Here is a 72089-nt window from a genome sequence, read left to right as displayed (position 1 = left end):
GATTTTTGATAAGTGTGACAAGACAATTCAATGAGGAATGAATAGTTTTATTATGACCTTTAATAGCTTATAAGTTTTCTTTGTAAACTTCTTTACATTTTTTCTTGAGTCAATTTTTAGCTATTTTGTATATTTTATTGTTATTGTATATAGGATCTTCTTAGTTTTTATTTTACTTGGTCATTACATGTATAAAGAAGGACCATCAATTATTTTATATTTATTTTGTGCTACTTAGCTTGCTAAATTTTCTTGTTACTTCTAACAAGAAGTAATTTTTAATTACTTTTACTTTTAATTCTATGAGTCTTTTAGGTAGAAAATCATATCATCTGCAGAAAAAATATCTGTTCCCTTGAAACACTTGTAGTTCTTACTTATATGTTAAATTTATATCTGAATAAGTTACTGAGGTCTCTTACCTTTCCTAATATTTTGGATTTTTAATTTTATTTGTATACAGTCATATCATCTGCAAATAATGAAAATTTGTATTTAATTTCATTTTTCATGACTTATTTTTCTGGTCATGGGATTAACTAGGACTTTTAGTATTTTGTTGAAGAGTAATTATAAGAGAAGGTATGCATGTTTTGTTCTTGATTTTTATGTGAATGCTTCTAAAGTATCAAGATTAAATATTTTCATGTAGATTGTTTGTCATTACATTTGACTATATAATGAAAGTTCCCTTCCATTCTCAGTTGGTAAATGTTGTACATGAATGGACATTTACAAATATCAAATGCTTTTTCTCTAACTCTGGAGATTATCATATGATCTTTCTCCCTTAATCTGTAAAGCAATTCTTTAAATATATTTTCTAATGTTAAACCATCCTTGCATTTCATGTTTAAATCCTATTTCATTTAGCGTTGTCTTCTGTCTGCAAACATTTTTATTTGATATTTTTAGTTTACATACATAAATGAGATTGGCAGATAAATATTTTTAATATCTGTTTTGTTTCTGGAAAAATTCTTGCTGGGTTTTATGTCATGAAAATTATAGCAATATAAAATTATCTCAATTGTTTTTTCCATCTTTATCTTTAACTGAAAAAATGTATGTGAAATGCAATTATCTGCTGTTCTCTATAGTCTAAACCTGGGGTCTTGTGGAGCTTCTAAGAACTTTTAATACTGATTCATTTTCCTTTACAATTATTTATATTTACAAGTTTTCTCTCTTCTGGAATGTGTTAAATGAAATTTTTAATTTTATTTATGGCAAATATGTTGATATAAAATCATATATATCATTTTCTTATTTTAATCTATATATGACTCTATCTGAACGTGTGTCTACTTCTCTAATAATCATTACCCTTTTTTGTCTGTTCTGACAGAAGCTTTATATTTTATTCATTTTCTCAAAAAGCAGGTTTTAGTGTTGCCAGTCAGCTTTATCAATTTTTGTTTTCCTTTTTTCTTTTAATGTTTAGCACATTTTAAATTAGTTTCCTGCCGGTGCTGAAAATAGACGGTAATTAATATTTTAAAATATCACCTTATGTTTGAGACTAAAGCAAAAAATGTTTATTTGGTACAAAATTTATATTTTGACTAGTGTATTTCCTAATGTAACTTATGTAGATAGCTTGATTGAACACCAGAAGTACTTGGAATCTTGGGCAGGACACGAGATTTTGTTGGTTTGTCCAGAGTGATGCCCCAATGAATCCCAGAGTGATTCGATCAGTGGATGAAAAACCTATTTGCAAAGTCTCCTTCAGGGAATGGTGAGAACCGGGAGAAATTCAACTTCCTCAAGTTGAATTCTTGATATTCTCACAAGCAATGTGGACAACCAAAGCTATAGGCTGAGCCCCCAGTCTTGGGGTTTGTTCATATGAAACTTAACCCCACAAAGGATAGGTCAAGCCTACTTAAAATTAGGCCTAAGAGTCACCCCAAGAGAGCCTCTTTTGTTGCTCACATGCGGCCTCTCCCTCCAGCCAACACAACAAGCAAACTCACCACCCTCCCCCCATCTACGTGGGACGTGACTCCCAGGGGTGTGAACCTCCCTGGCAATGTGGGACAGAAATCCTAGAATGAGCTGAGACTCAGCAACAAGGGATTGAGAAAACCTTCTCGACCAAAAGGGGGAAGAGTGAAATGAGACAAAGTGTCAGTGTCTGAGAGATTCCAAACAGAGTTGAGAGGTTATCGTGGAGGTTATTCTTACTCATTAAGGAGATATCACCTTGTTATTCAAGATGTAATGGAGAGGCTGGAGGGAACTGCCTAAAAATGTAGAACTGTGTTCCAGTAACCATGTTTCTTGAAGATGATTGTATAATGATATAGCTTTCACAATGTGACTGTGTGATTGTGAAAACTTTGTGTCTGATGCTCCTTTTATCTACCTTGTCAACAGACGAGTAGAACATATGGAATAAAAATAAATAATAGGGGGAACAAATGTTAAAATAAATTTGTTTGAAATGCTAGTGATCAATGAAAAAGAGGTTGTAAGGAGTATGGTATATATAATCTTTTTTTTCTGTTTTTGTTTTTTCTTTTTCTGTTGTCTTTTTATTTCTTTTTCTGAATTGATGCAAATGTTCTAAAAAATTATGAATATGTAACTATGTGTTGATATTGTGAATTACTGATTATATATGTAGAACGGAATGATCATATGTTAATGTTTTTTTCATTTAACAACAAATGAAGAACGGAATGATCATATGTTAATGTTTTTTTCATTTAACAACAAATGAAGAACGGAATGATCATATGTTAATGTTTTTTTCATTTAACAACAAATGAAGAAAACATTAACATATGATCATTCCGTTCTACATATATAATCAGTAATTCACAATTTTTAAATAGATAAATAAATAAATGTTAAATAAAAAGAATTAGTTTCCTGCTTTCTAATATTTTTATTCATTTTGTTGTTTTTTTAATTCCGATTCCTGAGTGAAAAACAGCTCATACAAATATCATTGGAGACAGATAGTAGACGACAGGGAGTTACTACTTACTGGTTGCCAAGTTTCCCTTGGTGGTGATGAAAACAGTGAGGTAATGGATATTGATTACGGTAGCACAATACTGTGAATGTAATTGATACAACCGCATTGTACACTGACAGTGGTTACAATGGAAACTTCTCAATCCAATACATGTCACTACAATAAAAAGCTTTTTCAAAGGCAAAAAGAAAACCTTATCTCATATATATTAGTGTTTTATTTTTTTGGTTTTTGGTTATTTTCTTTTTTTTGGAGGAAATCACTTTATTTTAATTAGTTCACAGATAATTACATCACAGCAGCTGATTTAAGGAGGCCACACAAATATCTGTCCAGCCCCAAACTCTACACCATCTCAGTGGACTCATCTCTACAGTAAGAACACCCTCTTCCTTTGTGATTCTGAAGCAAGAGAGTATTAACGACAGAGAGGTTTAATTGGTGGTTTGACCCTTTATACTTCTACTATCAATTATAGTTTTAGGCTAAATTAACTTATTCATTAGATCAGATTTTCCATTTCTTCATTTTCAACCTCTTGCTAGACTAACCCTTTTGCAAATCTGCACTGCTTCAGCACCTTGCCGAAACCCTCACAGAGCTTAAGGTCACGCTGGTTCTGGGCACACTCCAAAAACTTTTTCATCTCTTACTGGTAAGGGCCAAACTGCTACTGCTGCTGCTGCTATGCTGACTGGGCCCCCTGAGGCACCTGGTAAGGGATGTGGGACCTTGAAGGCTCGGCCCTGCCGCCCAGCTCCAGTGAAGACAGTCACGCCATCTGCAGGGGTTGCCATCTGGGCCATCAGACCTAAAATTCCTCTACCTCTTGCTCATGGCAGTAATGCAACATATATTTGCGTATGGATATGCAGGTCACTTTTAAGAAGAAATTTTGCGCCCCTTGTTTTCGTCTGGAACTGCCTACCCCCACGCTCACAGTTCTGTTCTAGAACTGAGAAATTTCCAGAAACTTTCAGCTTGCCTTGGAGTTGGTCAGTTAAACTTCCGTTCATGTATGAATAAGAAAAGGAATTTTTAAGAGATCACCATGAGCTGAAATAAAATAATAAATAACTAATTTTAACTATTTAAAAATATACCGCTGCAATGACGTGTTAAATCTTCTCCCATTTACAAACTTAACTATGGCCATCTGGTCAGATGTCTGTATTTCTTTAAAAGAAATCATTTACATTCCATTAAAAAGCTTAGAATGAAGTATAAACCTAAAAAAACAATAAATTAGAAAAAGTATCAAGTACTACCTAACCCTACACACTTTCAATATTCATCATAATTTCATACTTTTAAAAAATGCAAAATTCCAACTTTATCAAGTTATTTTTACATCAGCTAATCAGGGGACGGGGCACAGGTGGGGTAAGGCTCAGTGTCCAGTTCCTCACATTTTCATACAATGTTGGAACTACTGCCGCCATCAGTCGCTTTTCACCCTCTGGTTTGCCTAGCAATTCTGACAATACTGCCAGCTCTTTTCAATCGCTAAATCATGGAAAGTTTGCATGGCAGCTGTTACTTTTCTTTCAAGGCCAATTGCAAACATACCTCACTTTTTTATAGCTGGGTCTCCAACTTCTCTTGAGATTTCCTCTTTAAAAGAAAACATCCTCTGTTCCCTAAACATGAGTCCACTATGATGAAGGCAGAATGTCTGTTAGGAAACCAAATAGAAGCATATTTATCCTGTGTTGAGGTTAGTAAGCGTCAACAATAGAGAAAGAAGAAACAATTTTTAGTGACTTTGCAGACAATAATTTGGTAAATAGAAAAGCTAGGAGAGAAAGGCTACAAAGATTTCTGAAACTTGGCCTTTATGACTAAAGATTGAATTCAAAGAAGGGACCAGCTTGGAGGAAGAGATTAGGAATTACATTTTAAGCACTTGAAGCCATGGCTGCTTCTCCAATATTTTGGAACCACGCCCAGTGAATGTGTTTATCATATAAATAATAAAAGCTGAATATGTGTTGAATGAATGAATAAGTGAATATATTGTGTCAGGAAGAAATCCATGGGGAAAATGCCTTGCCATTTGATTATTCAACTATCATTGCCACGACATTTCATGCTTTATTAAATGCTGTGGCTAGATGTTTTTTATCCATATGAAAACTCTGGGGGTATATATTTTTGTCCCATTCTACTGAAGAAAGAATGAAGTTCAAGAAGTGTTTCCAAAGTCACATACTTAGCCAGTAGCAGAACCAGCACTTTGATTCCTGATCAAATGTTTGTCAGAAATAAATGAAAAGAGTCCAGGAGAATTATGGATTCAGATGTCATAGTTAAAAATAAGACTGTCAGAGTTTTACAAGGTAAAAACACAAATATTAAAAAAAAGGAAAAAGTACAAGAAACTAATTTTAAGGAAGTAAAGTAGAATGTTGCAACTACAAATAAAAATCAATTGAGGGTGCCCTGGGTTCCATGTCCATGAGATAAGATCCCTTCAGTCACATACAAGAGAAAAACCAACTGGATTGACTGAAACCACAAAGGGAATCTCAACCGAGAAGTCTTGGGGTCATTCAGGTTTTGGGTGGTTTAATCTGGCTGCCTCTGTGGTTCTGAGGTCTCTCCTGCATGTCATTTTCAGGCTTGCTTTCCTCATGGTGAAACATGGCTTTAACTATTTCAGGTTTTACATCCCACCCCATATCATCCAGGAGAAGAGAGAGCAGCACCTCTTTCTTTTATCATCAAATACAAATGCTTCATTTAAACTAAACCACTTTAGGGCAGATATCCCATCCTGAAAGATCACTCTGAGTAAGGGTAGGTGGAATCTATGTAATGTTCGGCTCAAATTACAGGCTACCTATTTACCCTTCAGCCTATCTCATTGTCAACAAGGATGGGTGGTCATACCTTAGATTAATCAGAGTCCAGGACTACAGCTGAGGGTGGAATCAACCAACCCAAAACCACACGGCTGCTATGCAAAGATGACAAAGTCGATTGGAATCTATAGAAGCAACTAACCTTGTCTAGTCTGGTGGGAAGACTGGAGCAGACCCACTCTTTCTTGTCCCCTAGTCCCTATTTTTTTCATCTTTTTCCCCTTTCCCATCCCCTCTTCTTTTTCCAAAAATCTTGACATGCAACTGCTGCCGTCTGTACCTCGATGTTCTCCTTGACCTAGATCCCCTCTCTCTGTCCTCTAAACAACATAGAGCAAAGTTCCTTTTCCTTAGTTCATTCGAAGTAAGTTGCAATGTGGGGGAGATTGGCTATACAGGAAACAAAGAAAAACACAACAAACAATGGCAAAAAGTAAACTGCAGAATTAAATTTGATAAGGCAAAATTTTCAAACTCAGCAAACAGTGATGATATTTGGATTTCTTTCTCCTACTAATTTTTGCCCAATATATTCCTGCTGCATGCTAACTGTGTCAGAAATACTAGTTGAGTTAATGAATGAATCCTAAAGCACTTATAGTGTAGCCATCAACTCACATTGCTTCTGGTGTATTCATGGCCTTGATTCCAATTCAATCCTGAAGAGCAATACCTTGTCCTCTTTTCTTGACCATTTTCTCTCTTCCCAGTGATGTACTTGTCCTTTCACCCCTCATCCATCACCTACATCAGTGTGTCTCAAACCGTACTGCACCTAAAAATCCCCTTAGGGATTTTGCTAGCATGTACATAAGGATTCATTGAATCTGAGGTGATTGCACATTTCTAACAAGCTCCACAGTGATATCTCTGCTGCTTGACCCTGAACCGCACTGAGTAGCAGGGTCCTACATCCTGCCCTGCTGTTTTTTGTTTACAATGAGAGTTTGTTTGGAGCAAGAGCTACACTCTAATGGTTCTCTATAGCAATAAATATTAAGGGTGGTAAGAGGAAAAAATGTGTTTTGCTTCCAGGGATCAAAGAGGAAACCAGGAAACTAGGGAGGTGTGAAGCCTCTTGGCCAAACGAGAAGCATTTTAAGCAAGATGAGCATCAAATGCCTCAAGTACTACAGAGGTGTCAGGAAGGAAAAGAGTAAGAAAAGATTACAACGTTGGTACAGTTCATCACAAGCTTTTATTGGGACCATATTACAGGCACTTTGTATGGAGACATATTAAGAAGACTTGGACTTTTCACTTGAGGAGCTTAAATATTGGAAGGGGGAAAGGGGCCTGAAAAACTGCAACAAATGGGATGAAGTGAATGTGTTTAGCAAAGTACAGCTAAAGTGCAATAGAAGTTCAGACAAAGGAGCATCTGTGTCCCACTTGTGAATCTGGGAAGTCTCCCAAGTAAGTGACATCTGAAGTGCTCTATTGATCTTTGAATATGTGGGCTCCTAAGACCCCCTTCCATTCAGAGCTAAAACCTATCTTTTAAAGCTCCATAACTAGGTCACAAGGACAAATCCTACAAAATTACAATTCACAACCAGTCATAAAGCAGAAATAAACAATCAAAAACAATTTTACATGGAGAGATGAAAGTCTGCCATCCCCATGCTGTGTTTCACTGTTTTCTGAGCCCCTGGGCTGCTGGGTTCAGGCGCCAAAGGGAGAATAGTAGAGAGGAGGCTCACCAGATGTTCTGATATGAACTGTATGAAAACAGAGATGGAAAGCCTTTATAAAGGTAGAGGGGAGCACTGAAGAGAAAGAGAGAAGGGGACTGACTGGACGGAGAAGTAAAACTGAAGAGAGAGAAACAGAAACTATGGAAGGATGGGGTTGGGGAGGTAGAGGGTAGGTTGCAGTGGCGAACGGAAAAGGCAGATACAAAGAACTTACCAGCGCTTCCTAAACCAAAACACAAGGCCTGCCAGGAGCACCATGGGCAGTATCACTGCCAAGAAGATCAAGCCCTTGGAGCTGTGATTTTCTGTGGATTTGAGTGCAGATAAGAATGTCATTTCAAATCTACCCCCTGCTTTTCTGCATCTTTTTGGTCTTCCTTTGTTGGTTTGAATATCTGCCTCATCAGTCTCATTTCTATTTCTCCTCTCATCCCTCTTCAGGGAAGGAGATAAACCTTGACATCCTCCTGCCTGTACAAGTGCCTCATTTTCAACTCTTCTACACCTTGGATGGCTTATGTTTATCCGTTTTGAATCCAGAACCCCTAAAATATCTTAATTTTCACTTTTCCTCCCAATCTGCTCAAGAACCAACCCCCATTTCCAGCCTAAGCCACAGTTCTTTCTCACCCCAGTAGAGGACAATGTCCTGGCCGTCTAGACTGCTGTGCCTCACGCGGCAGGACAGGCCAGTCGTCTCCCCAGCTGCCACATCCAGGGTGACCCGGAGATACCATGTTCCATCCGTGTTGGGCAGGACGTCACCTCGGTGTGTGCTTGGTTGTTCCTGCTCACCCCGCATCCACGTCAACCACACCGGTTTAGGGTAGAAGCCAGAGACATGGCAAACCAGCAACAGACGTCCGGGCCCAGGAGAAGGGCCACTGGACAGCCAGGCCTGTGGCCTCACTGGAGAGGACAAGAAAGAAAACTCAGATGAGGCCTCAAACACAGATCCCCATTGTCAGTTAATAAAGACACATCTTTCCCACCTCAAGGAACCAATAACCCATTATTTCCTTCTCTTCTTTGGCTCCTTCCCAGGCAACATTTAAAGGGGGTACTGGGAATATGTGATTTTGGAATAGAAAATTCTTGGAGGGAGGGTATAGGACTGACCTTGTCTCTGAAGATATGCCTTCCCTGCATCTAAAAGACCCAAGATGAAACGTGGGCAGGTGTCACTGAGGAGGCCATGCACTATTTCCTTGATGCCTTCATACTGATTGAGTATTCTGCATATATTTTGGGCCCTAATTCCACCTTCTGGAGAGGGGACCCACGAATTGTTTTGGAAGCTCAAGAAGTCTGATCCTTCATAAGCTGCCCGCAGAAAGCCTGTTGCAGTCTCTCCAGAATGCAGCTCACAGCCTCCTGTCATCTGTACTTCACAGGGGTCTGGGGAAAGGTGATCATTAAATGGAAGAAAGAAGGAGTCAAAAAGATAAAATAAAATGAACGGAAAGAAAAACTAACAGAAGCAGAAGAGAGAAGCTTGGGGAATGTGAGGAAATGGAACAAAGTTTAATGTGATCAGAAATTGAAAGGTGGGGATTGATAGGGCTTGGATGCAGAAGAAGAGATTAACTAACATCAGGAAAGAGGTGAAATTATTGAAAGTGATGTAAACAGTGTGGGCAAAAGGGTAGAGGAGGAATTAGAAGAAGAGTGTTAGGATTATAGTAATCTAGGGCAAACAGAATACAATGGGTTACAATGAATGTATAGCAGAGATTGCTGAAGAGATTAAATGGAAGAGAAGCTCACACTTTAAGGAGTGAAGAGCATGGGAGGATCTGGCCGGAGGCCAGGGAAACATTGGAGAACACTAAAGGAAGATGTTATTCAAGTCTGCAATCAATGAGAGGAGTTCATAAGTAGCAAAAGACTTGAAGCTTGTAAAGAATTGGGATCTAGATTATAATCTCTGCCCAAAAGTGTGTGATTGTAGTTTTATGGTGAAAGGAGAGTATAAGGGCTCAGAGGGGAGTGGAAGCTGTTTCCTAGAGGAATAGGAAAAAGCTCATTGAAACATCTCATCCTGACCCTGAGTCCCACCCCGTTGAGGGAACTGAACTTACACTTTAATTGAAATGTGCTTTCATAGTTTTGAATTTCCCGAAGAAATCCAATGAAGTACATACGGAATAGTTGTTCTAAGTCCATTAATTCCTTGTCGCTAAAATTGCCCTTGGACCAGGGCCACAGGAAAATGATGGTGCCAGAGTCACTCTCCCAGCCATGAGTCTGCAACTCATCCAACCATCCTGAGCCCAGAGATTGTACCCAGGAATGGTTGTAAATGTATGAAATCTGGATGATATGGTAGGAGACAGGCTTCTGAAAGGCTGTAAGTGACAAAAGAATGCATTCAAAGAGGAGAAAAAAATACATTGGGTAGAAGATACAATGGAAAAAGAAAGGTGGCTGGTGAGGGAGACCTCCGAATGTGGAGAACAGAGAAGCCACAGTTTTATATCAGCAGGTACTTGCCTGCCCCAAGGCTCCATGCTTTACCGATAACCTCCAAAGAGCAAAGGGAGCTGGAGACAGCAATATCCATAATGGAACTAGCCTGGCACATTCACTCTCCAGGTATATCCTGCTGTAACCACCCCACACAAACACACACCTGTGTGTAAATACACCAACCCCCTCACTCCCTTGCTGGTTGCTGCTAAGAGTTCTTACCTTCTTCATTGTCACCACCTGGGAAGAGAAGAGCTAGCAATGAAAGCTGCAGAAACAGCATTTTGTTTGCAGATAGTATTTCTTTCTCTCAGAAAAGCTGGTCTTTGATATCTGTTCTCAACACACCTAATCACACAGTATCTTTGTTCTGACTTCCTTCTCCAACAAACGTACAAATTTCCCCTTCAGCCACTGTCTGCCCACACACAAAAAATATGCTGCTTCCCTCAGCCCCAGAGTCTACTACTCAGTCTCTCAGTTCCACCCCACCCCCAGTTCTGACTTTCCCCTCTGGCTTCCAGCTTCTTTCCTTGTCACCGGCTTTGACTCTAGTCACCTTCGCAATAAAAGGGTGACACTAAATAGTTGGCCAGCACCCTCCCAAATGGTTTCTTCTCCCTGCTCCTCTCTGTCGCTCTGCCCTTCACTTCCCCTTTTGAATATTCTCTGAGTATTCTCTTCCTCTAGCTCACTCCACCCCCAGCCTCATCACATTCACAGCTCTGACTGCTCACTGGTTCCTTTATTTGCTTTTTTAGAACCTCCTATAGTTGCCCTGTTCAACAGTATAAACTCTGACTGATTCTCCACCATTCTTGGAGAAGGACCAGTAGTCATCACAGAGACTACAGGGAACATCAAAATACGGAATTGTTTAAATCTTCTGAATTTCATTGATTTATATTTGTAATGATAACTTTTAAATAAAATCTTAAAACTGTAAGCAAGGTACTAAGTAAAGTAGCCTTAAAATGTGACCTTTAAAACGGCCTTGGGAAGAAAACAGCCTTTGAATGTAACTTTAAAACTGGAAGCAAGCTGTTATGGGAGCTCTTAGACTTTACATAGTAATATGCAAAGTCTGCACCTAGATTTAAATAAGCTTTCATCCAAGGTCCCAAAACTCTCATATGAACAAAGCTTTACATCTATCTCCCAAGACTGGAAAGGCGTCATGGATGTAAATCCTGTGGGAAATCGGAAATAACAAGATATACTACTGAAGTTCTCCAGATCATTGTTACCTGTTAACTAAGATGATTATCTCTCTTTGTCTTTGACCTGCATAAAAGCCAATTGAAAAAGTCACTTTGGAGAGGCTGATTTGGGAAAACTTTCCAATCCTCCTGCTGGCATAAATAAACCTCTTTTTCCTCCACAGTCCGGTTCGGTGTGACCTCTGTTAGCCGTGCCAGGTGACGAACCCAGATTTGAGAAGTGCCCCTTCTACAGCTCGGTGACCATGAAGGGACGAGAACGTCTGAACTATGTGCTGCTCGGTGGATTCCTGGACCCCCAAAGTAGGACATTCGCAAGTCGAATGTTTTGGACATGGCATTTTACCCACTAGCCAGGCCCCTAGCCTCTCCTTGAAGGCTCTAGAGCTTACTGCTAGTCCCCAGGTAAAAGTCGTGTGGACTAAGGCTTCAAAGTCCAGCCTGAAAAAGTAATGTCCAAGATTCCTAAGCCTCGAATTAAAGAATATTCTGAGACCCCAACTGGGACTCCTGTGTCTCAGGTTAAGCTGAGACTCAGTGGCCCAGGTTGAGGGGCATTCAGTGCTTCTGTGGCTTTAGCAGCGACCCCCCCTGCCCCCTGGTCCCCAGAATAAAGATGCTGCTAATTAAGACCTTAGTGCAAGACACAGTTAAAGAAATGGCACAGCAATTAGGTACTAAACAAGGGAATAAAAAGGGCAATGAATATCATAAGAAACCCCTTCCTGATTCACTCAGCCTGATGCTATAGTCACCTCTAGAATCAGGTGACCTTTTCCTCTGTACAGGGACCCACAGCCGCCACACTCCCCCAATCCCCTCCACTGGGGTCTGTGGTTTTTGCATTTCCTTAACCTCCTCAGCCAAGTTCTGTGGTACCTGCCACTTCCCCACCCTTCCCTGCCAAAACCTGTGGCTATTATGTCTGCTCTCCCCTCTCCTTTTCTGCCAGAGTCACCCCATAAGCACTCCCCTCTACTCCTCCCACTGCTCCTTATTAGAAAAATGAGGACAAGCCTGGGAAGCTTTTGATTTCCCCTGAAATGTCGTCCCCATCACATACCCAGAGTGGTATGAATTTCAGGAAGGGTGGCTCTACCTCTGGAGGGTAAAGGCAGGGGTAGTTCCCTCTCCAGCAAGTGCCAGCTGGGGTGGTTTCTGGGGCACTGATGTTACTGGGGTACCAGTGGCACTGACAAAGGGAGGCAACCATTGAGGTGAGGGAAGCGGCTTTATTATTTGCATCTGCAGAAGGAAAGGGGACAGGGACTGAGCCTAACGTTGCAAATCACTGACTCCCTGAGCTAACTTCTACTTCCCCTTTTATACCCCATTTCCTTCCATCCTCCCCAGTTCACTGCATATCTGCTTATTATCACCCTTTTAGGCATATTCATAAACATGCTCTGGTATGATCTGGAAATCATACATCTTCATACATCGCATGTTCAGAAATTGGCATCTAAATTCCTCCTACAAGTGGGAAATTTACTACCAAAATGAGCAAAATTTATCTGGGGACGGGTTAGTCCTTTCTGCGCTTGCTCCAAGGAAACCAGCCTTGCACCTGCCACTCTGGAGCAGGACGCTCTCACCACAGCTTCCGGATGCTGGGGGCTATTTTTGCCTTGTTTTTCCATTCCCATCTTCGGTTGGCTGGATAGAGAGAATTCAGCATTGGCAGTGTGGGTGTGGGAGGAACCATTGTTCTGACCTCATCATGGGTTTTACTGGCCTCAATTTCCCTCTTTTTCTTGTACTCACCTGATACTTCATGTGAGGTCCTAGTAATAATGAAGGCTGACGATCTTGCCTTCTGTAGCTTCTTCTTACTGAGCAAGGGTGGTCTGGGCAGAAGAGGGCCTCTGCCTGGGATCTGGGAGGTGGTGGGGAATCTGTGGTCCTAAAAGACTGGTATCCCTGTGAGAACATGCGCTGGCCCTGCTTGTTTTTTATTTGATCCTAAATGAATTTTTGCAGCCAGCAGATCACTACCAGGGCAAAAGTGAGAAGTGAAAGCAAAAACAATTAGCAGTCCTAGAAGGGGCAATAGCCACTTTCCCAAGGAACTGGGTACCCAAGAAGTGAGAGAGTTACCAAAGGAGATGAGGTCATTTACCTTTTGGTTCAAGTCATCGATGCTCTGCTATACTATCCCTAACTCGTTCACATAATAGCAACAATCCTCCTTCTCAAAAAGATAGGTTCACCCCCCCTGGGCAGCTGTTAGGAGATCCAGGGCCCCCTGATTTTGCCATATTAACTCCAGCAAGGGAGTCTAGTTGTTTTTGTACTCTTAACAACAAGTCAGCTAGTTATTGGATATCTCTTCCCACAGCCTGTGACAAATTTGCCCTTATGTACAAGGAAGTAGCTGCCAGTCCAGCGGAGATGCCACCACCCAGAAATGCAAGAAGAGGAACAAGGTGGAAAACCAGCCTGATGGGGAGAGGGACTCAGTGGTGATGGGGAAGGGACGGAGGCACTGTCAGCACTTAGCTTTGGGATTACATATCTGAGTCCACAGAGACTTGGTGATGTAAGTGGAGATGCCACAGAGGAAGCATATTTTTGCATTCATATTTAAAGAAGTGGAGAAAGAGAAGTTAGTTCTGTCACTTACTCTTACATGGGTCCCTGAGGCACAACATATATTACCCGAGACACTGGATTGCTCAAGCTGGGGAGTGGAGACTGCCAACACTGCCGGCAGTGCCTCTGTCCATTTTAAATTTGCTTCCTGACAGATCTTACTCAACATTATTTTAAGAGTGTGATCCATCTTTTCAACTTTTCCTGCAGATTCGGGTCTCCAAGCTGAGTAGAGCTTCCAATTAATTCCTAATAGTCCAGAAACTTTTTGCACTATTTGTGAGGTTGTTTGATTGAATAAAATTTGGGAGTTCAAATCAAGGTATGAGTTCCTGTAACAGGAATTTAGCCACTACCTTAGCTATTTCCGTGTGGCTTGGGTATGCATCTGCCCATCCAGTTGAGTTGTCTACAACTACAGCTGCTCTCAGCATTACTGTGTAGGCAACTTGCCAGTCCTTGCCTGGTGACAGTCTTCGGGATTGCACTGCCATCTCTTCCGGGGTAAGATCTTCTTTGGGCTGTTCTGCAAACAAATTTTACATTTTCTGGTGACACGCTGCCTAGTCTAAGGTAGCTGTGGTCCAGTTACTCTTGCTTTTAAGAAATTTAAAAGGGTCTTCTGCCCATAGTAAGTTACTTGATGGTGGTGATAGATGGATGAGTGGCTCCACCAACATTTTGGGTAGCAAAAGGAGTCCCTGGGGGCTTTTAATCCATCCTCTCAGGTGGTATGTAGATTCCTGCTGCCATCTGTGAAGCCCCACCCTATGGCTCTTTTTCCATCTTGTTCCTCACAGTCGCTGGAAAACTTTGTGATTTGCTGCAGCAACTGCAGGGATGTGACTACAATGACTTGGTCTGGTTCCCAACATTTTCATGCTGCCGCCTTTGCAGCGAGGTCAGCTCTGTTCACTGGAGCCTGGGGACGTCTTTTTGGTGTCCCCTGCAGTATACTACTGCCACCTGGCGGGGAAGCTGCTCTGTTTCTAGGAGCTGCAGAATTAAATGGCCATGCTTAACTTCCCGGTTTCCTGCTAACAGCAGTACTCTTTTTTTTCCAAATGGCTCCATGTACATGGAGGGTTAAGAAGGCATATTTTGAGTTCACTTTTTTTCCTGTCCATGGCTCCAAAGCTTGCCACAGGGCAATCAGCTCGGCCTTCTGAACTGAGGTCTGTGGTGGTATAAATGTTTGGCTTCTAAAATAGGCTCCCCAGACACCAAAGCATACCCTGCCCCTCTTGGTCCATTTTCCACATAATTGCTGCAGTCTGTAAACATGCCTGGGGGGGAGCATCACTCAAGTCTGGACAGACTGTATAGGTTTCCTCTAGAACCTCATCACAATCATGAACCGGCTCCTCTTTTGTTCAGATGAGAGCAGGGTGGCCAGGTTCAAAGGACCAGACACCTGCAACTTCACTTCAGGGGTGTCCAGAAGCATGGCCTGGTGTTTGCTAAATCTGCTCTGCATCAGGACAAAATGTTTCCTTTTCCTTCGAACAAAGTTAGGGCCCGTTGTGGAATATGCATTCTTATGGGCTGACCCAGGGTCAACCTCTCGGCCTCCTGCGGTAGCTCACAAGTAGCAGCTACCACCGATAGTCAGGGTGGCCAGCCTCTTGCCATTTTATCCAGTCCTTTGGAAAAATAAGCCACAGGTCTGGAGTCATTTCCCAGAGTTTGTGTAAGCACACCCAAGGCTGTGGCTCGCCTTTCATGCAGTCTCTCACACACAAATAGAACAAAGGGCTTTCCTAGGTCTGATGGCCCCAGGGCAGGAGCTGTGGTTAACTTATATTTTATTTCCTTAAAGTCTGTCTCGTAAGTGAGGTCCCACATTACGGGTTCCTGTCCCTCCACTTTTAGGACCTCATACAAAGGCTTAGGCATGAGATCAAAATTGGGAATGCAGATCTGGCGAAATCTTGCCATGCCCAGAAAACCCCTCAACTGCCAGCATTTCCTGGGCCTCTGGGTCTGGAAGGTTGCACTGATGCCATCAGCATGAGGGTCCTCTTTCCCCCTGCTATCTGGAACCCCACACACTTCACGTCTTGTCTTAGTAGCAGGGCCTTTTTCTGAAATTTTTCATAGCCCAAGTCTCCCAGATTAGGAACAGGACAGTGTCCCTTAGCCAGGTGTCCTCTGAAGGGATAGCAACTAAAATGTCATCGACATACTGCAAATATTGGTCTTCCATGTCTCCGAGTAGGGGTTCCATCAGATCCAGAGCCTGCTGCTTCCCCCAAACAGGGGAAAAGGGAGTTTTGAGTGCTTGTGAGAGCACTGTCCAAGGGTGTTGCTGTTTTTGGCTATTTGGTAGGTCCTCTCATTCAAATGAAAAAAGAGCCTGGCAGCTTTCCTCCAGATAGGTGCAAAAGAAAACATCTTTTAAATCTACCACTGAACACCAGGTATGGGCTGAATCCAGTGTGGCTAAAATGATCAGACACCACAGGGTGTGTGTCTTTTGTTATTCCGTTTATAGTTTAGAGGACTTGTACAAATCAGTATTCATTTTTAGTGCCTGGTTTCAGTCCTGGGAGCACTGGGGTATTGCGAAGTCCAGCTGGTGCGGTTTCACCAAGCCTGTGGCCTCAGGTCGGTGCAAGAGGGGCAGATTGACCAGTTGGGTCTTCAGAGAGATTAGGCACTGCTTAACCCTTATACGTCTGCCTCTTTGTGCAATTCTATTTGAATTGGGACCACAAGCCCACACGGCTGGGTCAACCAAACTCCATTATCCCGCTGCGGCACCATGTGAGGTTAGGAGGATGGCCTGCAGAGCTCAAGCCTGGTGGTCCAGCACCTTAACTCTGAGATGGTCAATACCGAGTGAAATTTGGGCTGATAATTTTGTAAGCATGTCCCATCCCAGTAATGGGATAGGGGACTCTGACATGTGTAAAAACCTGTGTGTAAGCTATTTAGCCCCTTTTTTTGCATTCCAGTGGGGCCAAGAATCTGGGTTGTTCTTTCCAACCAGAAATCCCAGTGACAGCAGCAGTGTCCTTTGACAAGAGGTCCACTCTCTCATTTAAGACTGAATATGTGGCTCCCGTGTTTGCTAAAAACTCCAGCAGGTTCGGGTGGGCCACGGTGGCTCAGCAGGCAAGAATGCTTGCCTGCCATGCCAGAGGACCCAGGTTCGATTCCCGGTGCCTGCCCATGAGAAAAAAAAAAAACTCCAGCAGGTTCCTCCCACCTTCACTTGTACCCGGGGTTCATGGTGGGAGATAGTAATTAGGGCCTGGAAGTCCTGACCCTGTGTTCCCGGGCCTCGTCAGTCCCAATTAGTGTCTGAGCCGCATACTGGTGCCATCTGGGGATCTTGCTTTCCACCACCCAACGTGGGACATTCTTTTTCCCAATGCTTCTCTTCCTTAGAGTAGGTGCACTGCTGGGGGCCTGGTGGCGGCTGCCCCCTTGAGGTGTCCTTGGTGGTCCTGGCCTGCACCTCTGCCCTGGCCCCCCTCTTCCTGGGGGAGGCGCACCTGAGTAATGGCCACCGCCAAGAGAGCTGCCTGCTATTTCCTTCTTCTGCTGCTTCCTCTCTGCCTGGTCCTTATTCGCATACACTTTAAAGGTCGCTTCTACCAACTGGGACATGGACATTCCTAGTCCACAGTCCAGCTTCTGTAATTTATGGTAGATGTCGAGGCCCTTTGGCTGATAAAGGTCGTACTTATCATCCTGTTGTTCTCTGGCTTTTCAGGATCAGTATCAGTGTACCACCAGTATGACTCAAAAATTCTTTCCAGGAAAGCTGATCAATTTTGCTGGGACCATGTTGCACCTCCAGCATCTTAGGCAAGGGTTTCTGCCTTGGGGCCCTCTTCTGCAACTCTGCCACCTCACAAACTTTGTAGTGGTGCAGATGGTTCCTTTGCCCTGGGTCACTTGGATCCCAATGGGGGTCAGTCTCGGAAATGGCTTCTGCTACTGGGGTGTAAATGAGGTTGTAGGGGGCCCCTTGATGAATCACCTCTGCTTCCTGCCTTGCTTTCTTTAAGACTGTGCATTTCTCCTCTGGAGAAGGGCTTGAATGTCTGCCCAGCTGGGGTTATGGGTGGTGAAAATGGAGACAAAAAGGCTGGTAACCTTCTCCAGGCCAGCCTGGTAAGAGGGTGTGTTGTTTTTCCAATTGAAGAAGTCTGTGGTAAAGGGGGCATGGATGAAGAGAAACCTACAAAGATGCCCTTGATCATCTATGCCATTCGGCACTTGTCTCAACAGGTACTGGCCCTGCATGTGGGTCTCATCTGAAGGAGAGGAATTGGGCACCATGTGCATATGCAGGGGAAACTGTCCCCAGAATGGTAATGGAGGCAGGGATTGCGTAAGGGGTGGCACCTCGTCAAGGTGGCCAGGATGCTTGGGGAGTGCTTCCTGTGGGGCAGCAAAAGGGATCACTTAATAGGTCCACAGGTGGCTCATCAAGGACTAGTGACCTCCCCCTTCTATAAATGGTAGATGCTGAATCGCCATCATCCTTCTGGAAACAAACCATCAGACCACATTGCCATTTAGCCTACATCCCAAATAACGCCATAAAAGCCTGAACTTAATGGTATCTCAGCCCATTTTCCTTCCTTTTGCAAAACAAGTCTAATTATAGAATGAAATCAACATTAATAGATCCACCTGGGGCCACTTCCCTCCATCCCCCAGAGCATATTGTGGCCAAACTGAATTACAATAGAGAATCAGTTTGTCTAGTCTCAAGGGATCACCCCCAAATTTAGACCAATTAGTAAGGATGCATCCAAGTGGGGAGCATTTCCAAATGGACTGCTCGGTTCCCCACGTCAAGGCAACAATAAGAAAAGGAAGGAAAAGAAAAGAGATTCAGGAGACTAAACCAAAGTTTCAGGAGTCAGACAGGTGTGACACAACCCAAAAAGTGTTGCCCATAGTGCGAGTGAGACTCAAACCCCCAGAGCCTCCCCACTCACTCCACCAAACACAATTTGAAATACAAGCAGAAAATGAGAAAAACGAAACAAGGAATGAATTTACCCAACAGGAGGAAGGAAGGACCCTATCTGCACCAGCTGCCATCACTCCAGTGGCTCAGTGACCTCCAGAAAGTCAATTAAATCCTGCCTCTGCAATCCCCTCTGAGTCTCCAGGAAAACCCCAGGCAGTCACTAGAATCTGCTGGAGTCCACTAGAGCGTGCCTGGAGGAAGGGCTCAAGTGAGTCTCTGAGATGCGAGGAGGGCCTCCAATTTAACAACAGGAATGTCTCATCTGGGGCTCCAGTTTTTTACTGGGGAAGCCAGTACTGAGCAGGGAGGCTCTCAACATTGGTACTGGCAAAGGAAGGCCACCATGGAGGTGAGGTAAGCAGCTTTATTATTATTTGCATCTGCAGAGGCAAAGGGGCCAGAGGCTGAGCCTAACACTGCAAACTACTGACATCCCGAGCTAACTTCTACTTCCACTTTTTTTAAACTTTTTTATTGCATAGTATAACATATATACAAAGCAAACAAATAAAAAAGCAATACTTTTCAAAGCACTCTTCAACAAGTGGTTACAGGATAGATCCCAGAGTTTGCCATGGGTTACCATACATCTACTTCCTCTTTTCCTTCCCTCCTCCCCAACTCATCATATACTTGCTTATCACTCTATCTTTTATGCATGTTCTGGTATGATCAAGAAATCATGCACCTTCATACATCACATGTTCAAAAAATGGCATCTAAACTCCTCCAAGAGGTGGGAAATTACTATTATAATGAGCTAGACTTTATCTGAGGACAATTTAGTCCTCTCCGCACTTGCTCCAGAGTCCAGTTTGAAATAGCCTTGTACCTGAGCTCTTGAGCAGGATGCTCTGACCACAGCTCTGGGATGCTGAGGGCTTTTTCGGCTTGTTTTTCCATTCCTATCTTCAGTTGGCTGGATAGAGAGAATTCAGCATCATTAGTTTGGGTGTGGGAGGGACCATTGTCCTGGCCTCATCATGGGTTTTACCAGCCTCAGAAATAAGATGATCAAGGCCAACTGAGAGGGTACCTATATGTGCATGCACCATCCTCCACTTCTGACCTCTACAATTGGGAGGATCAGGTTCCTAGTTGCCGGGAGGATCTTAGGAAAATGGAAAGTCTCTTTAAATCAATATTTGGCATGCACAACCCAATCTGGGCTAATACTTAATCTTTACTTAGTGTTTTGTTAACTTCTAAGAAGAAACGTGTAGTTTTGGAAAAGGCACAGAATCCTGCTGACTCTTTGGCTAATAGTAATCCAAATAACCCAATTCACATTGCTAGCAGTCAATCTATCCCTGTGCCTGATACAAATTGGGATTCCAATGAACTAGAGAACAGAATGAAGTTTGAACACTGTATTAGTTAGGCTTCTCTAGAGAAACAGAATCAACAAGAAATATTCATAAATATAAAATTTATAAAAGTGTATCACATAACCATAGGAGCATAGAGTTCAAAATCTGTAAGGCAAGATGTGAAGCTCACAATTCCAATGGGGGTTCTGGACGAACTCCACAGGAGAGGCTTGTTGACTGAAGCAGTCTCTTCTGAATCCTTCTTAAAAGGCTACCAGTGATTAGATTAAGCATCACTCATTAAAAAAGACACTCCCTTTGGCTGATTACAAATGTAATCAACTGTGGATGTAGCTGATATGATCACAATTTAATTCTATGAAATGTACTCATAGCAACAGACATGCCAACACTTGCCCAACCAGACAAACTGGTACCAGCATGTGGCCAAGTTGACACATGAGCCTGACTATGACAGTCCACCCCTTGTCAACTTGACAGCTATATTCATCACCTTAAACCATACCTAATTTCTAAATAGAAAACAATAAAAGACACATTTTCCCCTCACCTAACAATACTCAACTGTCCTGCATATAACTGGAAACACATTAAGTCTCCCCAGAATAGGGTGCAAGTACTTGGGTAATATTCATTCTTAAATTTGATATCTTACAACTTAAATAGTATAACGTGAATAAAACAGCATTACAGTCCTCATTTCTGTAGCTGATCACATAGTCATAGTTCATATTTATCACTACCTTCTTCCACTACCCATTCCATGTTCCCTTTACTCTCAGCAAGTACTTCAGCTGGCTGTGATTCTTTACCTGGTGGGGTGACCCAAATCTTCATTCCTGAAGTTCAAAGCCATTGGTAGTCCTGCCTGGATTGGGTTGATGCAACGTTCCATTGATGTCAATCACAGGGCATGGTAGTACTAAAAGACACCCTAGGAGATCTCCTATACTCCAGGAAAACTCTTCTTTACCTCCATTGTGTAGCTGCACTCCTATTTCCCCCTGATAGTCAGCCCAACCAGTAATGTAATTCCCGTTTTGGTTTGTTGAGCCAGGGGCATGAGTAGCCCAAAGCTGCAAGGTGGCTGTCTTAGATTCCAGTTCAATGGAATCATTTCTTCTCCTGGTGGAAGCACTCCCCCTTTTGGAACTAAAACCTGTAGACCAGCAGAGCTCAGGGTCGCAGGGACAGGAAGCAAAAATTTTCCTAGTGGATTACTAGGGGTAATAGTGAGTAGTGCCACTCCCATTTCTACCCTTTGGTTCCTGGACCCATGGATCCTGGCTATGGGAGAAACAGCACCATACTGTGATGCTGATTCATAGCATACATAGCTTCCTGGAGAACACTGCCCCAGCCCTTCAGGGTATTGCCACTTAGTTCATACTATAATTGAGTTTTCAAAAGGCCATTCCACCATTCTATCAATCCAGCTGCTTCTGGATGATGGGGAACATGGTAAGAACACAGAATTCCATGAGTATGTGCCCATTCCTGCACTTCATTTGCTGTGAAGTGTGTTCCTTGATCAGAAGCAATGCTGTTCAGAATACCATGATGATGGATAAGGCATTCTGTAAGCCCACAGATGGTAGTTTTGGTAGAAGCACTGCATGCAGGGAAAGCAAACCCATATCCAGAGTATGTGTCTTTTCCAGTTAGAACAAATCGCTGCTCCTTCATGAAGGGAGTGGTCCAATGTAATCAACCTGCCACCATGTAGTTGGCTGTTCACCTTGGGGAATTGTACCATATCGGGGTCCAAGTGTGGGTGGGTCTCTGCTGCTGACAGATTGGGCACTCAGCAGTGGCTGTAGCCTGGTCAGCCTTGGTGAGTGGAAGTCCATGTTGCTGAGCCCATGCATAACCTCCATCCCTACCACCATGACCATTTTGTCCATGAGCCCATGGGGCAATGACAGGAGTTGCTGGGAAAAGAGGCTGACTGGTATCCACAGAACAGGTCATCTTATTCACTTGATTATTAAAACCTTCCTCTGCTGAAGTCACCCTCTGGTGTGCATTCACATGGGACACAAATATCTTCATGTTTTAACCCACTCAGAAAGATCTAGCCACATACCTCTTCCCCAGACCTCTATGTCACCAATTTTCCAATTATGGTCTTTCCAAGTCCCTGGCCATGCAGCCCATGAGTCAGTACACAGATGCACATCTGGCCAGTTCTCCATTCAAGCAAAATAAACAACCAGGTGCACTGCTTGAAGTCTGTCCACTGGGAGGATTTCCCCTCACCACTGTCCTTCAAGGACACCCAGAAAGAGGTTGTAATGCTGCAGCTGTCCACTTTCGGGTGGTACCTGCATATCATGCTGAACCAAGGGTAAACCAGGCCCCAATTTTCTCTTCTTCAGTCAATTCACTGTAAGGAACTCCTCAAGAAGCCATAGCTCTGGTCTGGGAAAGAGAAGGTAATGGGCATTTGGGCCACTTCCTCACATAATTTACTTGTGCCTTCATGACCTGCTCTGGCCCTATCTCGTATATACCATTTCCATTTTATGATGGAGTGCTACTGTACATGCCCAACTTTGAGGCTTGGTGAGTCAGACAGCACCCAGCTCATGATAGGCAACTCAGGTCGCATGGTAACTTGGTGCCCCAAGATTAAGCATTCGGTCTCTACTAAGGTGCATAGCAGGCCAAAAGCTGTTTCTCAAAAGCAGAGCAGTTATCTGCAGCAGATGGTAAGGCTTTGCTCCAAAGTCCTAAGGGTCTGCATTGTGATTCTCCTATAGGGGCCTGCTAAAAGCTCCAAACAGCATCTCTATTTGCCACTGACACTTCCAGCACCATTGGATCTACTGGAGCATACGGCCCAGCTGGCAGAGCAGCTTGTACAGCAGCCTGGACCTGTTGTAGGGCCTCCTCTTGCTCACATCCCACTCAAAATTAGTACTTTTTCTGGTCACTCGATAAATGGGCCAGAGTAGCACACCTAAATGAGGAATATGTTGTTGCCAAAATCCAAAGTGACCAACTAGGCATTGTGGCTCTTTTTTGGTTGTGGGGGGGCCAGATGCAGCAATTTATCCTTCCCTTAAAAGAGATATCTCGACATGTCCCACACCACTGGACACTTAGAAATTTCACTGAGATGGAAAGCCCCTGTATTTTTGTTAGATTTATTTCCCATCTTCTGACACACATATGTCTTACCAGTAAGTCTAGAGTAGTTGCCACTTCTTGCTCTAATCAACACTATATCATAATGGACCAGTGTGACGTCTTGCGGGAAGGAGAAATGATCAACGTCCCTGCAGACAAGATTATGACATAAGGCTGGAGAGTTTATGCACGCCTGAGGTAAGACAGTGAAAGTATATTGCTGACGTTGCCACCTGAAAGCAAACTGGTTTTGGTGGTTCTTACTTACAGCTATTGAGAAAAAAAGCATTTGCGAGATCAATAACTGCATACCAGGTACCAGGGGATGTACTGATTTCCTCAAGCAATGATACTACATCTGGAATAGCAGCTGCAATTGGAGTTGCCACCTGGTTGAACTTATGACAATCCACTGTCATCCACCAAGACCCATCTGTTTCTTCACAGGCCAAATAGGAGAGTTGAATGGCGATGTGGTGGGAATCACCACACCTGTATCCTTCAGTCTTTAAGAGTGGGAGTAATCTCTACCATCTCTTCAGGAGTCTGGTATTGGGCAGTTCTAGTGGCTTCCACCTGTCCTTTCCCACCATAATAGCCCACACTGCATGAGTTAGAGAGCCAATGTGGGGATTCTGCCACTTGCTCAGTATGTCTATTCCAATTATGCAATCTGGAACTGGGGAAATAACTACAGAAAGGGTCTGGGGGTCCACTGGACCCACTGTGAGACAGACCTGAGCTAAAACTACATCAATCACTTGACCTTCATAAGCCCCCTGACTGGTGGGCCAGAGTGATGCTTTGGATTCCCTGGAATTAATGTCACTTCTGAACCAGGGTCTAATAATCCCTGAAATATCTGATCATTTCTTTTCCCCAGTGCACAGCTACCCTGGTAAAAGGTCATCGGTCTCCTTGGGGAAGGCTTGGGAGAAGATTACCAGTATGAATTTGTGGCAGTGTAACACGGTTGTCCCCCAAAGGGACCTGGCTTCCCCTTCATTCAAGGGGCTCTGGGTTTGTAAACTGTGTCATGTCTGAAAATTGATTAAGGGGCCATGACTATGTTTTTGTAATTCAAGTTAGACTTCTGTTCACTTGACCTAGAACTTTTTTGTTTATACAGCTGAAACAAGAATTTAGCAGACTGCCCATATATTGCATTTCTAGGTACCCCATGATTTACTAGCCAATGCCACAAATCTCTGCAAGTCAGATTATTTTGACTTCTGCTTTGAGTTTGCTGTCTATTATAATAGCCATGCCCACCCTGTCTTTAGTGATTAAGTGCTGCCACCTGGCTTCTGTCAACTTGGGATTGGGTCGTCCCCATTTTGTTTAAGGATTCCTGCTCAGTGACAGTGGTTCCCACAGTAATATCTGAGCTACAGAAAAGTGCAACTGCAGGGCTCTTCAGGGATGATGGCGCTAGTCTCACAAATTTATTTCTCACTGTTCTGGTAGAAGGTGCATCCTCCAGACATTCCTGGGCTGTAAGAGCAGGCTTTCCATGATAAATCCACTCTAAAATTCCAATCTCTCTAAGCCTCTGGATCCCCTCATCTACATTATATCAGGGCAGTTCTGGCATTTCAACCTCAGGTATGTTGGCAACCTTTTGCTCCATGTTTCAGCCAACCATCCAAACAAACTGTTAATGCCTTTTCTAACCTCTCGAGCTATAACACTAAGTGCAGAATCTCTGCTTAGTGGACCCATATCAATAATTCAGCCTGATCCAGCCTTATATTCTTCCTACCATTATCCCACACCCTTAAAATCCACTGCCACACATATTCCCCTGATTTCTGTCTATATAAATTGGAAAATTCGAACAGTTCTTTTGGAGTATAATGTACTTCCTCATGTGTGATATTTTGTACCTCACCTTTAGGGGCCTGTTGGGACTTTAGTTTAGTTATACATCTGGAAGAAATGAGGGGTGGTGTTGGTGGGTCATGAAAAGGATTAGAAATATCTTCCAAGCCATTTGCTTTGGGGCCTTCATTTTCAGTTTCATCTGGTGAAACAGGATTAATCACTCTAGGGCTAATCCCTTCAGGTGGAGGTTGGGTGCCAACTCTTCAAGGCAAGCTGGAGGTAGGGCGGCTATGTTCTCATGAAGGACTATTACAGGGTTATCTAGAGAAGACTCAGCATGACCTAGGGTTTCAAGCTCACCACCAACATCATTATCAATCTCTATGTCACCATCCCATTTTTCAGGGTCCCACTCCTTTCCAATCAACACCCTCACTTTAATGGCAGACACCATGCAAGATTGAGATTTCAGTTTATGTTGTAAAGTTGCTACTCTAACAATAAGATTCTGAGTCTGATTTTCAGCGATCTCAAGTCTATGGCTGAAGGAAACAAGATTTTCCTTCAGGATACACATAGAAATGTTTACATCTGTCAGATGGCGCTTAAGCTTCTCATTTGAAGCCTTAAGCCCATTCTTTTCACTCATGAATGTATACAGTGCATCTAACAACATCCAGCCAATACCTCTGTACTTCCTATTTCCACAAAACTCCATAAAGGTATCAAAATCATTATCCCCCAGACCCTGGCTTCATACAAGCAAAGCATTAGAAGAATTGAATGGTGATATTTTGACTTTTTTTTTTTTTTTTTTTTTTTTTTGCCAATTCACCCTACGGATTGGCATATCATTCTGATTACAGGAAACAGAGTCCTCAGTGCCTTTGAGTCCAGTCACAGTAGAAAACCAATTGTAAAAACCCATTTTTATGATTCTGTTTCTTAAGAACCACTCCTGGTACTAAGTTGTATTAGTTAGGGTTCTCTAGAGAAACAGAATCAACAGGAAATATTCGTAAATATAAAATTTATAAAAGTGTCTCATATAACTGTGGGAACACAGATTCTAAAATCCGCAGGGCAGGCTGTGAAGCTGATGATTCCAATGGAGGGTCTGGATGAACTCCACAGGAGAGACTCGCCGGCCAAAGCAGGAAGAGAGCTTGTCTCTTCTGAATCCTCCTTAAAAGGCTTCCAGAGATTAGATTAAGCATCACTTGTTAAAGAAGACACTCCCCTTGGCTGATTACACATGGAATCAGCTGTGTATGTAGCCAACGTGATCATGACTTAATTCTATGAAATGTACTTATAGCAACAGACAGGTCAGCACTTGCTCAACCAGACAAACAGGTATCACCACCTGGCCAAATCGACACATGAACCTGACCATGACAACCACTATAAAGCAGGCATAGTTGTGGGACTTAAAAATGGAGTGCCTAAACAAAATAACTTGAGTAAGATTCAGGAAATTGTCCAAAAGTTGGATGAAAATCCATCAATATTTTTGGAATAATTATTCAGAGCTTACTCTAAGTTTACTAATATGAGCACAGAGCACCCAGTGAATCAACACAATGTGAATCTGTCTTTTATTTGTTAAAGTGCCCCTGACATGGAAGTTGCAGAAAGTTGAAGGTGGACTTGATTAACCAAGCACTTGTGGAAATTTTGTTTATTCTATAATTGTGATGCAGCTCAAGAAAAGGGCAGACAGAAAGCTATTGCATACAAAACTAATCCGTATGCTAATCTCTTAGGGGCAGTCCTAAGTAAATCTTTCAGCAGCAAAAGAAGTCTGAAAGATAAGACTCCCAGGGCTGCAAGAAAACCACTGAGCCCCTAGCAGTGTGCATATTGCAGGGGGTGAGGGACACTGGAAGTGGAAATATCCCGACTTGACCCAAAGGGAAACAAAGGAGACTCCAATAGCTCATTGTCTGCAGCTGACGAGAGACAAAGACAAGGACTGATGGGGCCCGAGGGCACTTTCCATCAGTCAGGAAATCATCCCAATCACTCACACAGAACCTTGAGTCTCATTCCAAGTGGGTAAGAAGTTAGTAAATTTCCTGAAGGATACAGGAGCAACTTAATCAGTTTTAAACCAGAAACTTAATTGCATCTCAAAGGAATCTATCCCTGTTGTGTTTGTGTCTAGAGCTGCTGAGGACTGATTCTTCCTGCAGCTACTGCAGTGATAAATTGAGGAAGGTCAATTAACCCACAAATTCCTTTACATGCTGGAGTGCCCACTTCCTTTCTTAGGCTGAGGTTTGCCACCTAAATTACATGCCTCTCTGTTTCTTACCTGGTGAAATGAATTTACAGGTCCCAGCAATCTATGCTTGTGCTCTGCAAACAGCGATATTGGGCCCAATAGATAGCACTGGAATATTTTGGAGTACCTGAAAACATCAAGCAATAGGTGGCTAATGAAAATAAGGGCCTTAGGACCCCCAGGGCAACCCAGTCAGGTAAGACTGTGGCTGAACATTGTTGTTCCATGTTGAAAACGATACCCACATGCGGGAAGCCAGGGTAGTCATCTCACCACTAATTTAAAAATTTTAGAATAGGACCAATAAATCTTGGCCAATCAGATTTTAACAGCCCCATCTTGCCAGTGCTAAAACCGGAAACTCAAGGTTACAAATTTGTGCAAGATCTAAGAGCTATAAATCAAATAGTAGGAAAATACACCCTATAATGCCTAATCTGTATACCATACTCATCACTATCTCCAATGCACATACTTGGTTTACAGCTTTAGATTTAAAAGATGCCTTTTATTGCATTTTATTACATTCCATACATAAAGACTCACAAAAGCTCTTTGCATTTGAATGGGAAGAACCTGACACAGGAATAAAAATAGCAATATTTTTGGACTGTTTTACCACAAGATTTTTTAAATGGCCCCACTTCTTTTGGACGAGTCTGCTCCAGAGATCTTCAGGGAATAAAGGTCCATGAAGGACTTTTCCTCCACTATGTAGATCATATTCTCATTGCTAGCAAAGCCACAAGAGGCCTCAGACATAAATACCCTAACAATGGTGAACAGTCTAGTTGGGAAAAGGTATACAGTAAGCATCTGAAGAACAAGCACAAATTGTGCAAATCCATGTCAAATACTTAGGATCTGAACCCTCAAAAGGACAGAGAGCTCTGTTACCTAGTAGGAAAAAAGCCCTCTGATGGGTATTCACACCAAAGAATAAAAAGGAACTCAGAACTTTTAGGTATAGCTGGCTACTGCCAAGTGCGGATAGCATATTTTAGATTAATAGCTAAACCTTTATATCACGTTGTGCCAGTTTTAAAGGATTTATGTACCCTAGAAAAGCCACGCTTTAACCCTAATCCAATCTTGTAGAGGCAGCCATTTATTTTAAACCCTATTCAGGGCTGTATGTTGGAAACTTGATTAGATTATCTACACAGAGATGTGACACATGTGGGAATTAACACTTGATTAGAGGGAGATGTGACTCCACCTATTCCAGGTGGATCTTGATTACTTTACTAGAATTTTTTAAAAGAGAAAACATTTTGGAAAGAGTCTTAGAATGTCAAGAGAATAGCAAGAGAGCTCCAAGAACCAGGAGAGTCCATGCAGCCAGAGACCTCTGGAAATGAAAGAATACACCCAGGGGAACTTCATGAAACAAGAAGTCTGGAGAGGAAGCTAGTAGACATCGCCACGTTCACCATGTATTTTTCTAGTTGAGAGAAACCCTGAACATCATCAGCCTTCTGGAACCAAGTTATCTTTCCCTGGATGCCTTAGATTGGACATTTCTATAGTCTTGTTTTAATTTGGATATTTTCACTGTCTTAGAACTGTACACTAGCAACTTATTGAACTCTTCTTTTTAAAAGCCATTCCATTTCTGATATATTGCATTCCACCAGCTAGCAAACTAGAACACTGGCCCTAAAGGGAAATGGAAAAGAAATCCTTCTAGAATGGACTCTGGAATGTACAATTGCTTTTCAAAGCTTAAAAGACAAATTGATGTCAGTTTCAGCCTTTGGGCTCCCTGATTTCATGAAAGAATTTGACCCCTTGTCCATGAAAGGCAGGGCATTGCCTTAGGGGTGCTTGTGCAACCTTTTGAAGGAAATATATGGCCAGCAACTTGTTTGTCAAAACAGCTAGACACCTAGCCCAAGGATGGCCTGCTTGTCTGAGGGCAGTAAAAGCCACTTGTGAACTCTTACAAGAAGAGAAAATTTGAGTAACTCCCTTCCCCCTTCCCGGGCCGGCTGGGAGAATTGGAGAGGCGGTCCCCTGAAACCAAGGTGGCTGGCGCCCACACCACGTGCAGCCCCTCGGACCAACTGAGAGAATTGGATCGGAAACCCCCAGGCCGTGGAGAACGGTGACGGGTGGGGGAGGCCCCTTCCAAACCCGTGACTCCCGGGGAACGTGCACTCTCTCGGGTGGGCCGCTGCCGCTGGCGCCCTCCCGCCACGCTTGTCACCCAGGGCCAACTAGGAAATTCGGACGGGCTCTTTCCCAGGCTGCGGCGACCAGCAACCCTCCCTACATTCGGACCCCAGGCCAGCTCAAGCCGCTTCAGCTAGCGAACCCCCCAGACGGCGAGAGTTTTCCAAAGTTTAAGGTCTCACAGCACTTTTACTGGTGGGACCCACAGACAAACGTGTGCCACGAGCGCCACCTACTGGGCAGGATAAGAAAAACAGAACCCAGAGATTTCACAGAAAAATCTTCCAAACTTTTGGATCCAATACCCAGGGAAATCTGTCTAAATGCGCAGACGCCAACAGAAGATAACGGATCACGCTCAAATAATTGAAAATATGGCCCAGTCAAAGGAACAAACCAATAGTTCAAATGAGATACAGGAGCTGAGACAACTAATGCTGAATATACGAACAGAAATGGAAAACCTCTTCAAAAACGAAATCGATAAATTGAGGGAGGATATGAAGATGACATGGGCTGAACATAAAGAAGAAATAGAAAAACTGAAAAAACAAATCACAGAACTTATGGAAGTGAAGGACAAAGTAGAAAAGATAGAAAAAACAATGGATTCCTACAATGATAGATTCAAAGAGACAGAAGATAGAATTAGTGATTTGGAGGATGGAACATCTGAATTCCAAAAACAAACAGAAACTATCGGGAAAAGAATGGAAAAATTTGAACAGGGTATCAGGGAACTCAAGGACAATATGAACCGCACAAATATACATGTTGTGGGTGTCCCAGAAGGAGAAGAGAAGGGAAAAGGAGGAGAAAAACTAATGGAAGAAATTTTCACTGAAAATTTCCCAACTCTTATGAAAGACCTAAAATTACAGATCCAAGAAGTGCAGCGCACCCCAAAGAGATTAGACCCAAATAGGCGTTCTCCAAGACACTTACTAGTTAGAATGTCAGAGGTCAAAGAGAAAGAGAGGATCTTGAAAGCAGCAAGAGAAAAACAATCCATCACATACAAGGGAAACCCAATAAGACTATGTGTAGATTTCTCAGCCGAAACCATGGAGGCTAGAAGACAGTGGGATGATATATTTAAATTACTAAAAGAGAAAAACTGCCAACCAAGACTCCTATATCCAGCAAAATTGTCCTTCAAAAATGAGGGAGAAATTAAAACATTCTCAGACAAAAAGTCACTGAGAGAATTTGTGACCAAGAGACCAGCTCTGCAAGAAATACTAAAGGGAGCACTAGAGTCAGAACTGAAAAGACAGAAGAGAGAGGTATGGAGAAGAGTGTAGAAAGAAGGAAAGTCAGATATGATATATATAATACAAAAGGCAAAATGGCAGAGGAAAATATTATCCAAACAGTAATAACACTAAATGTTAATGGACTGAATTCCCCAATCAAAAGACATAGATTGGCAGAATGGATTAAAAAACAGGATCCTTCTATATGCTGTCTGCAGGAAACACATCTTAGACCCAAAGATAAACATAGGTTGAAAGTGAAAGGTTGGGAAAAGATATTTCATGCAAATAACAACCAGAAAAGAGCAGGAGTGGCTATACTAATATCCAACAAGTTAGACTTCAAATATAAAACAGTTAAAAGAGACAAAGAAGGACACTATATACTAATAAAAGGAACAATTAAACAAGAAGACATAACAATCATAAATATTTTTTTTTTTTATGCAATCAGTAATTCTTAATATCATCACATAGGTGTATGGTCATCATTTCTCAGTACATATGCATCGATTTAGAGAAAGAAATAGCATGACAACAGAAAAAGAAATAAAGTGATAACACAGAGAAAACACAAATAAAAACAAAAAGTACAAAAATATATAAGAGAAAGAAAAAAAAAACAAAAAAAAACTATAGATCAGATGCAGCTTCATTCAGCGTTCCAACATAATTACATTACAGTTAGGCAGTATTGTGCTGACCATTTTTTTTTTTTTTTTTTTTTAGACATCATACCATTCTACATATGCAAACAGTAATTCTTAACATCATCACATAGATGCATGATCATCGTTTCTTAGTACATTAGCATCGGTTTAGAAGAACTAGCAGTATAACAGAAAAAAATATAGAATGTTAATATAGAGAAAAAAAATAAAAGTAATAATAATAAGAACAAAACAAACAAAACAAAACAAGAACCTATCGCTTGGATGCAGCTTCGTTCAGTATTTTAACATGATTACTTTACAATTAGGTATTATTGTGCTGTCCATTTTTGAGTTTTTGTATCTAGTCCTATTGCACAGTCTGTATTCCATCAGCTCCAATTACCCATTATCTTACCCTGTTTCTAACTCCTGCTGAACTCTGTTACAACAATCATAAATATTTATGCACCGAACCAGAATGCCCCAAAATACGTGAGGAATACACTGCAAACACTGAAAAGGGAAATAGACACAAATACCATAATAGTTGGAGACTTCAATTCCCCACTCTCATCAATGGACAGAACATCTAGACAGAGGATCAATAAAGAAATAGAGAATCTGAATATTACTATAAAGGAGCTAGACTTAACAGACATTTATAGGACATTACATCCCACAACAGCAGGATACACCTTTTTTTCAAGTGCTCATGGATCATTCTCAAGGATAGACCATATGCTGGGTCACAAAGCAAGTCTTAACAAATTTAAAAAGATTGAAATCATACACAACACTTTCTCGGATCATAAAGGAATGAAGTTGGAAATCAATAATAGGCGGAATGCCAGAAAATTCACAAATACCTGGAGGCTCAACAACACACGCTTAAACAACGAGTGGGTCAAAGAAGAAATTGCAAGAGAAATTAGTAAATACCTCAAGGCAAATGAAAATGAAAACACAACATATCAAAACTTATGGGATGCAGCAAAGGCAGTGCTAAGAGGGAAATTTATTGCCCTAAATGCCTATATCAGAAAAGAAGAAAAGGCAAAAATGCAGGAATTAACTGTTCAATTGGAAGAACTGGAGAAAGAACAGCAAACTAATCCCAAAGCAAGCAAAAGGAAAGAAATAACAAAGATCAGAGCAGAAATAAATGAAATTGAAAATATGAAAACAGTAGAGAAAATCAATAAGACCAGACATTGGTTCTATGAGAAAATCAATAAGATTGATGGGCCCCTATCAAGATTGACAAAAAGAAGAAGAGAGAGGATGCAAATAAATAAAATCAGAAATGGAAGAGGAGACATAACTACTGACCTCACAGAAATAAAGGAGGTAATAACAGGATACTATGAACAAATTTACACTAATAAATACAACAATTTAGATGAAATGGACGGGTTCCTGGAAAGACATGAACAACCAACTTTGACTCAAGAAGACATAGATGACCTCAACAAACCAATCACAAGTAAAGAAATTGAATTAGTCATTCAAAAGCTTCCTAAAAAGAAAAGTCCAGGACCAGATGGCTTCACATGTGAATTCTACCAAACGTTCCAGAAAGAATTAGTACCAATTCTCCTCAAACTCTTCAAAAAAATCGAAGTGGAGGGAAAACTGCCTAATTCATTCTATGAAGCCAACATCACCCTCATACCAAAACCAGGCAAAGATATTACAAAAAAAGAAAACTACAGACCAATCTCTCTCATGAATACAGATGCAAAAATCCTCAATAAAATTCTAGCAAATCGTATCCAACAACACATTAAAAGAATTATACATCATGACCAAGTAGGATTCATCCCAGGTATGCAAGGATGGTTCAACATAAGAAAATCAATTAATGTAATACACCATATCAACAAATCAAAGCAGAAAAATCACATGATCATCTCAATTGATGCAGAGAAGGCATTCGACAAGATTCAACATCCTTTCCTGTTGAAAACACTTCAAAAGATAGGAATACAAGGGAACTTCCTTAAAATGATAGAGGGAATATATGAAAAACCCACAGCTAATATCATCCTCAATGGGGAAAAATTGAAAACTTTCCCCCTAAGATCAGGAACAAGACAAGGATGTCCACTATCACCACTATTATTCAACATTGTGTTGGAGGTTCTAGCCAGAGCAATTAGACAAGAAAAAGAAATACAAGGCATCAAAATTGGAAAGGAAGAAGTAAAACTATCACTGTTTGCAGACGATATGATACTATACGTCGAAAACCCGGAAAAATCCACAACAAAACTACTAGAGCTAATAAATGAGTACAGCAAAGTAGCAGGTTACAAGATCAACATTCAAAAATCTGTAGCATTTCTATACACTAGTAATGAACAAGCTGAGGGGGAAATCAAGAAACGAATCCCATTTACAATTGCAACTAAAAGAATAAAATACCTAGGAATAAATTTAACTAAAGAGACAAAAAACCTATATAAAGAAAACTACAAAAAACTGCTAAAAGAAATCACAGAAGACCTAAATAGATGGAAGGGCATACCGTGTTCATGGATTGGAAGACTAAATATAGTTAAGATGTCAATCCTACCTAAATTGATTTACAGATTCAATGCAATACCAATCAAAATCCCAACAACTTATTTTTCAGAAATAGAAAAACCAATAAGCAAATTTATCTGGAAGGGCAGGGTGCCCCGAATTGCTAAAAACATCTTGAGGAAAAAAAACGAAGCTGGAGGTCTCGTGCTGCCTGACTTTAAGGCATATTATGAAGCCACAGTGGTCAAAACAGCATGGTATTGGCATAAAGATAGATACATAGACCAATGGAATCGAATAGAGTGCTCAGATATAGACCCTCTCATCTATGGACATTTGGTCTTTGATAAGGCAGTCAAGCCAACTCACCTGGGACAGAGCAGTCTCTTCAATAAATGGTGCCTAGAGAACTGGATATCCATATGCAAAAGAATGAAAGAAGACCCATCTCTCACACCCTATACAAAAGTTAACTCAAAATGGATCAAAGATCTAAACATTAGGTCTAAGACCATAAAACAGATAGAGGAAAATGTTGGGAGATATCTTATGGATCTTACAACTGGAGGCGGTTTTATGGACCTTAAACCTAAAGCAAGAGCACTGAAGAAAGAAATAAATAAATGGGAACTCCTCAAAATTAAACACTTTTGTGCATCAAAGAACTTCATCAAGAAAGTAGAAAGACAGCCTTCACAATGGGAGACAATATTTGGAAATGATATATCAGATAAAGGTCTAGTATCCAGAATTTATAAAGAGATTGTTCATCTCAGCAACAAAAAGACAGCCAACCCAATTACAAAATGGGAAAAAGACTTGAACAGACACCTATCAGAAGAGGAAATACAAATGGCCAAAAGGCACATAAAGAGATGCTCAATGTCCCTGGCCATTAGAGAAATGCAAATCAAAACCACAATGGGACATCATCTCACACCCACCAGAATGGCCATTATCAACAAAACAGAAAATGACAAGTGCTGGAGAGGATGCGGAGAAAGAGGCACACTTATCCACTGTTGGTGGGAATGTCAAATGGTGCAACCACTGTGGAAGGCAGTTTGGCGGTTCCTCAAAAAGCTGAATATAGAATTGCCATACGACCCAGCAATACCATTGCTGGGAATATACTCAAAGGACTTAAGGGCAAAGACACAAACGGACATTTGCACACCAATGTTTATAGCAGCGTTATTTACAATTGCAAAGAGATGGAAACAGCCGAAATCTCCATCAACAGAAGAGTGGCTAAACAAACTGTGGTATATACATACGATGGAATACTATGCAGCTTTAAGACAGGATAAACTTATGAAGCATGTAATAACATGGATGGACCTAGAGAACATTATGCTGAGTGAGTCTAGCCAAAAACTAAAGGACAAATACTGTATGGTCCCACTGATGTGAACAGACATTCGAGAATAAATTTGGAATATGTCCTTGATAACAGAGTTCAGCAGGAGGTAGAAACAGGGTAAGATAATGGCCAATTGGAGTTGAAGGGATACAGACTGTGCAACAGGACTAGATACAAAAACTCAAAAATGGACAGCACAATAATACCTAATCGTAAAGTAATCATGTTAAAACACTGAATGAAGCTGCATCTGAGTTATAGGTTTTTGTTTTGTTTTGTTTTGTTTTGTTTTGATTTTACTATTATTACTTTTATTTTTTTCTCTATATTAACATTCTATATCTTTTTCGGTTATGTTGCTAGTTCTTCTAAACCAATGCATACGTACTAAGAAAGGATGATCATGCATCTATGTGATGATGTTAAGAATTAATGATTGCATATGTAGAATGGTATGATCTCTAAATGTTGGGTTAATTTCTTTTTTTCTGTTAATTAAAAAAAAAAAGAAGGGATAATTGGAGCTGAAGGGATACAGACTGTACAACGGGACTGGATATAAAAACTCAGAAATGGACAGCACAATACTACCCAATTGTAATGCAATTATGTTAAAACACTGAATGAAGCTGCATGTGAGGTATAGGTTTTTTGTTTTTGTTTTTGTTTTTTTTTTCTATTATTGTTTTAATTCTTATTCTGTTGTCTTTTTATTTCTTTTTCTAAATCGATGCAAATGTACTAAGAAATGATGAATATGCAACTATGTGATGTTATTAAGAATTACTGATTGTACATGTAGATTGGAATGATTTCTAATTGTTTTGTTAATTCTTTTTTTAATTAATAAAAAAAACCTAAAAAAATAAAAAATAAAAAATAAATAAAAAAAAAAAAGAGAAAATTTACTTCAGCCTCTGCAACCTATTGTTTTGACCCCCACTGTGTCTTTACTGTATTAGAACAAAAAGGGGGATAATGGCTCACAATGGGAAGACTAAGCAGCTATCAGGCAATACTGCTGGACAACCCAAACAGTGCCCTAAAGACATAGACAAATTCAATCCTACCTCCATCCTCCCAGAAGATAAAAAGGGATTGGAATGGACTTGCCCATAATATGATTGCGTCTAGCTGTTAGGATGCTGCTGAAAGAACCAGACTTAGAAATATTTACTGATGATAGTAATTACACAGACCAGGGTAAATATACGGCAGGATATTCAGGGAGCCATCCTCACAGAAATACTAGACTCAAAGCCTCTCCTGCCAGGAACTTCTGCACAGAGGGTGGAGCTAGTTGCTCTCCTGAGAGCCTACAGCTGAGTGCAGGATGGAGAGTCGCTGTGTACACAGACTGAAGGTATGCTATCACTATTCTGCATTCTCCTGGCGATTTGGGGGGAGGTGGTCTGTCTACACCAAACATGTAGATCTAATTTAGAATTGTTAGATGCAGTAACGCATCCCAGAGAATTAGTCATTTTCCACTGCAAAGGACACCAATCCACAAATAATAGAGGCTATGGGAAATCAGCTGGCAGAAAAAGTGATGAGAGGCAGCTAAGCAAAGGCTTGCCCCAGGAACTATTGCTCTAGTCAAGAGTTCTCCCTATTGCCACAAAGTGAGCGGGATCCTGAACTCTTGAGATATGGAAAGCCCTACAGAGAAAGACTTAGCAAGGGCAAAAGAATGGGGATTTACCTTGTTAACAGACCAAAGAGGAGAGAAGACTATGGAGACAATCATGAATTACTTGTTCCTGAGACCTTGGTAAAGCCTGTTGTAACCTAATTTCATCAAATAACTCATTATGGACAAGAAACCCTCTTCCAAAGGATAAATTGCTTCTTAGTAGGTCTAAAAATGTGCCAAATCATACAAAATGTAACAAGTCAACGTGAAACCTGTGCCAAAGTTAATCCCCTACTTTGCTCAGAGGTTCCCTTATTAACCAAAGAAGTACAAATATAGGGTTTAGGTGGCAGGGAGGACTGACAAATAAATTTTACAGTCATGCCTAAAGTCCCCAGAACCAGTATTTATTGGAATTTGTAGACATTTTGATTGGACTGATAGAAACTTTTCCTTTTCAGACTGAGAGAGCGCAGGTTGTTGTAAAATGTTTACTTAGAGAAATTATTCCCAGGTTTGGACTTCTACTTTCTGTTCAAAGTGACAATGAACCAGCTTTCGTGGCAATGATTGTTAAAGATGTCCCACGACTCTTAGGCATCAACTAGCATCTACATTCCACCTACAGGCCACAGGAAAAACAGAATGCATGAATTGAACTTTAAAGGAGAGCCTAGCTGAAATCTGGAAACTCATGTAAAATGGGATAAAGCTCTGCCTATTGCCCTTTTGAGAATAAGAGTAGCACCCCACCACAAGGGTTCCATGCCACTGGTGTAACTTTCCAGACACCTACAACCTCCAGATGGGTCCCTGGTCCAGTTAAGTCCTGAAACCAAGAGGGCCCAGCCTCTCCAGAAAACAGAGAGTTCCATCTTCCTACCCCGTATTAGTGACAGACCCTTCCAATATGAAAAATTTAGAATGGCCATAGCCCAGACACCCCTAAAGAGAGAGATGGAAAGATCAAAGGTGATGGTGAAGTTACGCAGTGAAGATGGGATTTAACAAATAAATGTGAATGCTGATTCATTAGTATGATTTAATGCTGATTCATTAAACTGATACCTCTTTTAGTCACCAGTATCTTAGAGCAGCTAGAAGTAAAACCCTATAATTATGGAATTATAACCCATGTCAAACTCTGAAATATGTTCTACAACTACTTGTGGTGCTGTGCTTTGAAATTTATTGCTTTTTTGTATTTATGTTACTTTTTACAAAAAAAAGAAAGAAAGAAGTCAATTGTAGTGATAAAAAAATGTTCATAAAGAAAATTCCAGGAAAAAAAAAAAAAAAACTCTGATGGATTTTAAGTAAGGGAGAGACAAGATTCAATAAAAAATTTACTCTGGAACAAAAAAAAAGAGTAAGCACCCTAAAGTAGATTAGGTTTGAACCCTTATGAAATGACATAAAAGGCCATTGAACATGTAGGCAACACGCATCCCAGTTCAGAACTAGCTACAAATCAATATGTTAAAAGCCTTAGGTGCTACTTAACTGAAATTAATAATTATGCCTCTAATAATCTTAAATTCTCCACTGATACTGCCTTACACCATTACTAGCCTAAAGATTGGGTCTGGCTATGTACCTGGAAAGACCAGCATCCCCAGCTCAACTAAATCCTAAATGGGTAGGGCCTTACTTGGTATTACTTGTCACTTATTCTTTCAAGCTGTAGGGAATAAAGGCTTGAGTTCACCACATAGAGTCAAGCCAGAGCTGTTCCAGAGACACACCTCCTGTTAGCCAGAAAGCCACAGTGATAGTGCAGCCCCCATCCCTGAAGATCCATAGCACAAGTGTACTTGTGAACCTCTGAACAGCCTAAAATATTTAAGAAATCTTGCTAGTCAAATTGGTTAAAATGTTCTTTCTTTGCTATTATTTCATGACTGTAATGTGCCCTCCAGTAATAATAACCAGAAAAAGTGATCTCTTCTTGCAATAGGCCCATTCACATGCCACTTCTATGAGCCAGTTTAACAGCTGGATTTGTGGCCAGCTGCCTATCTCCACTGTTTCTGATTTGCCATGGTGATAGCTTTCTTAAAGGGAAAAGACTGGATAGCTCTGAAGTCCTTAATATGTGAAATGCAAAAGAAAACTTCGTGTGTTAAACTCCTGCACTATCGCCAGAGCTGGTCCTAGTCACTGGCCAGCACTCTTAACTTAACCAGGACATCGTCTTGTTTTCTCTGATAAGACCACCAATGAAGTTGCGTTACAATATTCCCATCAGGTAGATTAAAAAAAAATTACTGAAAGAATAAAAAATGGTCATGTTCAACTCTGTGAAGCAGGATAAAATAGGACAACTGTAAGCTCCTGGCTTCCTATTCAACTCTGAAAGACAGACAACTGCAAGGCTCTTGTTTCTAATCTAGCTCCAAAGGAAGTAATGTAAATGTAAAAGTTCACCTGCAAATTTCCTGGGACAAAATTTCCCCTAAAACCCCTAAGCCTCCCCAAAACCCTAAAAGCCTGTAAAATTCTAGCCCAAAACAAATCCTTAGTTAATGATAGGGAGCACAGGGTCATAAAGATTGTTAACCATCTGCCTAAAGATAAATTTTAGGAAGGTGTCTCCTCCTAGAACAAAGAAGACCCCTAGTATTCAAAGGTTACTATGGAAACCTGTCAGCAGTAAAATTTAACTATAAAACAAGCTAGCCCACTCCACTCAGTGAGTGTCCCTGCCTTGGGCACACCTGTGTTAACCAACCTGTGCTCTCTCTTTTTAATAAACTTTACCACTTATTCCTACTGGCCCTCTCATCTCTAAATTCTTTTAGTTTTGAGACTAATGAACCTGGATCGGGGCTCAGCTGGCATTGTTGCCAGCCGGGCAATGGTTACACTGGGACAGAACAGTTTGGCTTACCCCAGGATATGGGAGATTAAGCCAAAGGCTCCACTTCATTGGGAATAGAAAAATCATTCCCTGCTGTACATTCCTTCTTTAGTACATGAAATGCTACAGTTACCCCCTGAAAATTAAAAACAAACAATCACTTTATTAGCTAGTGATTGGTGTGGAATCTAAGACCTGAAGTGTATTGGGGCACCCCTAATGGAACCCACTGGATCTGCAGTTCCATTTTTATGGTCCTGGATCCCTCCTGGATGGGTTGGACCCTGGATGCTCTCTAGGGTTACCTTGGGCTCAAGGAACAAGTCATAGTGAGCTGCCTTATATAACGGTCAATTTACCCCTGATACAAGCTCGTTGAACTCACTCTCATTTCCATTAGTATAATCACGTAGCTGTAATTTTTGTCCCATCTATAGGAGCTGAAAATGTAACGGCCAAAGTAGATGCGTTAAATGCTTTTGTTGCCCAGGCATTAAATGACAGCTATCACAGTATAACTCTAGTAAATGCAGAAATGGCTTTAATGCACAAAACAGTACTGCAAAATGGAATGGCTCTAGCTATCCTCACCGCCTCACAAGGGGGAATGTGCCATAGTCAAAACAGAATGCTGGACCTGTATTACTGTTTACATCTCTTCTTTCCTAGATCACCAAAATGATCAAGTTCAGGCTATGGCTAATCCAGTTGATAACTCTAATTTCTCTGATCTATTCAGTTGGTTACCTTCAGGAATAGGGTCATGATTATGGACTCTTCTTCAAAGTGTGCTTGTAAACTTCCTGATCATTGTGTCTACTCTTGTCATATTCAAATGCCTTTTGTCTCTGTGTACTATAACTCAAGCATACTGTGGTAGTTAGATTCAGTTGTCAACTTGGCCAGGTGAAAGCACCTAGTTCTGTTGCTGCGGACATGAGCCAATGGTAGGTGAATCTCATCTGTTGCTAATTACATCCGCAGTCGGCTAGGAGGCGTGTCTGCTGCAATGAGTGACGTTTAACTTAATTGGCTTGTGCTTAAATGAGAGAACGCAATGTAGCACAGTCTAGCAGCTCGGCATTCCTCATCTCAGCACTTGCAGCTCAGCCCGGGCCCTTGGAGATGGAGAAAGAAATCACCCCGGGGAAAGTTGTTGGAACCCAGGGGCCTGGAGAGAAGACCAGCAGAGACCATCCTGTGCCTTCCACGTAAGAAAGAACCTCAGTGGAAAGTTAGCTGCCTTTCCTCTGAAGAACCAACAAAATAAATCCCCTTTTATTAAAAGCCAATCCGTCTCTGGTGCGTTGCATTCCGGCAGCTAGCTAACTAGAACACATACAGAAATCTTTTCATTTTCCAGAACTTCTCCAAAGCATGGTTCATTTTCTGTCAAAGGAAATCAATGATCTCTACAAGTTATGAGTCATAAATTCCACCAGACAGCCTCCTAACTACGTCCCACTCCAGCAGGAAGTAGCCACAAAGGATAGCGAAAATTCCCAAGATTGGAAATAAGTATTGCTTTAAGGTGGAAATTGTAGCAGTAACTTTTAAATATAAGCTTAAAACTACACAAACTGGAAATTGTAAAGCAGCATTAGAATGTAACCTTTAAAACAGCCTTGGGAAAAAAAAACAACCTTTGAATGTTTCTTTAAAGCTGGAAACAGGCTGTTAATGGGAGCTCTTAGTTTCACAATGGAGCAGTATCTAAATGTAAAATCTGCACCTAAATTTAAATAACTTTTCATCTAAGGTCCCAAAACTCCTAGATATGAATAAAGCTGTTCATCTATCTCCCAAGACTGGAAAGCAGCTATCCCAACTGTCACAGGATGTAAATCCTGTGGGAAATAGAAAATAACTAAGATATACTATTGAAATTCTCCAGACCTTTGTTTCCTATTCACTAAAATGATTATCTCTCTTTGTTTTTCAAATGCCTTTTTATTTTTTTGGTTAGAACGGGGGTGGTGCATCAAACCCAGGTCTTCTGCTTAGCTCTCTGTTTTTGACTTGCATAAAAGCTAGTTGAAAAATCACTTGGGGAGGCTGCTGTGGGAAATCTCCCAGTCCTCCCACTGGCATAAATAAACCTTTTTTTCCTCCTCAGCCCAGTTCCAACTGACCTCTGTTAGCTGTGCTAACAAACCCAGATTTGGGAAGTGCCCCTTCTACATATTCACTCACCAGTCACTTAACACTTTCCTGGAACCAAACATCTTACTATACTCCTGAATATAAAGCAGTTGATAATGCAATAGTTTTGTTCGAGGAACTTGTAGTCTCCTGAGGAAGAAAAACACACAAACTCAGAACCATAGATTTTAGTGAGCTGAGTGTTGTTATATAGACTCTGGACAAAAACAAACCTGCTTGAAACATTTCTAAAGTGGTGGCATCTGACTTTTACCCACTCAGAATTTTGACTTCAGTAGTTGGCTCAGTGACTTAGATCTATATCCCGACTGTATTATAACCTCACCACCCAACAGAGTGCCTAGTAAGTGGGAAACGCTCAATGAATAGTTGTTGAATGAATTGATGAATACAGTCCAGGCATCCCAATATCTTTTTTAAATTAGGGATTTTCAACATAAGTTGTTAGATGTTAGAAAGTGTTGCTTGCAACCCTACAGAGCAAAATGAGAATCTTATACAGTTTTATTTAGGTTAAAAACATGTGTTATTAAGTATGAAGTTTACCCAGAAGGTCCTGCTTAATTTTTTATTACTTGTGAAAAGAAATTAGTACAAACTTGTGTAACCAAGAAATTAGGAGTTAAGGGATGATTTTGATTACAGAACCATTATATAGATATTTCTTTTTGCTTTCTGGTATATTGGAATAGACAGAAATCTCTAAATTGTAATCCAGCTACCCCAGTAGATTGCATAGCCTTTATCTTCTAGGTCTGTTGTGACTAACCTTCATTTATACCCTTTCATCCAGTTTTTCAACTTTAGAGTCTTGTAATCACTAAAGACAGCCCCTAATGTTTATTAATGAAGACTCTGGGGCTAGCCCAGGACTAACCCACCCCAAGTCCAGAGTTATCTTGAGAACGAAGATTGGATATAACCAAAGTGGGGGCCTGCCTGACATGCGCAGTAGCTTAGACTTTAACCTACAAGTCACCTATACCTAATTCTATCATATTCTTTCACATATTCAGTGACTAAGCATGTGATCAATCTGCACATGCTCAATAATCAGATCACCTCTAATTCCATCATCTGGGCCACTGTGCTCATTATCCTAAACCCTGCCTGTCTTCTTCTCTAATAAAACTGTCAGAACTACTGCAGTTCAGGGAAACAGATTTGGGACCAGTAGGCCATCTGATCTACTGCTATGTGCCAAGTAATAAATTTTTTTCTCTCTTTGAAACCCTGATGTCTCAGAAATTGGTGATTGAGTGTGTCAGGCAAAAGTTTCCATGGCCTTTGTCCAGTAACAATTGTGGGATATGAATTAAATAGAGTGCTCTGGATTCATTTAGCTGGGATTCCCTTCTTATTGATCCTACTTAGATGCTCCAGGATTGTCTCATTGCAAGTTGTTCTATGCGTGGACAGGCTTGCCTTCTTTCATTGTGCCTATGATTGTGCAAATGCTCTTAAATATCTGTTTTGTAAGTGGCATCTGTACAAATGTCCTTTGGAGACTTGCTGTTTTGAGGGTTATACGTAAATAAAATTATCTCAGGCTAATTTAGGGAACAAAGGAATTTTTGGAAAGTTGAGAATGTAGAAGGCTGGAAATCAAATAGCTTCACTCTATACTTCCAATTACAAAAGGCTGGATAATCAAAATAGCTTTTCTTGAATCCATTGAAGAGCCAAAGTATCAGGGCACCCAATTAACCCAAAATCTAAAGAAATAACTGGCCTTCTTCTGGGAAAGATGAAATGTAAAACATTGCTTACCTGGGCCACATGCCATATAGCCAGTAATAAAAATTAAACCAAAATCGTTAACATCATTCAAGGCTAGCGTGCGTATATAGAACCCTTGAAAGCCATAAATACAGGGAGAATTTGCATGAGTCTCTATACCTTTTCCATGGACCACACCAGGAACTCACAAAAGATTGAGGTGAGAGATAAAAACCTGAGAACCCCTTTTTAATGTGCAAGCCTGAGATATGACAGCAGCTGCTACAAGGGAAAGGCAGGAAGTCTCAATGAGATCTTTATCTCCAATCTCCCACACAGAACGAAACCCTCAACCAGAGGGGGGAATTGGCAGAAAAGCCTATACCCTCAGGGCACAGATGAAGACCCATTGCAGCTGGAGGGAGGGAACAACAACCACAAAACTGGGGGAGGTTCAGGGAAACATCCAGTCCCAGATGATCAGAGGTTCCCAACTGCTGGGGGAAATGTAGGATCCCTTAGGAGGTTTACCACCACCCATCCCCAAAAAACAAAACAAAAGCCTTCAAAGACAGGCACCTGCTTGAGACTGAGACTGCACCAGAACAAACAGGAATGCACCTGCTCCCTCTACCAGTCAGTTTAGAAAGCCTCAAGTAACAAGCAAGAGCAGTCTACCGTTGGAAGAAAGACAAGAGCAGATAAATCCTCTTTGAGCCACAGCACAAACAATACACGTACACCTGAGAGTGTAGTAGACAGTAAGGAAAATCCTCTGACAAACAATACATAAATTAGCTATAGTTCTTACGTGCATTTTGATAATTTTTAGCTTCTCAATGTAAGGCGATTTATGTTACATCAGTGAATTCATACTTCACAGATAAATAAATCAATAAATATATATATATGTACACATACATATATGTAAATAGTATATAAGGAAGTAGACTTTAATAAAAAGCAAATGTCTTCAAGGGACTTCAAATGTATAAAATGGCTTCATGACTTTTTTCATATACAGGAGGCTTGAGAGATAGATGGTGCTAGAATGGCACTATAATCCAGTTCTTCCTATTGGAAGACTAATGTGATTATTTACCAAGAAAGAATCAAGGGGGAAGGGCACTCAGATATACATTACTGATGTTAGAGGCCTCTTCTTCTAAAAAATATTTTTACTGAGAAATGTTCGTGCACATATAGTCCATCCATAGTATATAATCAATGGCTCATAACATCATCATATAGCTCTGTAATACAACACCATGATCATTTTTGAGCATTTGCATCACCCCAAAAAAGAAATAAAAAGAAAATAGAAAAAAAACTCATACATTCCATACCACTTACCCCTCTTTCCTGTTGACCACCAGTATTTCAATCTACCCAATTTTTTACCCTTTATGCCTCCCTATTATTTATTTACTTTTCATCCTTATTTTTTTTACTCATATGTCCATACCTTGGATAAAAGGGGCATCAGATACAAGGTTTTCACAGCATGAGGCTTTCACAATCACATCACATTGTAAAAGCTATATAGTTATACACTTGTCTTCAAGAATCAAGACTATTGGAACAGTTCAACAGTTTCAGGTACTTCCCTCCAGCCACTTTAATACACCATGAACTAAAAAGGCATATCTATGTAATGCATAAGAACAACCTCCAGAATAATCTCATGACTCTGTTTGAAATCTCTTAACCACAGAAACTTTACTTTGTTTCATTCCTCTCTTCCCCCTTTTGATCAAGAAGCCTTTCTCAATTCCATATGTCAGGTCACAGCCTCAGGAGTCAGGTCCCACATGGCCAGGGAGATTTATACCCCTGAGGAGAGCAGTGAGTTCACAGGCTGAATTGGTTTAGAGCGAGAAACCACATATGAGCAACAAAAGAGGTTCTCCAGGGGTGACTTTTAGGTACAATTATCTGTAGGCTTGGCCTCTCTTTTGTGGGTATAAGCTTCATAAGCCCCAAGATTGAGGGCTCAGCCCATTGAATTGGTTGTCTCCAAGAGGCTTCTTTTTAAGGTAAAACATATGATTATTTCTGAGTTGTTGATTTATGGGAACTGAAATACTTAAAGTAGCCCCTGGCCAAGTAACCCTGTGCCTGGTTCTCAGATTTCATTTCTCCAGGAATCTTTGTTCCAGAGCCTAGGAGCACCACTGCCATCTTCCATGATCCTCAGACTTCTGTAGTGAGAGGATCTCAGGGAGATTAATAGAATAATTAAAAATATATGGTTAGGTCAGATTTCCAGGAAGATGGCTTACTACAGTAGCTCCAGACTAGTCCTGCTCCATGGAAAAGTTAGAGAAGGGACAAGAGGGCAACTGAAGTGGCAATTCGGGAGTGCAGCTGACAGGGCAGAGCCTTCTGCACCACATGTGGCAGCCCTGGTTGCAAGGCTGATGAGCTGTGAAGAAAAAAGCTGGAGCCTGGTGCAGAGGAGCCCATGAGAGTACATGACAGGAACACAGCCTAGGAAGTAAGCCAGGCAGCATTCCTTGGCACACTACCCTCACCAGTGCAGCCCCATGACCAGCAACTCACCCCATACCCCACACATCTGAACCCCATCACATGCTCCCATTCTCTACTCTCCAGGCATCCCCACCCCACCAGCCCCCAGTGCACATACCTGCCCCACACACCCACCCCAAGTGCAGCCCAATCCACCTCTCCTGCACACCTCCTGAGCACTACCTCCCCCTCCCTGTTCCTGCAGGCTATTGCCAGTGTATAAAGGCTGTGGATACTAAACTCCATACCTAGGCTACCCCTGCCCCTTGCCCATAGTGTCACACAACCTCACCCCTCACTCTGAGCTCAGAACATCTGTTTACAGCACTCCCAGGCCCAACCTATGCCCTTACCTGCACTGAAACAAATCACTGTACCAAGTGCTCCACACCATGCCCTGCTCCCTGCTGTACAACCATCCTGAAAACACAAGGCCTTAGATTACTGAAAGAAATCAACTCACAAAGTAAATCAGTCAAGATATCTATATGCCGCGAAGATAGCAGAAGATCACTAAGCATTTCACAATGCAGACAGATAGAGCCCTGCCTAATGACCAAATTAAAACACCAGAGGAGAGACTTCCTGGAAGATGGCGGCTTAGTAAGATGCACGGATCTTAGTTTCTTCTCCAGGACAGCTACTAGGGGAGTAGAAACGATACAGAAAGCGCCCAAAGCCACAATAGAGATAAAAAAGACAGCGTACTCCATCCTGGAACGGCTGGCTGGCTGAGAGAAGCAGCTCGGGTAAGATCACCGAGGCACGCGGGCCTCACCAGGCGGGGCGGCAAGTGGCCAGAGTCACTCCCTTCCCCCTTCCCGGGCCGGCTGGGAGAATTGGAGAGGCGGTCCCCTGAAACCAAGGTGGCTGGTGCCCACACCACGCGCGGCCCCCCGGACCAACTGAGAGAATTGGATCGGAAATCCCCAGGCCGCGGAGAACGGTGACGGGTGGGGGAGGCCCCTTCCAAACCCATGACTCCCGGGGAACGTGCACTCTCCCGGGCGGGCCGCTGCTGCTGGCGCCCTCCCGCCATGCTTGTCGCCCAGGGCCGACTAGGAAATTCGGACGGGCTCTTTCCCGGGCTGCGGCGGTCAGCAACCCTCCCTGCGTTCGGACCCCGGGCCGGCTCAAGCCGCTTCGGCTAGCAAACCTCCCAGACGGCGAGAGTTTTCCAAAGTTTAAGGTCCCACAGCACCTTTTACTGGTGGGACCCGCAGACAAACGTGTGCCACGAGCGCCACCTACTGGGCAGGATAAGAAAAACAGAACCCAGAGATTTCACAGAAAAATCTTCCAAACTTTTGGATCCAATACCCAGGGAAATCTGTCTAAATGCGCAGACGCCAACAGAAGATAACGGATCATGCTCAAATAATTGAAAATATGGCTCAGTCAAAGGAACAAACCAATAGTTCAAATGAGATACAGAAGCTGAGACAACCAATGCTGAATATACGAACAGAAATGGAAAACCTCTTCAAAAACAAAATCGATAAATTGAGGGAGGACATGAAGAAGACATGGGCTGAACATAAAGAAGAAATAGAAAAACTGAAAAAACAAATCACAGAACTTATGGAAGTGAAGGACAAAGTAGAAAAGATAGAAAAAACAATGGATACCTACAATGATAGATTCAAAGAGACAGAAGATAGAATTAGTGATTTGGAGGATGGAACATCTGAATTCCAAAAACAAACAGAAACTATCGGGAAAGGAATGGAAAAATTTGAACAGGGTATCAGGGAACTCAAGGACAATATGAAGCGCAAAAATATACGTGTTGTGGGTGTCCCAGAAGGAGAAGAGAAGGGAAAAGGAGGAGAAAAACTAATGGAAGAAATTTTCACTGAAAATTTCCCAACTCTTATGAAAGACCTAAAATTACAGATCCAAGAAGTGCAGCGCACCCCAAAGAGATTAGACCCAAATAGGCGTTCTCAAGACACTTACTAGTTAGAATGTCAGAGGTCAAAGAGAAAGAGAGGATCTTGAAAGCAGCAAGAGAAAAACAATCCATCACATACAAGGGAAACCCAATAAGACTATGTGTACATTTCTCAGCAGAAACCATGGAGGCTAGAAGAGAGTGGGATGATATATTTAAATTACTAAAAGAGAAAAACTGCCAACCAAGACTTCTATATCCAGCAAAATTGTCCTTCAAAAATGAGGGAGAAATTAAAACATTCTCAGACAAAAAGTCACTGAGAGAATTTGTGACCAAGAGACCAGCACTGCAAGAAATACGAAAGGGAGCACTAGAGTCAGATACAAAAAGACAGAAGAGAGAGGTATGGAGAAGAGTGTAGAAAGAAGGAAAGTCAGATATGATATATATAATACAAAAGGCAAAATGGCAGAGAAAAATATTATTCAAACAGTAATAACACTAAATGTTAATGGACTGAATTCCCCAATCAAAAGACATAGATTGGCAGAATGGATTAAAAACAGGATCCTTCTATATGCTGTCTACAGGAAACACATCTTAGACCCAAAGATAAACATAGGTTGAAAGTGAAAGGTTGGGAAAAGATATTTCATGCAAATAACAACCAGAAAGTAGCAGGAGTGGCTATACTAATATCCAACAAGTTAGACTTCAAATGTAAAACAGTTAAAAGAGACAAAGAAGGACACTATATACTAATAAAAGGAACAATTAAACAAGAAGACATAACAATCATAAATATTTATGCACCAAACCAGAATGCCCCAAAATACGTGAGGAATACACTGCAAACACTGAAAAGGGAAATAGACACATATACCATAATAGTTGGAGACTTCAATTCCCCACTCTCATCAATGGACAGAACATCTAGACAGAGGATCAATAAAGAAATAGAGAATCTGAATATTACTATAAAGGAGCTAGACTTAACAGACATTTATAGGACATTACATCCCACAACAGCAGGATACACCTTTTTTTCAAGTGCTCATGGATCATTCTCAAGGATAGACCATATGCTGGGTCACAAAGCAAGTCTTAACAAATTTAAAAAGATTGAAATCATACACAACACTTTCTCGGATCATAAAGGAATGAAGTTGGAAATCAATAATAGGCGGAATGCCAGAAAATTCACAAGTACCTGGAGGCTCAACAACACACGCTTAAACAACGAGTGGGTCAAAGAAGAAATTGCAAGAGAAATTAGTAAATACCTCGAGGCAAATGAAAATGAAAACACAACATATCAAAACTTATGGGATGCAGCAAAGGCAGTGCTAAGAGGGAAATTTATTGCCCTAAATGCCTATATCAGAAAAGAAGAAAAGGCAAAAATGCAGGAATTAACTGTTCAATTGGAAGAACTGGAGAAAGAACAGCAAACTAACCCCAAAGCAAGCAAAAGGAAAGAAATAACAAAGATCAGAGCAGAAATAAATGAAATTGAAAATATGAAAACAGTAGAGAAAATCAATAAGACCAGACATTGGTTCTATGAGAAAATCAATAAGATTGATGGGCCCCTATCAAGATTGACAAAAAGAAGAAGAGAGAGGATGCAAATAAATAAAATCAGAAATGGAAGAGGAGACATAACTACTGACCTCACAGAAATAAAGGAGGTAATAACAGGATACTATGAACAACTTTACACTAATAAATACAACAATTTAGATGAAATGGACGGGTTCCTGGAAAGACATGAACAACCAACTTTGACTCAAGAAGAAATAGATGACCTCAACAAACCAATCACAAGTAAAGAAATTGAATTAGTCATTCAAAAGCTTCCTAAAAAGAAAAGTCCAGGACCAGATGGCTTCACATGTGAATTCTACCAAACGTTCCAGAAAGAATTAGTACCAATTCTCCTCAAACTCTTCAAAAAAATCGAAGTGGAGGGAAAACTGCCTAATTCATTCTATGAAGCCAACATCACCCTCATACCAAAACCAGGCAAAGATATTACAAAAAAAGAAAACTACAGACCAATCTCTCTAATGAATACAGATGCAAAAATCCTCAATAAAATTCTAGCAAATCGTATCCAACAACACATTAAAAGAATTATACATCATGACAAAATTATACATCTTTGAATTATACATCAAAAGAATTATACATCAAGTAGGATTCATCCCAGGTATGCAAGGATGGTTCAACATAAGAAAATCAATTAATGTAATATACCATATCAACAAATCAAAGCAGAAAAATCACATGATCATCTCAATTGATGCAGAGAAGGCATTTGACAAGATTCAACATCCTTTCCTGTTGAAAACACTTCAAAAGATAGGAATACAAGGGACCTTCCTTAAAATGATAGAGGGAATATATGAAAAACCCACAGCTAATATCATCCTCAATGGGGAAAAATTGAAAACTTTCCCCCTAAGATCAGGAACAAGGCAAGGATGTCCACTATCACCACTATTATTCAACATTGTGTTGGAGGTTCTAGCCAGAGCAATTAGACAAGAAAAAGAAATACAAGGCATCAAAATTGGAAAGGAAGAAGTAAAACTATCACTGTTTGCAGACGATATGATACTATACGTCGAAAACCCGGAAAAATCCACAACAAAACTACTAGAGCTAATAAATAAGTACAGCAAAGTAGCAGGTTACAAGATCAACATTCAAAAATCTGTAGCATTTCTATACACTATTAATGAACAAGCTGAGGGGGAAATCAAGAAACGAATCCCATTTACAATTGCAACTAAAAGAATAAAATACCTAGGAATAAATTTAACTAAAGAGACAAAAAACCTATATAAAGAAAACTACAAAAAACTGCTAAAAGAAATCACAGAAGACCTAAATAGATGGAAGGGCATACCGTGTTCATGGATTGGAAGACTAAATATAGTTAAGATGTCAATCCTACCTAAATTGATTTACAGATTCAATGCAATACCAATCAAAATCCCAACAACTTATTTTTCAGAAATAGAAAAACCAATAAGCAAATTTATCTGGAAGGGCAGGGTGCCCCGAATTGCTAAAAACATCTTGAGGAAAAAAAATGAAGGTGGAGGTCTCGCGCTGCCTGACTTTAAGGCATATTATGAAGACACAGTGGTCAAAACAGCATGGTATTGGCATAAAGATAGATATATAGACCAATGGAATCGAATAGAGTGCTCAGATATAGACCCTCTCATCTATGGACATTTGATCTTTGATAAGGCAGTCAAGCCAACTCACCTGGGACAGAGCAGTCTCTTCAATAAATGGTGCCTAGAGAACTGGATATCCATATGCAAAAGAATGAAAGAAGACCCATCTCTCACACCCTATACAAAAGTTAACTCAAAATGAATCAAAGATTTAAACATTAGGTCTAAGAACATAAAACAGTTAGAGGAAAATGTTGGGAGATATCTTATGGATCTTACAACTGGAGGCGGTTTTATGGACCTTAAACCTAAAGCAAGAACACTGAAGAAGGAAATAAATAAATGGGAACTCCTCAAAATTAAACACTTTTGTGCATCAAAGAACTTCATCAAGAAAGTAAAAAGACAGCCTACACATTGGGAGACAATATTTGGAAATGATATATCAGATAAAGGTCTAGTATCCAGAATTTATAAAGAGATTGTTCATGTCAACAACAAAAAGACAGCCAACCCAATTACAAAATGGGAAAAAGACTTGAACAGACACCTATCAGAAGAGGAAATACAAATGGCCAAAAGGCACATGAAGAGATGCTCAATGTCCCTGGCCATTAGAGAAATGCAAATCAAAACCACAATGGGACATCATCTCACACCCACCAGAATGGCCATTATCAACAAAACAGAAAATGACAAGTGCTGGAGAGGATGTGGAGAAAGAGGCACACTTATCCACTGTTGGTGGGAATGTCAAATGGTGCAACCACTGTGGAAGGCAGTTTGGCGGTTCCTCAAAAAGCTGAATATAGAATTGCCATATGACCCAGCAATACCATTGCTGGGAATATCCTCAAAGGACTTAAGGGCAAAGACACAAACGGACATTTGCACACCAATGTTTATAGCAGCGTTATTTACAACTGCGAAGAGATGGAAACAGCCAAAATCTCCATCAACAGAAGAGTGGCTAAACAAACTGTGGTATATACATACGATGGAATATTATGCAGCTTTAAGACAGAATAAACTTATGAAGCATGTAATAACATGGATGGACCTAGAGAATATTATGCTGAGTGAGTCTAGCCAAAAACTAAAGGGCAAATACTGTATGGTCCCACTGATGTGAACAGACATTCGAGAATAAATTTGGAATATGTCCTTGATAACAGAGTCCAGCAGGAGGTAGAAACAGGGTAAGATAATGGCCAATTGGAGTTGAAGGGATACAGATGGTGTAACAGGACTAGATACAAAAACTCAAAAATGGACAGCACAATAATACCTAATTGTAAAGTAATCATGTCAAAACACTGAATGAAGCTGCATCTGAGCTATAGGTTTTTGTTTTGTTTTGTTTTGATTTTACTATTATTACTTTTATTTTTTTCTCTATATTAACATTCTATATCTTTTTCAGTTATGTTGCTAGTTCTTCTAAACCAATGCAAATGTACTAAGAAATGATGGTCATGCATCTATGTGATGATGTTAAGAATTAATGATTGCATATGTAGAATGGTATGATCTCTAAATGTTGGGTTAATTTCTTTTTTTCCGTTAATTTAAGAAAAAAAAAAAAGAGAAGGGATAATTGGAGCTGAAGGGATACAGACTGTACAACGGGACTGGATATAAAAACTCAGAAATGGACAGCACAATACTACCCAATTGTAATGCAATTATGTTAAAACACTGAATGAAGCTGCATGTGAGGTATAGGTTTTTTGTTTTTGTTTTTGTTTTTTTTTTCTTTCTATTATTGTTTTAATTCTTATTCTGCTGTCTTTTTGTTTCTTTTTCTAAATCGATGCAAATGTACTAAGAAATGATGAATATGCAACTATGTGATGTTATTAAGAATTACTGATTGTACATGTAGATTGGAATGATTTCTAATTGTTTTGTTAATTCTTTTTTTAATTAATAAAAAAAAACACCAGAGGAGACACAAACATTGGAACAATTAATCAAAGATGTTCATACAACTCTATTTAATAAAATAAGTGAGATAGCAAATGATATAATGGAGATCAAGAAGATAGTAGAAGAGCACAAAGAGGAATTTGAAAGAATAAATAGAAAAATAGTGGAAATCATGAAGATTAAAGACTCCTTTGATCAAATAAAAAACATAGTAGAGGCACATAACACCAGATCTGAAGAAACAGAAAAAATAATATGTGCAATAGAGGACAGGATAATTGACTTTGAAGACTCAAAACAGCAAATGGCAAAAAAGATGGAAAAAAATGAATGGGAACTCAGGGAAATGATAGATGAAAAAAAAGTGCACAAATATAAGAATCATTGGTGCCCCAGAAGGAAAAGAGAGGAGTAAAAAGCTAGGAAGAGTAGTTGAGGATATAATGGGGTAAAAATTCCCAGCCTCATAAAGGACATAAATATACAAGTCAAAGAAGCACAATGAACTCCAAACAGAATAAATCCAAATATGCCTTCCCCAAGATACATATTAATCAGTCTGTCAAATGTTGAAGAGAAGCAGAAAATCCTGAAAGTGGCAAGAGAAAAACAATCTACTACATACAAGGGAAACCAAATAAGACTGAGTTCAGACTACTTAACTAGCAGCCTGGAGGCAAGAAGGCAGTGGTATGATATATTCAAGATCCTTAAAGAGAAAGATTGTGAGCCAAGCATTTGTACCCAGTCAAACTGACTTTCAACATTGAGGGAGAGATTAAAGTTTTCACATACAAAGAAGTCCTGAAAGATTTGTCAGCAAGAGACCAGTCCTACAAGACATACTAAAAGGAGTTCTGCCAGCTGAAAAAAAAAGAAAACAGGAGAGGGAGGTATGGAGGAGGGCACAGAATTGAAAAGTACCACTGAGGGTAATTTAAGTAATACAAAGAAAAAGAGGGAAAAGAATATATAGATCTGATGAATAAAAAAAAAAGATAAGATAGTGGAATCAAGAAACGCCTTTTCAGTAATAACATTGAATGTTAACAGATTAAACTTACCAATTAAAAGATACAGATTGGTAGAATGGATTAAGAAACATAATCCAGCTATATGCTGCTTACAAGAGACTAATCTTACACACAAGGGTATAAATAGATTAAAAGTGAAAGGATGGAAAAACATTTTCTATACAAGTTGTAACCAAAGGAAAGCAGGAATGGTTATACGAATATCAGACTATTAAAATAGACTTTAAATGTAAAGACATCATAAGAGACAAAGAAGGACACTGTATACTAATTAAAGGGTCAATTCACCAAGAAGATATAACAATCATAAATGTTTATGCTTCCAATCAAGGAGTTCCAAAGTACATGAGACAGACATTGGCAAAATTGAAGGGAGAGAGATGTTCCAACAATAATAATAGGAGATTTCAATACACCACTCTCCTCTATAGATAGAACAACCAGACAAGATCAACAAGGAAATAGAGAAGTTAAATAGCTCGATAAATGAATTAGACCTAACAGACATATATAGGTCATTGCACCCCAAAGCACAAGGTTGTACATTCCTCTATATTGTTCATGGAACATTCTCCAGGATAGATCATATGCTGGGGCACAAAACAGGTCTTTATAAATTTAAAAACACTGAAATTATTCAAAGCACTTTCTCTGATCACAATAAGATGAAGTTGGATCTCAAAAACCACCAAAGAATTAAAACATTCACGAATATATGGATATTAAATAACACACTCATAAACAACCAGTGGGCCAAAGAAGAAATTGCTAGAGAAATCAGTAGCTACCTGGAGATGGATGAAAATGAAACAACTTATCAGAACTTATGAGATATGGCAAAAGCTGTGCTGAGAGGGAAATTTATTGTCCTAAATGCCTATATTAAAAAACAAGAAAGAGAAAAAATTGAGGACTTAACAGCAAACCTGGAGGAACTTGAGAAAAAACAGCAAACTAACCCCAAAGCAAATAGGAGAAGAGGAATAACAAAGATTAAAGCAGAGATAAATGAATGGGAGAACAAAAGAATAGAAAGAATCAATAAAACCAAAAGTTGGTTCTTTGAGAAAATCAATAAAATTGATAAGCAATAACAGGACTGACAAAGAAAAAAAGAGAGAGGATACAAAAAAACAAAATCAGAAATGAGAAGGGATGCATTACAACAGAAACTGAAGAAATAAAAGTAACCATATGAAGATACTATGAACAACTATATGCCAACAAACTAGACAACTTAAGTGAAATGGGCAAATTCCTGGAGAAACATAAACAATCTACACTGACTCAGGAAGAAATAGAAGATCTCACAAACCAATCACAAGTAAAGAGATTCAATCAGTCATCAAAAATCTTCCTACAAAGAAAAGTCCAGGGCCAGGTGGCTTCATAGGTGAATTTTGTCAAACATTCCAGAAAGAACTAACACCAATCTTGCTCAAATTTTTCCAAAACATTGAGGAAAAAGGAACTCTACCTAACTCATTTTATGAAGCTAATATCATTTCAATACTAAAACTGGGTTAAGATGCTATAAGACAAGCCAATCCCCTTAATGAACATATATGCAAAATTCTCAATAAAATATTAGCAAATCAAATCCAACAGCATATGTGGTAGTTAGATTCAGTTGTCAACTTGGCCAGGTGAAGGCACCTAGTTCTGTTGCTGTGGACATGAGCCAAATGTACATGAACCTCATCTGTTGATGATTACATTTTCAGGCGGCAAGGAGGCATGCCTGCTGCAATGAATGATGTTTGACTTAATTGGCTGGTGCTTAAATGAGAGAGCATAACGTAGCACAGCCCAAGCAGCTCAGCATACCTCATCTCAGCACTCGCAGCTCTGCCCAGGCCTTTGGAGACTCAGAAAGGAATCACTCAGAAAGTTGTTGGAACCCAGAGGCCTGGAGAGAAGGCCAGCAAAAATCGTCCTGTGCCTTCTCACTTAAGAAAGAAACTCAGATGAAAGTTAGCTGCCTTTCCTCAGAAGGACTAATTAAATAAATCCCCTTTTATTAAAAGTCAATTCATCTCTGGTGTGTTGCATTCCAGGAGCTAGCAAACTAGAACAGCACATTAAAAGAATTATATCCCATGACCAACCGGGGTTTATATCAGGAATGCAAGGATGGTTCAACACAAGAAAATTCATTAATGTAATACAGCTCATTAACAAATCAAAAGGGAAAAATGACATGATCACCTCAATAGATGCTGAAAAAGTATTCAACAAAATTCAACATTCTTTTCTGATAAAAACACTCCAAAATATAGGAGTCAAAGGTAACTACCTCAACATGATAGAGGGAATATATGTAAAACTGCATTGTACTCAATGGAGAGAAACTGAAAGCCATCCCCCTAAGATCAGGTACAAGACAAGGATGCCCACTGTCACCACTATTATTCAACATTGTGCTAGAAGTTCTAGCTAGAGCAATCAGGGAGGACACAGAAATAAAATGCATTCAAATTGGAAAGGAAGAAGTAAAACTCATTATTTGCAGATGATATGATACCATACTTGGAAGATCCAGAGAAATCTACAGCAAAATTACTTGAGCTAATACATTCAGCAAGGTAGCAGGATATAAAATTAATGTGCAAAAATCAGTAACACTTCTGTAAACATGCAATGACCTAGCCGAGGAGACAGTTAAGAAAAAATTCCACTCAAAATAGCAACTAAAAGAATCAAATACTTAGGAATGAACTTAAATTAGCAACATAAAGGGCTTGTACACAGAAAACCACACAACGTTGCTAAAAGAAATTAAAGGAGATCTAAATATATGGAAAGACATTCCTTGCTCATGGAGAGGAAGACTAAATATAGTTGAAATGTCAGTTCTCCCCAAATTGATCTACAGATTCAACACAGTACCAAACAAAATTTCAACAACCTACTTTGAAGATTTGGAAAAGCTAACTACCAAATTCATCTGGAAGGGAAAGGGACCACAAATAGCTAAAAGCACCCTAAAAAAGAAGAATAAATGGGAGGATTAACACTCCTGGATTTTAAAACCTATTATAAAGCCACAATGCTCAAAACAGCATACTACTGGCACAAAGACAGAAGCATTGATCAATGGAATCAAATTGAGAGTGCAGAAATAGACTACCAAATCTGTGGTCAACTGATTTTTGGCAAGGCCCACAAATCCTCTGAACTGGGACAAAATAGTCTTTTCAATAATTGGGCATGGAAGAACTGAATATCAATACCCAAGAGAATGAATGATGACCCCTAAACATCCTACACAAAAATTAACTCAAAGTGGATCAAACAGCTAAATATAAGAACTAGCACCATAAAGCTTCTAGAAGAAAATGTAGGGAAACATCTTCAAGACCTAGTAATAGGAGGTAGCTTCCTAAACTTTACACCCAAAGCACAAGCAACAAAAGAAAAAATAGACAAATGGGAACTCCTCAAAATCAAATGCTTCTGCACCTCAAAAAACTTTGTCAAAAAGGTAAAGAGGCAGCAAACTCAATGGGAGAAAATATTTTAAATCACATATCAGACAAAAATTTGATTTCCTGTATATACAAGGAAATCATACAACTCAACAACAAAAGAACAAACAATCCAATTATAAAATGGGCTAAAGGCATTTTTTGAAAAGCAAACACAGATGACTCAAAAGCACATGAAAAATGCTCATTTTCACTGGCTATAAGGGAAATGCAGATCAAGACTATAATGAGATACCACCTCACACCTATAAGAATGCCTACTATTACAAAAATAGAAAACAAATGTTGGAGAGTATATGGAGAAACTGGGACGCTTATATACTGCTGGTGGGAATGTATAAATGGTGCAGCCAGTATGGAAGACTGTTTGGCAGTTCCTTAGGAAATTAAATATCAAGTTGCTCTATGACCCAGCAATAGCTCTACCTGGTATATACCCAGAAGAGCTGAAAGCAATGCCACAAACAGACATTTGCACACTGATATTCATAGCAGCATTATTCACAATTGCCAAAAGATGGAAACAAACCAAATGCCCATCAACAGACAAGTGGATCAACAAATTAGCCAGACACAAAAAGATAGATACTGTATGATTCCACTTTTATGTCCAGCATAAAGGTATAATCAGAGGCTTATAACACAGAATATAGGGGACTTAGAGACCTAGAGATACATAGAAGATAGAGGTGGGTGAACCGTTAGCTAATGAGGTTGAATTCCAATGTAAGGGAATAGATAGGAGTGAAGGTGAATCTCTAGTGGGTCTAGAAGTAATATTATCATATTGAAGAGGAACAAGATTGAAAAAGTTTGTATAGACCTACGTGCCCCACTGATTCACACTAGAAATATGAATGAGTTCTCATAAGAATTACTTCAAAGATATGATTCTTATACAAAGAGTGTTTAAGTCCAGGGTACAGGGGGAAAACTGCTATTGCATGCTATGAGCTATGTTCAAAAGGAAACCATCAGCACTACCACAGCAACAGCAGAGGTAAATAATGGGGGGAGGGACAAGAGTTAAGAGGAGGTTTAGATTTCCTATTTGTCGAGGGTGTGTTTATTGGTTTTCTGTCTCTTGGGAACAATGAAGTTATCTAAAATTGAGGATGTTGATGGATTGTGGACTTTGGGCCCTCTACATGATGCCCGATGAATGCAGGTGGCTGATGGATGCACTGACAGAGAAGTAGATTGGCGAATGATGGTACATACTTATGAATGAAGTTTGTGCTGCTACAAAAAGGAACAAAGTTGTGAGGCATGCAACGATGTGAATGAACATGTGGGACATTTGGTGAGACAAAATAAGCCAGAAACAAGAAAGCAACCTTTAGAAAATGCTTATAAGAAAACAGGGTCTTAGATTGTAAGCTTTTAGAGCAGACACATTAAGCCCAGAGTGGTGATTATTTCTGGATTTTGAGAGGCTGTTTTATATATGTAACCTGATATTTAGAGATAAAAATAAAGCCAAACAGGTTGGGGTTAAAGTAAGTCAGAACATAGGGATAAGGAAGACAGTGTCTATATTTTAGAACCACACATACTCTTTGAGACCAATGGAAGAAAGATTTATTTGATCTGGAAATTAAATTTTTTCTCAGGTGCATAATCTAATTGAACGTATCTGTATAATTTATTTGAACAATTGAAACACAGGAAGCATAGAATAAGAAAGAGGTCCTTTAGTTCTGTATAGATTATTGTAATGCCTGGAAACATCCTAGAGTATATTAAACAGATAATCAGAAAGTATTGGCAAAGTCCCCTGAGGGAGGGGAGAAAGAATAAGGAACTATTAAATTTTACCATCAGGGAATTCCCTGTTATTATGTCAAACTTTAGGGACACCCACATCAGTAGGCCATGCCCTCAATCATGAGACTTACTCTTGTGAAGCTTATGTAGGTAGCAAAGAAGCTTAGGCTACCTATAGGCATGTCTAAGAGTTACTTCTGGGGGCCTCTGTTGTGCTCAGATGTGGCCTCAGTCTCTCTAAGCCCAGCTCTGCAAGTGAAATAATTGCCCTACCCTCCACGTGGGACATGACATCCAAGGGTGAAAGTCTCCCTGGCAACATGGGAGATAACTCCCAGAGATGAATCCAGACCTGGTACCATGGGATCAACAATTCCATCCTGACCAAAAGGGAGAAAAGAAGTGTAATTAATAAAGTATCAGTGGCAGAGAGAGTTCAAATAGAGTTGAGAGGCTACTCTGGAGGTTGCTACCTATCGTAACCTCCCACCATCTGACCAGGACCATTCCAACCAATCCTAAAGAACACCTAGGGCAATATATAAGATTCCACAAGGGTCCCAGGCACTAGAGTAACTTGCCAGAAACCTACAACCTCCAGATGTGTCCTTGGTTCAGATAAGTCCTAAAACCTAGCCCAGCCTCTCCAAAACATCAGATAGTTCCATCTCCCTACCCCATATTGGTGACAGATCCTTCCAAGATCAAAAATTTAATTGCCATAGCCCAAACACCCCTAAACAGAGATATGGAAAGATTAAAGGTGATGGTGGAATTATACATAGAAGATAGGACTTAACGAATGAATACCAATGCTGAATCATTAAATTGATATCTCTTTTAGTCTTCAGTATTTTAGAGCAGCTAGAAGTAAAATCCTAAAATTGTGAAATTGTAACTCATGTCAAAGTCTGATATATGTTCTACAACTAAAAATATATATATAGTTGGTCTCATTTTCATATAATTACTTTGAACAAATAAAAAACAACTGAAATATTTCTAAGCCCTTATTTTTCTCACTTACTCAGTCTTTATATTTAACTGCCTTTTACTTATCACCTTGCAGCAAAGGGCTCTGACAGCCAAGTTGACTCTTGATCCCAAAGGCAGGGTCCTTTTTCTATTTGAATTTAAATTTATTCTTGGATTCTGGCTGGATGTTCCTTGCACTCTTTTCTTAGAAATTCTTTTTGCTTTCGTTTCTGGGTCTGTTCCTCAGTTTTATCACTCCTGCTCCTAGTCCACATGATCCACCAATCAGACCACAGGGATTTAGAAGAAGGTATTTGATCAGCCCACATAAAAGTGTCTTGTGGATTATAATTTACTAGATTTTGTTTTTACCCAAATACTGGATATGATTTAATAACAGCCAGAACATGTCATGCCTTAGATAGGGATGGGTGTCTTGCCAAAAGCATATGGTACCTGTCCTCTAGGGAGGGACAGGTGAAACCTTGATGTGGATTATCCTAAAGAAAAATAATCAGATATAAATCAAGAGCAAGAGGGAAGATTAAAGTTTGTTCTGGATCCCAGAACTCAAACCATATTTATAAATGTATAATTCAATTAGTATTTGGCTTAAATGGGCTTGTTGGGCTAGCCTGGTAAGTGTGATTTTACTATTTTCTACAGAACAAGTATTTTCCAATTTACTTAAAAAACAACTCAGTGAACTTTTAAAATATAACTCATTTTTTAAATAATTGCTGTACAACCTAGCAATTACTCTAGTTATACATGTAATGTTTTTACTGTAAAATTCAGCTAATACATAAAATGCTGATTTATCCATAATAAAAATATTAGCACTAACTTAAATTTTTTTTAAAAAAATTACTTGACAAACTAGCTCCCAGCCTAAAAACGAAGTAATGCTGTAGTAATTTGAAGCCTTTTGAAGCAAAAGCAAAACACAAATCCCTGAAGACTGATTTAGAGCCCCACACTAAAGGCTTAGCAAAAGAAGAGGTGTTACCAGAAAAGGCTCTGGATTCTTTTGCCTGACATGCTCAATAACCAATTCCTGAGACATGGTAATTTCAAAGAGAGAAAGAGTTTATAACTAGATGTCGTAGGACAGCAGATGGTCTAGTGGCCCAAAACCCATCTCCTGAGTTTAGGGGATTCAAGGTTTTTAAGGATTTTAGCAAGGGGAGATGAGGATATTTTGAATAGCAAGTTCAAAGCAGAAAGGAAGTGTTATCATTATCATTTCAATAGGAGAACAGAGCAGAAAGAAGGGAGGCAGAGCCATCACTTCCATTCTAAACGTGTAAGCCAAAAGGAGGGAAGACAAACTAACTTTTAATAGCAGAGTCCAGCTGAAACTAGTTAATTATGGCTTTTGCCCTACAAGAAAATGACTAGATAAAGGGAGTAACAGTTCTTATAGTCACAACACAAGATAAGGGTCTTTACAATCATTACAGATATCAGGGCAGCTGAATTATAGTTTAGAAGTTTCAGATATTCCCTCTGTCTACTTCAATATACCAGAAAGCATTAATATCTATATAATGGCTCAGTAATCAAAATCATCCCTTAAATCCTAATTTCTCGGTTATAGAGACATGCTTATGTTCAGTCCCCCAGTACCATTTACCTTAATTTCTATTATTCTACACAAGATATCTTCATTTCTGCCAAAAATTATTAGACATGCCTTTAAAAGCACAAAAAGAAAAACAAGAAACAAACAAACAAAAAAACGCTCTAACAAGAGACTATCAACCCATAAAACCAGACGCAGATATGACTTGACCCAGATATTGAAATTATCAGACAGGGAATTTAAAACCCTTATGTGCAATATGTTAAAGGGTCTAGTGGAAAAGATAGACAACATTGATAAGCAGATAGGGAGTCCATCAGAGAGATGAAAAGTATAAGAAAAAAATCAAATAGAAATCCAAGAAATAAGAAAGAAAAAAGAAAAAAAAAAAGAATGCACTGAATGGACTTATCAGTAGATCAGAAAAAGCTAAGGAAAGAATAGTGAAACTGAAGACAGTCACATAAGGCACCAAAACTGAAATACAAATAGAGGAGAAAAGAATGAAACAGAAAAGAGCATACTAGATGTAAGTGACGATATTAAAAGGTCTAAAACATAATTGGAATCCTAGAAGGAAACGAGAAAGAGTATGGGACAGAAGAAATTTTGAAAACGTAATGACCAAAAAAATTATGAAATTAATGAAAGTCACCAAGTCACTTACACAGAAAGCTCAGAAAACCTCAAGCTGGATAATTATGAAACAAGTATGGATGCTTAGAAATATCATATTTGAGCTGCCATAAACCAAAGATAAAGATGAAAATCTTATAGGCAGGCCATTCCCAAACCCAGGGGGTGCCTCTTAGTCATTCCACAGGGTGCTGAGCTCAGCCAGAGTAGGGATGTTGTTATTCATCTTTGTATGCCTAAAGCTCAGGACAAAGCAAGGAACAGGCACTCCAATAGTAAGAGTCCACGATTAGCAGGATGAGTTAGGGCACAGCAGGACAGCAGCCAGGGGCAAGGAGGAGACTTACAGGCCAGATCCAGAAGAACGCGCTTTGACATCCTTTCCTCTTCACCCCCAAGTGAAGACGGGGCAGGGATAACAGCCAAGGGTTTCACATGAAATGCAAGTTTCATGACAGCGATGTGGCCACTGCCAGCGGCTGCAACTCACATGGAATGATCTGGGGGACAAGTATAACAGCATGGAGGACACCAAAGTCTACATGACTGAGGTGGACTGCACAGCAGACTCAGAGCTTAAAGTTTTTCAAGCCTGTCCAAGAAGGCATGAAGTACCAGGGTCCTCAGGGCTTCCAGACCCTGGAAAAGTGGATGCTGCAGACACTGAACCAGGAGCCAACTACGCTAGCACCAGAAATGGAGCCGCCCAAAGTCCCTGAGCTTAAGCAGGGGCTATATGAGCTCACAGCAAGCAACATCTAGCTCCACATCACACAACACGACTTTATCAAGTTCTTCTCTCCATGGTATGGCCACTGCAAAGCTTTGGCTCCAACCTGGGAGCAACTGGCCCTGGGCCTTGAACATTCCAAAGCTGTCAAATTGGCAAGGTTGATTACAAGCAGCAGTATGAGCTCTGCTCTGGGAACCAGGTGCGTGGCAATCCCACCCTTCTCTGGTTCAGAGACAGTAAAATGATGGATCAGTACAAGGGAAAGAGAGAGTACATGGGGTTGCAGCTGCAAAGTACAGGCAGGGGGACCCTGGAGACCATCCAGCCTTCCTAGGCCCACCATGCTGGCCTCCGAGCCGGCTGCTGCCCTGGGTTCAGTGTTGGCACTGACTGAAGGCAACTTCAGTAACACCGTTGCAGAAGGAATAACCTTCGTCAAGTTTTATGATCCCTGGTGGGGCCATTGTAAGAATCTGTCCCCAACTTAGGGTGAACCATCGAAAAAGGAATTCCCTAGTTTGGCAGAATTCAATATAGCCGAAGTGGACTGTACCACCAAGCACGCTATTTGCAGTAAATATTCGTTAGGGGGCCATCCCACGTTGCTGCTTTTCCGGGCAGGAATAAAAGTCAGCAAACGCAGTGGCAGTAGAGACCTCTACTCCTCACACCACTTTATTTTGCATCAGGCAAAAGATGAACAGTAAAACCCAGCAAGAGCTCACCTCTCCTGCTTGGCCTCACGTACCCACCAAGAGGAAAGAGTCACAACTCACTGATGTCGCCAAGTTCTGAGTAGTGGTTATGGAGAAAACTGAAAGTACTAAATTTGAGGTATCTTCTTGGTGTGTGCATATTTCAAGCCAACACACGATACAGATTCTCTGAGTTTCTCTAAGTTGACACGTAACTCATGGTCATTCTGTAAAACTAAATATTTTCAATGGCAATAAATTCCCCGTAACCTTGTTTTGATAAAAATTTAAATGATTTCCTTTGAGACTAAAGAAGAGGGGAAGGAACATAAAATTGCTGGGTTATTTCTGGTCTGAGTGATTTTGTTGAAGGTTCCTTATCAAAGCCTAGTTTTACAAACTTTTGCAAGTCCTGGAATGGTAGCTTGAGGCAAGATGTTCAATTGTTCTGAGGTCACAACCGACTTCTTACCAGAGCAGTTGATCAATAACTTGGAGCAGATTGAAAAACAAAAACCCACCCCTCTGGGAGATACCCTCATGGCCACCACTGGGTTTACTGTTTCTTTTGTTCTTCTCACCATCAGAGGTCAGCATAATGAAAGCAGTGGTACTTTGGCCACGTGCCTGAGTAAGGTAACACTGATGTCCTGATTTTGTGCTTTGAGATTTGTCAGATCAGTTATTATTCAAGGGATCCTTTTGTTTATCTCTTTGGGGGTGAAAGATCCATTTCAAAGCCAGAGTCCATGTCAACTTCAAAATCCAGTGTCTCTCGTAGAATGTGGAAAGTTCCATGTGGCTCATCCTGACGCTTCTGTTAACACATAAGAAAGTTTCTGGTTGTGCTTGTCGTCTGGACTAACGGGATGGGTGGACTTTCCCTGGGATCCAGGGAGGCCCTGCAACCGGAAGCCATTTCAGATTCTGTTCCTTAAAGCAGAAGCAGGCCTTTTAGAGACTTGCTGGACTTTGCCTGCCTTCGAGGAGGAGGGTGACTTTGCAGTACCCAAAGAGTGGGAATTCCTTTAACTTCAAGACCCAAGGCTGAACTGCCTGGGCTGATCTCTAGTAATGCATGGGGTCGTCCCCAGTCTACACAGGGTCTCACCAGCATGCCCAGGCATGGGTCTCAGCTGTCTGCATTTGTGTCCTAATTCATGCCTTACTGGTTAATTCATATTTTAAATAATTTCCCTTGGAAATAAGCAATCATAGGAACTCCAGACCCATATGTTCCTCACTGACTTCTCAAAATAACGACTTTGCATTTAAAATCTTTCATTCCACCCCCCCATGCACAGGGAGTGCTGGCATTCAGCACAAAGTAAAACCAGTGGCAGGAATCTTAAAACAAGACCACATGTACTGTCCGAGGCAGAAGATAAGAGAGCATCTCTAATGGTCTTTACCATAAAAGAAATTTGTATTAATCATGTATGGTTCACAGTTATTAAAAACCCAGCTTTCTGGAGAAGCATAGTCCTCATGAGGGGCTTTAGCTTTGCATCATGAGTTTTGTATTAAAAGAAAATTAAAGTGGTACGATTTGTTTACACTATGATACTTTCTAAATAAACTCTTTTTTAAACATCTTATAAGGAGCCAGATGAGAAAAAGACAAATTACATAATGAGGAATAAAGATAAGAAATCAAGCAGGCTTTTCACCAGAAACTATGCAATCCAGAAGACAATGGAGTGATATCTTTAAGGTGCTGAAAAAATTTTAAAAAAAAAGGGCTGTCAATCCAGAATTTTATACTTAGCAAAAATATATCACAAAAATAAAAGAATTGCAAAATTATGTGGTTGTTCCTTTCTGAGAAGCTGCCAAACTGTCTTTCACAGTGGCTGCTGGTAATCCCACTAGGGGTATATAGTCAAAAAAATTGAAAGCAGGGCCCTCAATAGATATTTGCACACCAGTGTTCATAACAGCATTATTCAAAATTACCCCAAGATGGACACAACCCAGGTAGGTGTCCATCAACTGTGATGAGTCGATAAATAAAATGTGATATATACATGCAATGGAATGTTATTCGGCCATAAAAAGGAGTGAAGTCCTGATATGTATGGTAACAATGAATGAACCTTGAGGACATCATGTTGAGTGAAACAAGCTAGAAACAAAAGGGCAAATATTGTATGTTATCACTGATTTGAAATAATTAGAATAAGCAAACTCATAGAGTCGGAATCTAGAATACGGGTTACCAGGAGACAGGGTAAGGATACGGAATGGGAAGGGAAGGCTTAAAATGTGCAGAGTTACAATTTGGAAAGATGGAAATGTTTTGGTAACGGATGGTGGTGATGGTAACACAACACTGTGAATGTAACTAACAGCACAGAATATATATCTGCATATAAGTAAAAGGGGAAATGTTAGCACGTAAATGGTAACAGAATAAATTTGTTTAAAAATCCATGGAACGACACTACACAATGAACTCTGAATTAAACCATGGACTATAATTAATAGCATAATTATAAAAATGCACTACTATCAATTGTAACAAATGTTCCACACCAATGCAACATGTTAATAACAGGGTGGTATTTGAGAATCCTGTATTTCATGCATGATTTTTCTGTAAACCCACAATTTCCGTAAGAAAGAAAAAATAAAGAAAATTAAAGATTTTTCAGACAAACCTGAGAATGCACTATAAGACATTTTAAAGGGAGTTTCAGGTAGAAAGAATGTGCAATTAAACAGAAATCTATATCCACACAAAGAAACCTAAAATTCTGGAAAAATCATAAATGAAGATTTAAAAATTATTTTCTTATTTTTAATTTCTCTGAAAGATGAAGGAATGTGTAAAGCAAAAATAATAAGTAGGGCAACCATTAAAATTTAAAGAAATATAAATAAGAAACCACTAATGGAGATAAAATGGAACTAGAAAGAAAAGTAAGGAGGGAACGAAAAGAGTTAGGACAAATAGAAAGCAACTATCAGGACAACAGATTTAATTCAGCCATGTCAATAATTATATTAAATGCAAGCTAAACACAACAGTTGAAAAGATAGAGATTGTCAGATTGAATAAAAAAGCAAGATCAAACTAGGTGCTGTCTACAAGAAAACTAACTTCCATATAAAGCTATGTGTCAGTTAAAAGTCAAAGTATGGAAAGAAGGAAAGAACTATAACTTGCAAACACTAATCAAAAAAGCTAGATCAAGGTAGTTATTAGAAAAAGAGGGGCATTATTTAATGATAAGTAGTCAATTCACTAAAAAGACAAAGCAATCCTAAACATGTATGCACCTGAAAACAGAGCATAGAAATACATGAAGCAAAAACTAAAAGAATTTTTTTTAATAGACAAATCCAAAATTGTAGTTTAGGACCTCCAGATTTCTTTCTCAGCAATCAATAAAACAGAAGAAACATATTAAATATAGAGACAATTTGAACAGCGCTATCAATCAACTTGATGAGTGACATCTATAAAACACTCCACAAAACAATAGCAGAATATATATATATATTCTTTTCAAGCACATGTGGGACATTCCCAAAGAGAGCATTTTCTGGGCCATAAAAAAAAAACTTAAATGAAAAAAAGAATAGAAATTGTACAAAGTATATTCTCTTACCATAAGGAAATTAAATTGGAAATCAATAATAGAGCAATATCTGGAAATTCGCCCAATATTTCACAATCAAGACACGTCTAAAGAACCCATGGGTCAGGAAGAAGACTCAAGGAAAATTAAAAATTCTTTTCAATTAAATGAAAACACAGCACATCGCGAGGCCTGCCATCCAGCTGCCAGGAGAAGTTCCTCTCCAGGTGCCGTGGGAGCAGCTGCCAGCAGCCGCGACCGCCCCCGAGCCTGCGTGCCCCGTCGCTTCGCACCGCCTCCTGGCAGCCCCTGCAGGACCGGGAAGGAGCCGAGAAGCTCCGACGAACTTGGGATCCGCTGGCCCCTCGGCCTCTACGGATCCGGCTGGCTCCAGGAGGGACCGCCCGGCGCGGGATCCAAAGCACCCCCTTCGACCCCCGGCTGCGCTCGCCGAATCCTCGCAGCCGCCTGCGAATCCCCGCGCCATGGATCCTGCTCCCTGCTCATCGCCAAACGATGTAAAATTCCGAAAAAACTGCAGCTCCCTGTTTACAAAAGACCCTGTGCAGTGTGCTGCTGGCATATGGGCAACATAAGTAAGGGGTTTGCCAGGAAGTGAGTTTTACAACAAGATATCTGAATCTTTTAACAAAGCCTGAAGAAGAATCCTTTTGGCCACTAGATGCTCTCCTTGTAAGATTATCTGATCTCTACAGCCCGGCAATGCTGGGTCTGAAAATGGCCCAGGAAGTCCTGTGTGAGCTGTGAGGATGAAATTCCAGCAGCGGTGGACTGATGGATGGGCCCTGGTTGTGCCTCGCTGGTTTATTAGCTTGTTCATGGACATCGGGCTTCGAATTTGAGATTGTTTATTCAATAAAGGCTCAAAAATTATCTTCCAGGTGGCGTTAATGTTAATTAAACATCAGGCCTTTATTTTGGAAGCCACCAGTTTTCCAGACGTTTGCAATTAATTTAAGCAAATTATAAAAGGGAATTTTGATATAGTGTCACACATTCATGCAGGAAATATTTTCAGAACCTGGACGCTTATCCATAACATAACCAAGCTTCCAGAGAGCTATAGAGCAAAGTTACTCACTCAGGGGTAAATCAGCCATCTCCTCAATTGCCCATTTCTCCACTCTTTGCCCTGACAGTGAATCATCATTTCCAGAGTTGAAAGGCCAATTTTTACTGCCTACCTTTTTAGTGTTGTAACTACTTGTCACTACACTTCAGCTGTGATTAAAAAAAAAAAAATGATTTAAAATCATGTCATTCTATAACTCTTGGATTGAGTTATCATAACTTTCTAAAGAAAATTTTTTTCCTGAGACATTAATAATACATATAATGAGATAGGTGCATTTGTATTTAAAAGTATGTTGATGAGCTTATGATTATCAGCTGTGAATTTATGGTTATCAGCTTGTCAGCAGATTTAAAATTAAGAATAGTGAACTGTCCCTGTTGCATTATTGACAATTAAAATAGTAATTTATTCAATAATATAAAGCACAACATATCCAAATTTGCGGGATTCAGTTAGAGCAGTGCTTAGAAGGGAATTTATAGCATCAAATTTTGGATTAGAAAAAGATAAAGGCATCTAAGAATCCACTTGAAGAAACTAATAAAGAAAAGATCATGTTAAAACCAAAGCAAACAGAAAGAAGGAAATGAAGAAAAAAAAGACAAAAAATGAATTTTTTTTTTAACATGGGCAAGAGGCTTCAGTTCTTACCACATGGACCTCTCCATAGATTTCCTTAAGTGTCCTCACAGCTCCATAGCTAATTTGCTTCAAAGCGAGTCACCTGAAAAAGGAGGCCAGGTGGAATCCACACTGCCTTTCATAACGAAGCCTCTGAAGTCACACGCCATTATTCCCATCTTTTTCTGATCATTAGAAATAAGTCACTTAGTTTGGCCTACACTCAGGGGAAGGAGATATAAGCTCTACCTCTTGAAGGGAAGAGAGGAATTAAATTGAATTCCTTCTTAAGGGAGGAGTATCAAAGAATTTGTGGATTTTTTTTAAAACCATCACACGGCCAGTGAGATATTAGCAGAAGTGTTTGTTAGAAGCTTGTGGGATAACTCCTCCTAAAGGAGGATTGATATATCATGTTTGAGCCACTTAATTCTCTCTCTTTGCCTTCTTTCTGCTTGGAAGTTGAAGATGATAAACTCCAAATAAGAACTGCTGAAGGAAAGAATTAAAGAACCTAGAGAATCCACACCTGTAAGGGTCCAACTCTGGATTTCTCGTAATTGGTGAAATATCCACTTTTTTATTTTAAGGTACTGGTTTATTTGGGGATGGGTGTGATCAATGTCTCAAAGAGAAATGCAATTCCAAGCTGATAAACTCTTCTATTGATTGCTTATGCTCAAATCTTCTGGGGCTGATCCCTCACTTGTGATGGCTTCCAAGAAAATGCTGGAAAATTTGAGGATTATGATCCTTGAAAGACCTCATTCATATGCCTTTATGAGGCTTGTCCCTCTCCCAAACAGAATAGGGTTCCAAGGAAGGCATGTCCAGGGAGATGGAGAGCAGTGTGGAAGAAATAAAGAGGAAAAGAAAGTGACCTGGAAGTGAGCAAGAGACTGTGTTCACCTTTAATTTTTTTCCCAAACACTCCCTCTTACCCCCTCCCATCCCTTCATAACCTCTAATCTACTCTCTGTCTCTAAATATGCTACTTCAAGTAATCTTTTGTAAGTGATACCATAAAATATTTGTCCTTATGTACCTTGCTTATTTCACTGAGCATAATATTTTCAAGGTTCTTCCATGTTGCAGCACATCTCATAACTACATTCTTTCTTATGATCACATAATATTTTATTTATATATACCACATTTTGTTTTTCCATTCATTTGTTGATGGACATGGATTTTTTCCACCTTTTGGTAATTTTAAATTTGCTGCTATAAACATTGGTGTACAAGTATCTGTTTGAGATTCTGTTTTCATTTTCTTTAGATATATACCTCTAATTGGATAGTCAGGTCAAACGGGAATTCTATATTTACCTTTTTGAAGAGCCACCATATTGTTTTCCATAATGGCTGAAACATTTTACAATCCCACTAATAATGTAACAGAGTTCCAAATTCCCTGATTCCTCTCTGTGTTAGTCAGGTTCTCTAGAGAAAGGAACCAGCAGGACAGCTCTGTACATGAGATTTATAAAGGTGTCTCATGCAACCCTGGGAATGGAGGGGTCCAAATCTGTGAAGCTGGCTGCTCCGATGATGGGTCTAGATGAACTGCATAGGAGAAGACCACTTGCTTAAGAAGCAGTGAAAGAGTCTCTCTGCTTACTTAAAAGCCTTCAGCTGATTGGATTATATCCTTGTGGAAGGCATGTCCTGGTTGATTGCAGATATAATCAGCCACAGATGCAATCAACTGACTGATGTTTAATACATGAGCCTTCCAGTTTATCAGCCAGGCATGAAACATCCTTGCAGCAATGGTCAGGCCAGTGCCTGCCTTACCAGACAACTGGGCATAATCATTTGGTCAAGTTGTACCAAAACCTAAATATCACAGCCCGCCCCTTATCAACTTGGCAGCTATATACATCACCTTGAAACATGCATAATTTCCAAATAGAACACAATAATGCACAAATATTTCATTTAACAATACTCAAATGTCCTGAGTACAACCAGAAATGCACTACATCTCTCCAGAAGAGGGTGCAAGTCCTTAGGTGACATTCACTCTTAAACTTCATATACTGTGACTTAAACACTCTAACATGAACAATACAACTTATGTCATATGATAAGAAGAAAGCAGAATATTTGCTTATATACAAATGCAAACATACTCATAACAAAACAGTTCATATTTATCACTACCTTTTTCTACTACCTATTCCCTGTTCCCTTTACCTTCAGCAAGCACTTCAACTGGCCGCGGTTCTTTGCAGGTAGGTGACCCAGATCTTCATTCCAGAAGTTTCTGAGCCATTAGTACTCCTGCTTGGATTGGGTTGTTGCAGTTTTCCATTGACATTAATTCCACGGTGAGGTAGTAATAAGAGACGCCCTAGGGCATTTCCTATATTCCAGAAAAACACTTCTTTACCTCCATTGTGTAGATGTAGTGCTATTTCCCCTTGATAGGATCAGTCACCCCAGACAGAAGAGAAATCCCCTTTCATGCCTGTGGTTCAGTGGCATGAGAAGCCCAAAGTGACCAGGTGGCAGTCTTAATTTCCAGTTCAATGGAAACACTGTTGTCTCCTGGAAGGAGCACTCCTC

The 72089-nt window shown here is 40.2% G+C and overlaps 1 protein-coding gene and 2 pseudogenes across 1 annotated transcript; 2 read left to right on the top strand and 1 right to left on the bottom strand.

The window, feature by feature from the left end:
• Positions 1-7032: 7032 nt before the first annotated feature.
• LOC143680014 (T-cell surface glycoprotein CD1a-like) lies at positions 7033-10704 on the bottom strand. Its single transcript, XM_077156577.1, has 6 exons — positions 10242-10704; positions 9632-9898; positions 8670-8948; positions 8181-8459; positions 7765-7855; positions 7033-7574 (listed from the first exon to the last, which is right to left on the bottom strand). Exons 1-6 carry the CDS (start codon positions 10300-10302, stop codon positions 7553-7555), a joined length of 999 nt encoding a protein of 332 aa, XP_077012692.1. The 5' UTR covers positions 10303-10704; the 3' UTR covers positions 7033-7552.
• Positions 10705-18007: 7303 nt separating this feature from the next.
• On the top strand, positions 18008-64229 carry LOC143680149 (thioredoxin domain-containing protein 5 pseudogene; annotated as a pseudogene).
• A 3739-nt stretch (positions 64230-67968) lies between these two features.
• Positions 67969-68913, top strand: LOC143680148 (growth hormone-regulated TBC protein 1 pseudogene; annotated as a pseudogene).
• Positions 68914-72089: the final 3176 nt, after the last annotated feature.

Source organism: Tamandua tetradactyla, chromosome 4 (assembly GCF_023851605.1).
Source record: "Tamandua tetradactyla isolate mTamTet1 chromosome 4, mTamTet1.pri, whole genome shotgun sequence".
NCBI lineage: Eukaryota > Metazoa > Chordata > Mammalia > Pilosa > Myrmecophagidae > Tamandua > Tamandua tetradactyla.
Note: the sequence above shows the minus strand (reverse complement) of the source record. Positions and strands in the feature narration are given on the sequence as shown.

Coding starts and splice junctions, on each gene's coding strand:
- LOC143680014 (XM_077156577.1), bottom strand. CDS start 10,302: ATGCTGTTTCTGCAGCTTTCATTGCTAGCTCTTCTCTTCCCAGGTGGT. Junction 8,460..8,669: donor GGCATATCTTCAGAGACAAG/GTCAGTCCTATA, acceptor TGTCCTCTCCAG/TGAGGCCACAGGCCTGGCTG. Junction 7,856..8,180: donor GGACATTGTCCTCTACTGGG/GTGAGAAAGAAC, acceptor TCAAATCCACAG/AAAATCACAGCTCCAAGGGC.